Source organism: Thalia democratica, chromosome 5 (assembly GCF_965202585.1).
Source record: "Thalia democratica chromosome 5, ktThaDemo2.hap1.1, whole genome shotgun sequence".
NCBI classification, from domain to species: Eukaryota; Metazoa; Chordata; class Thaliacea; order Salpida; family Salpidae; genus Thalia; species Thalia democratica.
Genome location: NC_139169.1, coordinates 22255194 through 22327282, shown reverse-complemented (window position 1 = coordinate 22327282; position 72089 = coordinate 22255194). Strand labels below are relative to the sequence as shown.

Below are 72089 nucleotides of genomic sequence, written 5' to 3'. Positions count from 1 at the left end.
ATCTGGTATGCGGGATTACGCTTGGGAGCAATGCATTGTTTTTACTACACTCCTTTGTTACAAAAAAGGTTCGAGCATTAGAATGATGTCATAGTTGCCATTCTTCAGGTTTAATAATCGAAATTGAATGTTTTTATATTTAGCCACATAGTACCGGACACTTTATTTAAGCTTGTTCAGTCTCTACAGTATAGGATATGTTGAATTCCACTTTGTATCAAGATCTTGAAGTAAATCTCTTTGTTTTATTTGTGCGTTGTCAAAGTTTATCTGGTTTTTTTTTAGCAACTTGCTCGCTTTAGAATAATTGCTGAAATGGCAAGCTATTTTTCTACCATTGCTAATAGCAATTTTATACGATCGTTCTAAAACATTGAACCCTTATTGATTCTATGAAGCGTATGTATAAAATAGGGTACTGAAGAAGTTCTAACAATGATGTTGCCTTATCAATGTTTCTTGAATTGTCTAGCAGAAAACATGATTACCATCTACGATATATTTCAATCACTAAGCGTATTCACAATATAGTTACAAATATTTTGGCCAGTGTACTCACCCTTTATTTCTCGGGAATGCTAAACACTTTATTTTAACTCAAAATTTTCATGCAACCAATGCACGATAAAAAAAATATATATCATTCAGTTGCCATTGAATTTTTTTCACATGTCGCTTGTGAATGACAAAGAAGAAGCAAGTGACAACTCTTTAATTATTTTCATTTTTAGAAGCCTGTGGAAACATTGTTTCATTAAAAAGCATAGTATTTGGAATAAAAAGAAAAATCTTAGTTAGATTTCAAGATAAGGAAAATAATTGGATCTAAAAAATAGACCTTTTTTTTTTAATTTAAAAAAATGCTAATCGAGCAAAGTTAACGCTTGTAAATGTTTTATGTAAACTAATTGCTAAGTTTTTCAGTATAATTTTCGATTTTTTTTTTAGTTTTAACGAAACTCTTTTTAAATATTAAATTTTTTATAGCATTTTACATTTTACAGAAATAATTATGATTTAATTTAAATATATTAATTATAAGTTGTTTGCCATTTTTTAACTGGATATGTATTTTTTGATTTCAATTACATGTTATTATAGTTATCTTTCGCTGAAGTAAACATTCTGAACTCAGAAGAAAGTTTATAGCTAAGAATTACTATTCACCTAATAAAAAACCTAACAAAAAATTTTAATTTTGCTTCAAAAGTGTGTACTGAGTAAGAAGTGCGTACTAAAATCGGTACTTGTCAAAACATTGTACTCAAAGCACATACTTATCAAAATGCGTAGCGTACTCAATGTGCGTAGTTAACTAGATGTGTGTTTTAAAAATGCGTACCTTAGAGAAAGGTTTGTTCAATTTAAGTTAAATTAAAGTTAAAGTTATAAATTTTTACATGGCAACCCTGTAAATATTAAATATACTATATAAAAGTTTACTAAGGTTTGTAACATAATATGTATCTGTATAGAAAATTTATTTAAGTTGCATAAGTACACTATACTAGTAGTGGTCAAGGTGTAAACTAGTGCACACGAAATTTTTTTTGAAGTGCATAAAATTTTTAGGGTAAACGAAACTAATTTAGAGGTGCACAATATTTTAGATAACACAAAACAAAATTTAGTCTTATTATCATATTTATTTAGTTTAAGCGGTAGACTTCAATACTAAAATTAAATTTAGCCCTGGTGTTTATTTTAGCTTTTAGTTTTTGGCCATTTTACTTTCATGATCTATTCTAGTATTTAATCTCACATATCATTTTTTATATAAACAATTCTACAGCTGAAAGAATGGAAATGCTCAAAGCTCATGTCAAGTCCATTAACTGACGTGAAGGAAGCTGTCATCAAGCTACTATTATGATTAAAGGACCAAATCAAAAGGTTACTATTTTTTTATTTGTAATTAGTATTAGTAAATTACAATGTTTGGCTAAATGTTGAAAGCTCACTTTTTTTAAATCAAAAATATTAATATTACATACTTTTTAAATTAAACAATTATTCGTATACGGATATTTACATAATAATGATGTTATTAGTTTAGTAATTATTAACATTTAAAACTAGTTTTTATATTTACAGGAACATTTAAGAATTTATGTTGGTGAATTAAGATAAAAATATTTAAAGTATATTATCAGTTCTCTTTAAGTAGATGCATGAATGTAGTAATTAATAAACTTTAAGTAATAGTTATAAGTTTTAAATAATCCAACTTAAGTTATTATTATATTTTTATCCATAATTGAATAATACATATAAAATCTACAGAAATTTTGACTTAAGTTTACATAGAGTTGAAGCTAGTTTGAATTTTATAAAGATTTTTTTAAAACCTCAGGCTAGCTCATATTATTTTGAAGACCTTTTGTAGATTTCAGGTTATTTTGTCTTATGCTTTTGAATACAAATATAGTTATTTAAATTTTTTAACTTTGTTCTCTAAAGTTATCCTTATTTTCTACCTATTTTGTTTTATTGATTTAATTTATTTTTGACTGTTTTTCTGTTGTTGTTTGTTGTTTCTGTTACTGAGTTTTTAATTAGTGTTCTAACATTTTTTTACTTTTTTTCATAAATCAGGATGACTAGACTAGCTTCATGTAACTCAGGATAGATTTATTTCTCTCAACAAAAGTTTTTGCTTTTAAAAGTTGCAACACTTTTAATAATCAGTTTTAGTGTCATTCAGGGTTGCCACTCACTCAGCCTAGTTAAACTTTTTTTAGAAATAAAGTTTTATAAAGACTTTTATTTTTGCAGAAAGTAGTTTAAAATTGGTATTTGTATTAACTTCAGAATACATTTATGTCTAAATTAAAGTATAGGTATTTTATTTAGACCTTATTTTTATCATAATGTTACTTTAAATATACTGCTACATACTTTTCAGCTTTGGCTTTCTCATTTCTCATTTTAAACTTAAGTTGACCATAGCTAGTTTGTTGTAACTCATGCAGAGTCAATCACACTTAGTATAACTCAGGACAGTATAAATCTTTTAAAATTCTCAGGATAGTTTAAAAAATTTTTTGAACCTTATTCCAATGATTTTTATTTCATTTAATAAAATTTCCTTGTTGTAGTTTCAATTTTCTGTTTTTTTTTTAAATTCCAAATTAGTTGAATAACTTATATATATTTTTTAATTATATTTTTTTAAAATATATATTTATGATTTTTTATAAACATCTAAAAACTTTAGGCTCAGTATAGTTTTTTGAATCAAAGAGTAATAACCCTTTTTATGCTTTATACTCAAGCTGATTTAGTTTTAATTTTAAGAAAAGCAAACTTAAAAATTACTATTGAACTACCAACTAGTAATTTCAATTCTTTTATTTATAAAACATATAAAGACAGCATTATTAATAATTTTATCAGAAGATTAACAGTATGTGATTTAAAAAACGTAAATGTTACTATATGTTTAAGAAACATTTTTAAAATAGACTTTAAATTTTTTTTGTATCTTAATAATATATAAGTTTGTATAAACAATTAAAAATTTATTATTTTTGAAATATTAAATTTGTTTTTTATATTTTAGTTAGACTTATTTAAAAAACTAGTTTTACATTCTGAATGTTTCAAAATACTTTACATTTCTTTATTTGTATTACTTTACTTAAACATTAAAAAAATACTGTTAGTTGACATACCTTTCAGTATTTTTATTATGTATATAATTGAAAAAAATATAGGTAGTTAAAAGTTTTTTGATATTATTAAAACTCAGACTAGTAATAATTTTTTTAAATATTCATGTAAGTTTAGAATTTTTTTCTTGACTTAATGCTATTTTTTATTATTTATTAACAACATGTTTGCCTTTATATTAATGTTTTGAATTGTCTGTATATTATAACTATGATGTTTCAGGTAATTTTCAAGGTTACTTCAAATTCAGAATAAACCTAAATACTTTGAATTTTTTGAAAACCTAAGTATGACACATGATAACTCAGGAAATTTTGAAATTGTTGTTTCTACTCAGGCTGACTCAAGACAGTTTTTTTTGATCTCAGTACAGTTAAAAGATTTTAGCCCAGTTTTTTTTAGCTTTTGAATGAGATTTATTTAATATTTTTAAATAGTTCATTACTTTGTGGTAATTTATGTTGAAAAGCTTGGTTTTTCTTGCCTTTAAAAAGTTTTAAATTAAAATAAAAAACTAAAAAAATCCCTGGATGAATACAGGTCAGCTTAGAATCATTCAGTACAGTTTTTAATCAATCAGGACAGTTTTAACTAAAAGGATTGAAATCCTGTCAAATTTTATTAATGATTTCCAATTTTATTGTTTGACATAATAAGAAAATGTTTGCTATAAAGAGTAGAAACTAAGGTGTTATTATATTAAAATTTATTTTATTGCAAACTATTAGATTGTCATTATAACTTTTGTTTTGCGTTTTACATCTTTTATTTACTAAAGCTCTGATTTTTATCTAAATTCTTATATTATACTAAGCTAAAATAAAAAAATTGTATTAATAATTAGTAAAAAATACTTACAGTAAGACATCTAATTTACTTCATAATACCAAACTTAAACTACTTTTTTCGTTAAAATTAGATATTTTGTAATTGTTATATAAATAAAAAATTTAAAATTTTGAAAATCAGCACATTTTTTCACTGCTAGATTGTATTTATTAATTTCTGATATTGATTTAACTAGACTAGAAGTAAATAATGGTATTTAGTTGTTTAAAAAACAGGATTTTTATACCCTCAGACTACACAGGGCAACTTTATTAGTATTCTAAAACTTTCGAAAAATTAGACTATGTAATTTTTTTGAATAAGTAATGCTAACACATGTTGTTTGATTTTTTTTTTAAATTCAGACTAGTTAGATATATTTTCTTTATCTTATTATTTTTTTTTTAATTGACTTTTTGTTTGGTTAACTGATGTTTTATTCATCAGGGTTGCTACTTTACCTGGAATGCTGGAAAAACCTGGAGATTGATAATTTTTGCAAAAAAAAAAACTGGAAAAACTTTGAATTTAGAAAGTTTTGAAAAAATCCTTGAAAACCATGGAGTTTTGAACAGTAATCACTAAAAAAAAAATGGGAAAACCTGGAATTTGAAAAATATTCACATATTTAGTAGTAAAATTTGATTTGACTCAAAAATTCTATCGTATTAATAAAAATTTTCTGTCATCATCAAAAATTTTTTTGCTAAAATACATTTTTAAAGTAGTTTTACAGTATCTTTTCAATGTTTTTAATTTATTTAACACAGTTTCTTACGTTGAACTTAATTTTAAACTAAAAATAGACTCAAAAATGTGTACTTTAAAAAACCTGAAAGAAATTTGAAGAAAATTGAAAAATTTTGAAAAAACAAGTGGCAACCCTGATTTATTTAATCTTTATTAATTTGTTATTTAGTTTTTTGGCCAACATAAAAATATATTTTTAAATATAAACTAGCTCAAAGAATTATAAACTGGTTTTTGGTTATTCAGGATCGCTTTTTTACTAGAAAGAGTAATAATCAATAAAATATATTACTAAATCCAGTTAAAAACTTAAAATATTGTAGTAATATGTAACAAAATTCATAACAAAACATAGTTAAAAGTTCATTTTTTCATCAGAAAGAAGTGACAAATAGTTACAACCCTGAACTTCGTAAAGTGCAAAAATTCAGTCTATGAAAGAAACAATGTATGAATCAACAAAATATGCATTATTTTTAATTTCGCTGTTTTAAACTCGTTTTTTTATTTCGTTTTTATGTTTGTTTGTTATCATTTGTAGAAACAGATAATACTTGCAAAGCAAAAGATACAAAATTATTTAAATGTATGTGATTATTATTAAATAAAATATTTTAAGAATACTGTACTGGGATGATTGCGGAGATGTGTTGAATTAATAAGTACGTAAGACAAAGTCATATAACTAAAATATCAATTTGAAAATAAGGTGAATCATATAAAAAGTTCATTAATTAGGATCAAATAATAAATTTCAGCTTTAGTTATCAAAAGGTTTGGATGTAAATATAAACTGAGTTACGACTTTTTTAAAAAGGAGTTAAACTTTTTTGCGTTCCATGAAATCTTATCTCATTAACATAAAACTTCAAAAATTTCGCTTTAAAGAGAAATCTATTCGTAAAAGTGTTTACAGAGTATTACCACTAGCGACGATTATCAAAATTAGATTTTACGTTGCACCGATTTTATTTTTTGCAGTTTGGTGTAAACAGATTTTGATTAGCTAGATGACCACCTGAATATGAAAACTACAGTAAAACTGTAAATATTTAAATACAAATTTGTATGACAAATTTATTGTCCCATATACCTTAAAACTAATCGTATCACTTCTTCAGATTTATATGTAAGAAAAATTTGTGTATGCTTTACTTTATTTAAAAGTTACTTTTTTTTCTACTTAACGTTATATATATATATATATACTCTGTGTATAAGATTTGTTGTTATTCTCTTAAGCTGTAAATAATTAGAAGTATAAAAAAGATAATCAACAATCATTAAGCAAATTAATCATTAATTTATTTTTAATATTTTTTTGGTTACATTTAATCTTAACTAAAATATGTTTAAAAACGTTATTGTTATTTTAACATGTATATCTCATTAATGCTATTTTTTCAGATTTACTAATTCTATGTGTATTTTTAAAATACGTACTTTTTAACTTAAAAAAAAATTATTTGAAGTATCAAAATGAATGTTCATCAAGTAGAATATCCTATAGGTAAGAATTATCTGTATAAGTAATCAGTTATAGTTTATTACCGTTTGTTTTCATTCCTTACTGAGAGTTTTAATTGAAGTTAAGCATAATGTAATATCAAATTATTACCATACTTATTAATATTTTATTATTGACTCTCTATTTTTGAATCTTTGATAATATGATAATATCTATGATAATCTCTATTTTTGAACGAAACAAAATTAAAAAAAAATCTTTTAATATAGAAGAAATAATCTATATAATATAGAATAGCACTTTTTAAATGCAGTACAAAAAAAATTCAAATAATATTCGAAAAAACGTGTAGGATATACATCACCGATTGGCCAAGAACTTAAAGAATATAAAGAATTGGAAGAGTGTCGTAAAAGGACTTACAACCCTAAGATTAATGCATTTACATTTGAATGGTTCCTTGGTTGTAGAAAGGTTTGATATTTGTAACAGTTATATGTTTTACTTTGCCATTTAGATTTAAATTTATGTTTTATAAAACATTTTTAAACTCAGTAAAATGTCTAATGTGAAAACATGCGAAATTAAAAAAAAATTAATTTGTTTAAAACTATAATTAATTTTTGTTTCAAAATATGACTTAAATAACGAGGAAAATAGTAAAATTAAAGCTTTTTGAGGTACAACTTTTATTTTGAATTTATGTACAAGTAATAGTAATTTTTATAAATGTTGTTTTTCCAGTGGTCTACACATTCCTTTATCCTTATTATGAAAAATATTACACTCCTTGGATGTACTATCATTGCTGCTACTATCCTCCCCTTTATCCCGGGCAGCGAGCCATGTTCAATTGCGAGTGGGAAAACTACGGAGCCGCTCACGAGTTCTTCATTCCCCTGCAGGGCCCATTCAACTGTGAAGATGAGCGCAGTATTTGCTTGGAGAGCATGAGCAACGGCAGGGAGGTGAGCAGGATGGCGCGTTGCGCGCACCAGTTTCACACCGAGCGCATCCGAAAAGCGAGCAAAGTCGCCCAGCGCTGCCCGATTTGCAGGGCGTGCGGGCCGAAGATGGAAGGAAACTGCCCGCCGGGCCGAATGGTGTGGGAGGTCAGCGACGAACTCGAGGGAAGATTGGCCGGCTACGAAGACTGCAAAGTGATCGTCATCACGTACACGATGAACGGCGGAATACAAGACGGCAGGCACCAGAACCCCGGCGTGTGATACATAGCGACAGAGCGGAAGGCGTACAACCCTCAGGGTAGACGCGTTCTCGACCTGTTCAAGCAGGCGTGGAAGATGAAGAGGACGTTCACGATCGGGAGGAGTCTGTGGGCCAACGCTGACAACAGGATCACTTGGAACGACATCCACCACAAACCGACATCAAACCGAACACTGAGTATCCGGACCCTACGTACCTGATGCGAGTTGTTGAAGATATGAAAGCCATGGGAATTAAGTAAAACTTCGAAACTGTGGATTATCCGTTGTGTATGATTTGTAATTAAAAACTTATTTTAGATGATAAACTACTTACAAGTTTTTTTTTATTTATTAAAAGCGTTTGCATAAAAAAAAAAAGACCAAGCGTAGTTACTTTAAGTTAAACTTTAAATTTTGAAAATTATTTTTTATTAGCTCGTAATAGTTTGTAAAAGTATGTTGTATACGACTCAATAATGAAATATTTTTCTCATAAAGCAGGTCGTTAGACAAAACTTTTTGATTCTTTTATTTTATCGTACAAAAAAGGATATTATATCCTAAACGTACACCATACAAAATTGTCTAATAAAGTTTTTTTTTCTTGTATAAATGTTACCGAGTAAAACGGTTTTAGACTTTTAACTTTAAATTTTACAGACACTTTATTTTAAAACTAAAATAACTTGATTGTTATTATTAATTTCAAGTTTTAAATATTTCTTCCAACAAAAATGTTGTAACTTTTTATAGCATGTAATAGTTATACTGTGTACAACTTCAGGCCAAAACTTACGTTGTACCGCTATGTAGCGACAGAGAGTCATCTTACTTCTTTCCTTCTCTGCTCTCAAACCTCATATCTAAGTAACGTACTAGTTTGATAATGGCTTTTAATTTATGCTAAAGTTAGCTTTAATTTAAGCCATTGCGGCTTTTCGCTGCATTTAATTGTGAATTTTTTTCGATCTTGTTTAAGCGAACTTATTTTGCTTTTATATTGCTTATGAGTTTAGTTTAAACACTTAGTTTTACCTTCTTTGATTCATGTATTTTAGTCTTTTAAAAGATTTGAGAATTTGATTCATTGGTTTAATGTTGTACAGTATAGTATCATCTTTTCGTTCCACAATTTTAGTGTAAATACATTTATCTATCACAGACTCGATTTACGTTTAACAGTAGTATAAGTAATTTATTTGTAAATAGTAAGTAAGTCATATTAGTCTATTTATCATATATAGATCAAGTGTTAGCTTGGGGACATTTTTATATAAGTTCAAACGCACGTTGCGTTAAAAGCTCAATAAAACTATAAAAGTAGAATACTTTTGGTTAACGATAATATTAATAATAGAAAACAAAAACAAATTATGTTACGATTGTTGATATCAACTTAAGCTTAAGTCATAAAACTACACAAAGTTACAGTAAATATTATTTTTTTAAGAATCTTTCAACAAACTTGCTACAAAACCTGGAAAAACCTTGACTTTGACAATTAAGTCTAAAAATAATCTGGAAATTTTTTTTATCTAAACAATTTTTAATTCTTAAGTATTAAAATTATTTTTTGACACAAAGAATCTACCGTAGAGATAAGTAATATTTACCATCATAAAAACTTTCCAAATTAAGAAACTCATTTAAAGTAGCTTTACAGTACCTTTTCATTTTCGTTATACTACATAACACAGTTATTAAGCTTAAGCTTAACTTTAAACTAAAAATAGACCCAAAATTGTGTACTTTTAATAAACTTGAAGAAAATTCTTAAAAACCAGTGGCAACCCTGTTATAAATACTATTTTTCTTACTATTAAGTTTAATATAAGTTTTTAGAATTTAGTATACAATAAAAAGTTGCTACAATTGAGAATAGATAAATGTTGTCTTAACTTTAGTAAAATAATCAATAAAGATTAGTCTTGAATAAAAAGTAAATTTAGCATTATTCAAAAACATAAGAAAGATAATATACGCATTTTATCAATTTATAATTTTTTAATTTAGTGGCTTTTAAACAAAATATCTCTCAGTTTGACCTAGTACCTAACAAAATAGCCTTATTTTTTACAAATAACGTATTTTAGCTTTTTACTTACTACCAATACAAGCTAGAAATTTTTGTTAATGTTAAATAATAAACTTAAGTAATTTGCGAAATGAATATGTAGTTTACTTGTACTTAAAAATATCAAAGACTAACTTTAAAGATTCCAAGCACTAATCTAAATAGTCTTCAACATTAACTATTGTATTGTTTATCTTAATGTTCTAATACTTTCATCATATCTTTTAGTATTTAATATATCAAAGTTTTCTATCAATGAATCTATAAAGTTTGTTAATTCTAGCCGTATTCGATATACTACTCTAACACAACAAATCGTATATAATATAAATCATAAAGATTGAATTCTAGATTAAAAACAGAATTTTCTAACTTAAAATGTACTTGGTTTTACACAAAATACATTAGCCTTTAATAATCTAGTTTTTGATGTTTATACATGTTCTTACCAGTAAATAAGGTATAAAAATGTTTTATATGTAGTATAATTTAGCAATGATAATATAGAGAGTTAAACTGTTCTGGTTCGGGCGGATCTTCCTGATATTTGCATCCGGTAAATCACCAACAACAAATGGTCTTGTAACATTTTCGAACTAAAAATAACGAGTGAAGTAAATTATGATGAAATTTAAAACTATTTATCAAAAATATTGTTAAAAGTTATGAGCTTTATTTCTATACTTAATAAATTAAGAATAATAACTAAATAAATCTAAAAAACTATTACTTATCAACAAAATTATATTAAAAAACTCTAAAGAAATAAGTTGAAGAAAATGATACAAGTTCAACAAAAATTAAATAACTAAAAGAATTAAAAATAAAAACATACACAACGTAACTTACTAGTATGTTTTGAAAGAATTTGGCATTAGTACGTTATGTAAACTTGTTTAGTTACATAAATAGTTTAAAAAAATTATTTAATATTACAAAATTTGTTTGATTACTAAAATTTCATTGCTTTAGATAAAAAAGTTAAAGTTGTAAATGCTTTTACTATAACCAAATGGGTTATTTTAATGATGTTTATGTTTTATGTCTTAACTACGTGGTCTCCAGTAACTTACTGACTGCTATACTTACGAGAAGTAAATAATATACTAACAGTATAAGTTACAAAACTATTTCCTAAGTTATGAATAAAACACACTTTGAATAAATGCAATTTACTTTATTTTCAATAATAATTCTTAGTTCTGAAGAAAGAAACTATTAAATCACGACACAAATAAAATCTATAAAAAGTATATAGATCGTAAAGTTACATAAATACTAACATCAACTCCGCTATGTAGACGTTTTCTTGATTCTCGATAATTGAAGTAAAACGTTACTTGATCGTACCGCGTAATAACTTTGCAACTAACTTTAACGCGTATTTGAAAGAAAAAACGCCGATATATACGCGTCGGAATGAAATTAACTCCCTTGAGTTGTTTTGGGAATTGGTATAACTGTTTTGAGAAAGCATATCATTAATATTATTGTTACAGAAAATTCCGTATTTATTCACACGCTTTAAAATAAGAAAATTAAATGTTAATATCATTACACTATTTCGTTTTTAGCTTTTAAAATAGTGTTTAAAGCCTAATTTTAAATAATCTAAATCCTTAAAATCCTACTTAACTTTAAACATTTTTATCGATATTAAAAGTTTGGGTTAAAAAAAGTAAGAAAAAGAAACTATTACTTATTATCTCAAAAACTACATAATTTACAAAAATTAAGATAAAACACCATATAAGGACAAAGTAAAAATGATAGTCATTTAGTTGGCTTCTTTTCCTCGGGGTTCTTGGGCTTGTTGTCCTCGGGCTTTTTCTATTCCGGCATTCCTCTTCCGGTTTCTTCTTCAACGGTGGTTTTTTTAGCAGGAACGAACTGTTTTAATTCGCTTGTTCTTCTCTAAACTTCAAATTCAAAAATTCATCGAAGTCACTTGTTGACATAGAAAAAATTCATCTTTTCATTGTCCATCAATGTAGTATTCATTTCAAAAATACGCGGTTCAAAAAAAAAAAGTTGAGATATTCTTTCAAGAAAGTTTAGTAAAAACTACTATGTTATTATGCCACAAGGCAATAACGAAACTGTCAGTATTTACGTTTAAACCTATTATTTTATACAAAACAAAACATTTTAAGCATTTAAAGGTGCATTAAATAGAACATTAATATTTTAAAACACATGAAACATTTTGATTTTGTTTTTAACTTAGAAAAACATATGTTCTTAATATGTAACTCGCAAACTTTAATAAACAAAACAGAAAACATTTTCTTTAAAGTATTTTACAAAACAATAAGTACTATTTTCATGCACAAACTTTTATAGGATTCAAGTATAAAGTATTTGTTTATAAAGTGACACAAAACTTATGCATTGTAGAAGTTTATAAAGAGTAAAATTTAGCGAGTGCTTTTTTTCGATCGTTAACAGTCAAAACTAAATGGGAGTTGAAAGTACTTTTAAATTCAAAATTTATAGGAAAAGTTTATCACGAGTTGAATTTTAAAGCTTTAAACTTGAACTTGATTATTTTACGAGCAAAAAGTCTGGTAGTTTAATTTTGTTTTAAAGTTAGAGAAAAAAAGTAGTTACTAAAATTTTAATGCAAAAAATAGGCATATGAAACTTTTCTATTTTATAATTGCTATTTGATAGCTTTTAATTAATAGTTCAATTGCTAAACTGTAATTTATAATATAAAAAACTTCATAACACATCATTAAAAGTAAAAAAGCAATAAACTTTACAATTCAGAAATTGTATCAGAAAAGAATACAAAATAAATACACTTAATAGTTTCTTTCATTTTCACTTCTTAAAAAAATTACCTGAGTTTAAAAAATATTAAAATAGATGTTCATGTTAATAAAAAATTACAATTTTTTACCTTTATTAAAATCCGGTTCGTTAGTTTTGTGAAAATACTTATATTTTATCTTCAAAAGGCTTTATGATAAATGTTAAAAGTTTTAGACCTGCTATTAGTAATTCTGACTCTTTTTTATTCTGTGTTATAATTTCTTTTTTGTCAAAGGAATTAAGTACTGCCAAATTGTTTTTCTCTTTAGCTAATATGTTGCTTGATACGCTAGTTTGTGATTTTGTTTTTGAAGAATTGTAATAGCCTGAGTCTTGTTTATAACTTTTAAGCTGCACTGTTGGCACTTGATATTTTGGCTTGCTATCATACTTTTTATTGTAACTGATATTTTTCTGCTGTTGTTTCTGATGTTTTTCTTTGATAAGTTTACCTTGTTTTGCTTTAAAAGCAAAAGCTTGCTTATAAGCTCTACTAGCTTTTATTTTCTGTTGTTGGAGGTTACGAGAATGATGGTTTGCGTTTAATATATTTTGTTGAAGTTTTTGATTGTAGTTTGAATTTTTATCTACAGCATACTTAGACCCTTGAACTGTTTTACCATTAGGACCTGTCACGTTTGCGGCTTCTGACATGTCATTTTTACCTACAACAATATCAAACTGGACTTTTTCTCCTTGTGCAAGAGACCTTAATAATTTGTTAGGGTTGTTTTTAATGATAGCTGTATAATGAACAAAAATATCGCTGTTCCGATCATCACGTTGAATAAAACCGTAACCTTTGCGAACATTAAACCATACTACTTGACCAGTTACTCCAACTGCTAAAGTGTTTTTGGTTACCTGAGCTTTTTCTTTGGTTGTTTGAAACTCTTTGCTTGTATTAGATGTTTTTTTAGGTAAGTGTTGATGACATGACAAACACTGTGCTATGTTAACATTATTACTACTATTCCCATTGTATGATTTTCTTGGTTTAAAACTATCTCTATCTTGGTTATGTTGACGATAATTGTAATTATGATTAATACCATTATCTCTAAAATGAAAATTTTGTTGATAATTAGGACGAACTCGCTTATGGTAATTTATTTTAGACCTATGCTGACTTTGCTCATACTGCTATAGTCTATTGTAATTAACTTGCTTAGGTACTAATGTGTTTTCTTTATAAGCATTCCATATGGCTTGTCCTTTTCTTTTAAAAAGTTCTAAGCTTTCATCAAAATGTTCCCTAATCTTATCTTTGATCGAAAAGGGCATTAAGTATGCTAGAAAAAACTTAATTCTGTCCTGTTCTCGACATTTGGCCCAACTTACGGCTGTAGCAAATATTTTATTAAAGTTTGTACACTCATTCCAAATTGGAATTTTATCTAAAATTTCAGCTAACTGATTGTCCCTATTAATAAAAAAGTTTCTTGAAGAACTGTAATTTCTTTCACCTCGTTCTGTCATTTTATAATAGTCTGACAACTCTTTTCTCGGCCAAAACCCAGTTAAAAATTTATACTTTTCTGTATTACTAGAAATATTTTCATTTAACATTTCCTCCTCGAAAAAACTAATAATATCACGAGGGTTTCTTACAAAGTCTAACCTTTTAAACTTTTTACTTAGTCTTTGCGCCTTAAATGTGTCGCTAAAAATGTTTAAATTATTTTGATTACTTTTTTCGTAATCATCGTAAAAAGGTTCGCGTTTTTCTAGCATCGCACGTTCGTAATGTGGTGATCTAGACTGCTTTAATCTATTATTTAACTTTTTTATTTGCATTTGCAAAACTCTTAACTCTTCTTCATTTGTTAGCTGCTTAACTTCGCTTGATTTTCTAAATTGTTGTTGAATGCTGTTTGACGGATAAAATTCAGCATTATCATTCATCATCTCTGCTTGATGAGAATTATTAAGATTGATATCGTCATTGTTGTTTGTGTGCATTTATTCTGTTGACTGCTTAAAGATTTGTAACCAGAAGATTCAAGGTTCTTAAAAGACACTGCGTGGTTTCCACTTTAACCAAATGGGTTATTTTATTGGTTTTTATGTTTTATGTCTTAACTACGTGGTCTCCAGTAACTTACTGACTGCTATACTTACGAGAAGTAAATAATATACTAACAGTATAAGTTACAAAACTATTTCCTAAGTTATGAATAAAACACACTTTGAATAAATGCAATTTACTTTATTTTCAATAATAATTCTTAGTTCTGAAGAAAGAAACTATTAAATCACGACACAAATAAAATCTATAAAAAGTATATAGATCGTAAAGTTACATAAATACTAACATCAACTCCGCTATGTAGACGTTTTCTTGATTCTCGATAATTGAAGTAAAACGTTACTTGATCGTACCGCGTAATAACTTTGCAACTAACTTTAACGCGTATTTGAAAGACAAAACGCCGATATATACGCGTCGGAATGAAATTAACTCCCTTGAGTTGTTTTGGGAATTGGTATAACTGTTTTGAGAAAGCATATCATTAATATTATTGTTACAGAAAATTCCGTATTTATTCACACGCTTTAAAATAAGAAAATTAAATGTTAATATCATTACATTACAACTACAATTTTTACTTAAATAATTTTTCTAAAGTTGTATCCACGCTAGAATTATATACTTACTTTTAATAACTAAGACTTGATTCACTTCCAGTTTAAGAAGTGTTTGATTTTAAAATTACAAATTTTTTTAACGTAATCGATCAGTTATGGAAGCAATTCACAGTTTTAAAAGATTTAACAAAATTTCTAAACTTCAGTTTTAATGAATTTTGTAAAATCTTTAAAAATAAGCTTTATGTTTCACTTGAGAAATAAATCAAATACAAAAACTAATAAAATAAAATAATAGAAATATTTATTGTTTATACAGTAAAACAACAGTTAGAAAACTCTATAAATTACAGTGGTCGAAATATAAAGGCATAAATATTAAAATTTATTGAACGATTGTCACTTTAACTGATACTGTTTTTCCTAATTAAATCTTTAGATTTTATTAAGTAACAATGGAATAAAACAAAGCACACAAGTTTCTATAGTAACATCAAGTAACGAGAAAGTAATTAATTAGTCATTGTAATTGTGTACTTAAGTATATATATAAGTATTTAAGTAAAAGTAATATAAAAACTAAGCAAAAACACTTTCTAATATATCTTATAACATAATTATAAGATAGCTGACAATGATAAAAAAATGTAGTAAGTAAAACTTAGAATAGTTATAACTAATATAAAATTACAACAATAATTAAAAATAACTATATTTTAAATTGGGGCACATGGAGTAATTTTTTTTCTTATATTAAGTGCTTTATCTCTAAACTCTCCGGCAATGGCAATTCTTTCTAGAATGCAAGTAGAGCAATTATCAACTTTTCTTGGTACTGACCACTTCGTTTTAAATAGCTTTTGCCATAAAATTTAGGAGAATTCGATATTATTTGTTAGTGTTCATTTATAGAAATCTCAGCTCTCTTGGTTATCCAATGCTGCAGATCAACAGTATAAGTTTTTTTCATGTTTAGCTTGTAGTTTTAAATGTAAAATTGGAAAAAGTAAAGCGTATATTAGTTTAGTCTCCATAGTTAAATAATCGTTTTACACCGTTTTTCTTAATAATTTAAATAAATAGTTCGTAAGGGTAAGTTACGTGTCAAAGTTAGTTTGTTCGTGTTAGTAGTTTGTATTTCAAAGGGTAAGGATGGTAAAGTTACTGCTCATGATAATGCAATGTGCACGGTAAAGAAACAGGTTTGCTTGTTTTTAAGCATTTTAAAAATTAGCTACTTAAGAAGTTGAAGAAAGATTTTGTTATGTTAGTATTTAAACAGTGAAGTTTTAAATTTAAATTTAGTAAATAGAATGTGCTTGTTAATTAAGTGTCCACAATAGTCGAACAGTTATTTTTTTTATTCGTTTTTACTTTTTTTTTAGTTTGACGTTACAAGATGTAAGTAACGTGTTTTTTTTCTGTTTGTGCTTGTAGCTTTAATTGCAAACATAATAGAAATAGTGCACATGTTCATCAAATGTGAACTTGCACAGTAAACAAATAGTTTCATCTTTTTTCTAAACAATAACATTATAGTTGGTTATGAGGTGAACTACGTGTGAGTTTAAGTCAGTAAACGTTTATTATTTTTTAGGTTAAATGTTAAACTTTGTAAAAGTGCTATGCATATTTAACTTTAGTCCAAACTAAACAAATAAGAAAATAAAAAGTAAAAAAAAAAACAGTAAACAACGTACATTTAAGTACTACTAATTTTTATATTAGTATTTAAATATATTTTTATTTGTATTAGTTATAAAACAAAAACTAATTAAAGAATCTAGCAAAACTATAAAAAAAGCAAATAAAAAGTGGGAAAAATATAGAATTTAGTATATACTAGAAGCTATAAAACAAAAATAAGAACGGATTGAAAAGTGACAAACATATTTTAGTAAATTTTGCTGATGCTTTTTGTTTATTAATAAGAAGATAACTAATTTCTAAACTCTCATTTCCATTTTAATTTGTCCTTTCACCTCGTTTTCTGTCAGCAGTGTACCACCTTAAATTAATATTATTTTCAAAATTAAAGTAAATAAATTTGTCTATTTTTATTATTATCAGATCTAACTAAACTATTATAAAACTTTTTTGATAAATGTAGAAATGTTTATTTAATGTCGTTATTTAAAAAAATTTAAATTCCTCGTTTAAAATAATTTATTAAAAAGTTTATGCTTGCTAATACATTCAGTATGTGCATATAAAAAAAACTAATAGTAAATAGAATAACTTAAATTTATTAGCATTATTTTTTTTAACTCAACAAAAACGTATATAGTTTTAAAAATAATAGTAACACAGCTTAATGGGTAAAAGTCCTACTAAAACAAACATTTATAACAACAAAAACTATAATAAGTTGGTAATTTTTATGTCTATACAAATAGTATAGTTAATCAAATTAAAGAAATAATTAGAATTACACCAAACTACTAGCTATAATGAAGTTACTAAAAAAGCAAAAGCTGACCTTCATCATTCTTCTTAAAAGCTGCTGTAACATCATACTCTATAGATCGATTTCTTTTCTGTTTTGTATTAGAATTTTAACTAAAAATAAAAACAACTGTCAATTAATTTTTTTTTTGACAAGTAAAAAAATTAAATATTAGTAAAAAATAGTAGTAAATTTAGCTAGACGTTTATGTTAATATTTCAATTATAATTCATCACTTACGACGTAGACACAAGTTGCAACTCCAAACACTAGAATAACAAAAAGGCAGATAGCAACGATTGCACCGATTGTTAAACTTTCATTCATTTCATCATCTAGTGACGGACTACCTTCAGTTGAGCTGACCACTAGCTCGTCATTATCAATTGTAGTGTTCTCATCTATTGAAAGAATTTCTTTAGTCGAGTTGAGTAGTAGTTTGTTTGGATCAGTTGTAACATTGTGATTTATAAACTTTTTTTCTTCACTTGAGCTGTATGGTATCTCGTTTGCATCAGTTGTAGTTTTGTCTGTTCAAAAAAATTTCAAAACTTTTACATATAGTTTTATACTATAACAATAAGTTAAGTAATCTTACAAAGTTTAAATGGTATTGGTTGAATGAGAATCATCTGTTTTAAAGTTTAAAAAACAAGAAAGAATGTTAAGTAAAGTCTACAATTTTGAGTAGATTATAATAAGAATGTAAAAGTTTTTACTTAAAAGATATATTTTTTGTAACTGACTAATTGAATTTATAGTAGGTGAAGTTGTTGTTATTTCACTAAAGTTTTTGTTGATTAAATTGATGTTCAATGATATTTTGTTTTTACGAAGAACTTTTTGTTCTGTTTCGTACGCCTGTAAGAATAATAAAATTTTAAAAGGTTATAAACAATGTTTGTGTTAAATTCTTAATTTTTTGAAAATATATCTTTACAATCTAACAGGATGCAGTTTTTAATAATTTTTTACTAGTTTTTTTACTTGTTAAAAAGATGCTTGTTCGAAGATCAGTGCTTCAAGCTTTTTTAAATTAAAACAGTGTAGCCTGCTTTTTTTAAATTTTTGTAACAATAGTAAATATAAATAAGTGCTCTAAAAGAAGGTAAGTTTGTTATATGTTATCCCAAATGAGAAGTTACTTACTATTACCCAAATGTTTTTGAATGAAACTTTTGACTGGTTGTTTGTCTCGACAGCATTTTGAGTGGTAATTATTCCAGTGTTAGGATCCATATTAAGGTACTTGTTTATTCTTGTGTATTCACGCATTGTTGTAATTTCCCAGCAATACCAAATTTTACCTGTCAAACTCGCGTCCGCATCTGTGGCCTGTTAGTTTATTGATAAACGAAGAACCTTTCGATTATCAGGTCGCACACCACGAATACCTTTTAACGTTTTTTTAAAGACAGTTAACTGTTTTACAGAACTTTAAATGCGATACTTATAGTTATTAAAAATGTTTTTGATTACATTCAAGTGAAAGCACTGTTAAAGTTAGATGTTTAAAGACTAAGCTTAATTAATATAGATGTAGAATACATAACCTTAATTCTATTTTTTCAAACCATTGTTTAAAAGCTAATTTTCTAAATCACCCACTTAATAGTAATTTATGTATTATTGCTTCAATTTAAAAATTAGTAATTGGAAAACCCTGAACTAAACATTAAAGATACTTTTAAAACAATTACATAAACAAACTAACGTTAATTATTAGCACAGTTTTATTTCCCTCCATGTATTGCCAATGTGTAGTTCCATTGATTTTTGGATTTATAAATATTGGGTGATTGTCGTTGTGATCTTCAACGTAAATTATTAACCGCTGGATGGCAAATAAGTTCGAATTTGCTTCGTTTGATGCTTTTATTTGAAGCTGTTAAAATATATTTTAATCATGTAGTAAATAAAGTATAGATAAAAGTATAACATCAAGTTACACAAATTATCTCTTTGTATAAACCTTTTAGATGTGAAAAAAAAAATCTCAATTTAAATATGTAAGAGTTGTTTATATGCTATAAATACTTCTAAAAAATGTTATAGTTTACTGTGTAATTTTATATAATATATATACAATAAAAATACCTTATTCAACTATAAAATTAGAAATTAGATGTGTTTAATTCTTATGCACAAAAATTAATTGTAATTTCTAGCTTAAAACTAACTAATGTCTCTAAGCCTATACTAGGCAACTAAGTTATAATTTATAGTATTAAAACGTTAATCACAAAAGCTCATACTTTAGTTATTTTTTACTCTTAAAATAGTGTACTATAAATTTTTTATCTTTATCTACACCTCTAACCTAGAACAATGAAAAAAAATAAAAGCGCAAAAATAAAATAATTTATACAAAAACTTAAGCTTAATTTGCATCGTATTATTAGTAAATAATTATTTGAAACCAAAATACAAAACAATTTTCAAGAACAAAGCACAAAACAAACGATATGTTTTTTGTCTTTTTCATAATCTAGAGGTTTCAAAGCTGTAACTAAGCCGTTCGGTGAAACACTGAACTTGTCCGTCTTCTTAACAAGCTCGTAGAATATCTGAAATATTTGAAATCATTTCTTGTTTTTTGTTTAACTAAAATTACATAATTTATTGATTTTAGTATACTTCATTTTAATTGTTAGCCACCAAAATTTCATACAGTTTTTACTATGTTTAAAAAAAAAATAAAAAACAAATTAACAATATTGTTATATTTTCATTATAAGTTTATAGTAAAGCATAAATGAATAAGTGCATATTCTCCTAGAAGTCTATAAAAAGCCATGTATATTAGGTAAAACATATTTATTATTTTTTAGACTTAAGAAATAGAAAAAAGAATTATTTTAGTTTCAATTGCATCTATAAAAGGATATGTAAGATATTATATAAGAATTGTTAAGTTGTTCAACCAATGTACAATACTAAAGCAAACTAAATACTCTAAAATAAATAAAAACATATATTTTAAGCTTAACAAATAACAATTTGGAAGAAAAATAGACATAAAAAACATTCTTTGAAAACAGTAAAGTTTTTTCAAATAAAAGTATCTCAATAAAACTATGTGTTAGACACAAATGGTGTTTTTCCTTATTAACAACTAACCTTGTGGTTCAAGTTTGTGTAGTTCAAATATCCTGCATGTGAATAGGCGATTTTGTAAGGATATATATCGTTTTCAACCACAACTTTAATCAAGGTTGTTCGTTTGTATATTGGCTCAAGCTCATCAGGGTTAAACGTTTTTACTGTGACGTTTTTAAACATACATCTGTTTAGAAATAAATATTATTAAAAAAGCGTGAGGTTGGCAATGTCTTTAGAATTAGGAAACTGTTATACATCAGTTTATGAACTTATGTAGAAGTATGTATATCTAGTGTATACTATAAGTCAGTGCTTCTGAACCTTCTTCTAGTGGCGGAAACCTTTTCCAAAGTTCAACTTTTCCGCGGAACCCCTAATTTAATTTTACATAAAATGTTTAATATAATGTTTTTATTTCGAAAGGCTTCGCGGAACCCCTGAGAGGCGTCGCGGAATCCTAGGGTTCCGCGGAACCCCATTTCAGAAGCACTGCTATAAGTCATTGGTCGTAAAAAAAATTTATACTTAGTTTATAAAGTTTTATTTTTCTAAAACTCACGGTTCACTAATTCCTGATAACCGTCCTCTCGTAAAACAAACTGTGAATTGCAACTTTAACAGCTGATTTTTTTCGTAATTTGCATCTTTTCCCAGTCTTACAGCAAATCGCTTCCTCTTGTTATTCATCCCTGCATAAGTGACAACCAATTGAGTTTCGTTTAAAACTATTCCGCTGACATTCTTGATTGGATATTCGTACAGCTTGTCAGTCGTGACGTGGAAAATTACTTGAGACGAGTCTACTTTCATCGGCATGGAAACTGCAAAATTACTTGTTAAAATCTTATATCGGTTACCTAAAACTATGATCACAAAACTTTAAACTTAAGAAGAATTTAAATTTTGCAAAAGTAGAATATATTACAAAAATTTAGTATATTTATTTAAAGAAGTTAATTAAAGTTTTTCCATAATTAAAAGTTGACCAAAAAAATTTAAAAGAGAAAAATTTACTTAATCTAGTTTGTTTAAACTCAAAAAGTTTCAAAAACTTAAGCTGTACAATATATTTTGCTTTCTTTCATTTTATTAGTTCACGAAGTTTCAGTTTTTCTTCATACTTTAGAAACAACATTATTTTAACTAACGAGTTCCATCAATGTCGTACCCGTAGAAAGGTTTTATCTCAATGTCATGTACTCTTTCGCCATAATGGAATTTTTTATTCAGTTTGATTCTTATTTCCTTTCTATTAACCCACAATGGGCCGTTGTCGAAAACAAGCACCTTTCCTCTATTAAAATTATTTAAAATAAAAATGATCACTCTTTCAAAAAGACAGAAAAGTAATTCTACTTAATTCAAGTAAAGGAATACAGTATATCAAATTTAACAGCTTTTTTAACTAACAAAACAACATTTCTTTTCTCTGCTTCCAACTCTTTTCTCATTGTAATTTCTCCACTTCTTGAGTTCACTTCCACTAATCCCCACAAATCGTTGTTGTATCTTGGCAAGGCGTAAGTTAGTTTGCTGTAAGGGTATTTCTCTTTATCCCGAGCCGTCACAGTTGTTATGACGTCACCAGCCGTTTTGTTTCCCCACTCAGGAATTCCGTAGGTCTTATTAATAATCGTTTTTCAAATAAGTATATTTTGTTGAATTATTAAAAATCATATGTTGTTAGAATATGATGTAAAGGGAGTTCTAGGTTTATTTAGAAAATTATTTAGTTTTGTAAGACATACGAGAGTTTTGTATCATAACAGATGTTATGAGTGACCACTTTTGAATCAAAAAGCTTTATTTTTATTTTTACTCAAGACTTCGCACTCCCGGCGATCATTTACTTTCGGGCTGTGTGTAAGAGTACTCAAAAGGAAGTGTATACTCAAATAAAGATTACTGAACTTAAATAAACCCCTCAAATGTCTAATTAAATTAAGTTTTTTTAAACTTCAAAAAACTCACAGAATAGCTTATTTTAACTATTTATAGGTTGTATAAAAAAACCTCTTTAAACTTAAACTATTAAAAATAATTATTAAGTAATTGTATCAATTGTATTAAAATATCATTTTAATTCCAAAAATAAAAAAACTACCCTGCCATTTGGACTGTTTTGATTGATTATTACGTTGGAATTGACTTCGCAGTAGCCATAAAGCCCGTTTTTAGTTGTGAAAAATATCTTCAAGTATAAACTGTTTACACTAGCATCATCTAAAATTACGAATCGTTTTTAATAAGAAACTAAAACTATTCTATTAACATAAATCTTTAGACAGCTTGTCATTTTTTATTATCAAAAAAAAGTTTTAAACAGGTTTGTTTTAAAGAGTGTTTCACATTGGTGCTTTTTTAATTTATTTTATTAGCTTTAGTTAAAAAATTGTTTCAAAATTTTACACCACCTTTTAGGAAAAAAAATCAGTTGTATAAAATATATTAAAATGTTTACACTTATTTAAATTTAAATAAAACAGTTCTTAACTACTTTTTCAGAAATACATGTAAACTTATTTGTAAACATACTAAGAACTTTGGTGTTTTGAACGTTGAATACGTTTCTATCAACTTTCGATACTGTGTAAACGTCATTCACTTCAGAATGTTGACTGTACTCAACTGAATAATCTACATCTTCTTCAGCTATAAAAGCATTATGTTATTTAAATATTGTTATGTGTATTAGTACAAAAAAAAAGTACCTTTTTTGAAAATGATATATTGAAATTTTCATAGCTTGGTTAAAACTTTAAAGTTAAAACTAAGCGATGTTTTCTCATGTTCTTTATTTAAACTGTAGTTGTACAGTTTTATATAGCAAAAAATGTTACTTTAAGTTGTTTTATTTTAGTGTATTTTAACTAACTCTGCACAGTTATGTTCTTGTTATTAGTTCCTATCGGGTCCGTAGGATACAGTTCAAACTTCATATCACAGTTTTCTATTTCTACATACGTGTAATTCATATACTTATATACGTTTCCTTTATGCCAAATCTGCATTTCTAAATGGTATTTTTTTGTGTAAATCTGTGAAAACAAAAAAAAATGTATGAAACAATTATTACATTAAAAACGAAAAGAAGAAGTTGTAAGTTAATTATTTTTTTAGAATGACTAGTGATAATTACCTCTAAAACTTTTTAATTTGGTTATCTTGAAATATTATTTAAACTCTGTTAAGTTTAGCATAGTCTAAAGGAAAAAGAATGGCTCATAAAGTGCAAACAGTATCTTAGTATATGTGTGTTCTAAAATTATTACATTCTTAATTGTGATAGCACTTCTTTTTATACTTTAAGTTCCAACAGTTAAGCTTAGTTTAATTGTCATATGAAGGATTTTTTTTTTGTAGTTATCCTACTATTTTAGGGTGTGTCCTTATGTAACTATTCAGCCTGAAATAATAAACTAGTTCCAGTATTTTTATCTTCTTCAAATTTTAATCATTTTTTTATGACATTTTTATCTTTAGTATCTTAAAATCTTTAGAAAACTTTTTTTTTTTGACTAATAAGTAGAAACAGAGAAAAATATTACAAAAATTCAAAAAAAAAGTTTATTTAAAGTATATGTAAACAAGTATTTTATTGTTAATGATTAAGTGTACAACATTTTTGCAACATAACAGGTGCAGGATTTAACTTTAAACTCTTTTTTATCTAAATCACGAACCTGTTCATCAACATGTATAATAAATAATAAATAATAACAACAATATATAATAAAAACGAAATCAATTTAACTCACGTCAGCAGCCAGATAAACATTCTTCCACTTGAAAAACTGCATGATGGTGCTGTCGAACTCGTGGTCGGCAGCGAGAATTGAGAACCCGTCGAACCTGTTTCCGTCGTCCCTCAAGTTTATCAGCTTCAATTCGTCCATTGTGTTGAAATACTTGACGGTGTCATGGGTGGAGTTTAGTGGAACGACAAACTTAAACCGCTGCCCGAAACCGAGGACTCTGAACTTCTCAGTCAAGTTGAAAATTTCAAACAGTCTGCCGAAGTGATACCCTAGTAGAGAAAAAAAATTGTTTTTTAAGTTTATAATTATTTTTTTGTTCTAAATCTGTTTTGTAAAGTACTTACGTATTTAAAAAAATTTTTATATAAACTTAATATAACTACTGTATTTAATTTTTATTTAACTGATATATTTTAAAAAATTATAAAACAATAATTTAATTAGTTTTTATCTGTTTTAGATCAAAAACTTTAAGCAAACTATGTCACACCTTTATTCATGTTTTCCCAATCTAAATATGTTTTGTGAGTTAAGTGTTTCATATTTTTATATGATTCGTCATCAGCCATTTCCTTGAGTTTCCACGACATGAACTCCGTGGTGAACCATCCCAATGCACAAGGTGCAATAAAAAGGAAGATGTATACTAAACTTAATTTTGTCATTTAATTTTTGTGAATTCAGCTTGTTTACTGTTAAAAGTAGTTTCAAATTAATTTTTGTAATAAAAAAAAACATTTCTTTTATTTATAACAAGCTATACATTTACAAATTTTTTACATTTACAAATATTTTGATAAACTAAAATGACGTTTAGCTAATTCAAATTACTTATACCAGTAGATATTATTATTAAACCACTATTTCAATTTTATTTCCACACTATCTTCATCTCTTTTTCTAAAATCTTAAATAAAGATTAAACAAAAACGTTCCTAGTGTTAGCTTTAGCAGCATTCTAAGTTTACTACCACTTAATTAAAGATTTAAGTTTACTAACATTAAAACAAAAACAACTAGAACTAGATGTTCATCGTAGACACATTTAACAAACAAAAACAATGAAGTCACAACGCCAAAAACGAGAAGTGCTTAATATTGCCAACATGTCATTTCACTGTGCAGTTATAACGAGTTGAAAGTTTGTTCTGCCAAACATCGAGGGAATCAAAAGAAATTCAGAACTAAATTTGGATTTTCGTTCAACAAATGTGTGCATGAAGTTAACTTTTTTTCTAACAGTATTAAATAAAACTCAATAAAAGAATCAAAAACTTTGGGTAAAAAGATAAACAATATAAACTCAATGTTTAACTACGTACTGTGTTATACTTTGATTATCATTAAAAAGTTTTTATCAAAATAATATGCATAGTTTTATTTGGGTAATATATAATAAAACATTTTTAATTGTAAATGAAGAAGTATATATTTAAAAAAACATTATATTACAACAACGCTTGGTTTACATTAAAAAACTATGTTAAGATGGTTTTAGATACTAACTTGATTTAGGTAGAGTTTTTTCTTTTATTTATAACATTTAAAAGTTCTAATAGAATTTAAGTTTTAAAATATAAACATTACTTCACTACTTTTCTTTAAAATATTAGAACATTTTTGTGAAGGTTTTGATATAATACTTAAACATAATAAAATGCGTTTAGTGATCTAGTTTTAAAGGTTAGAAGTAAAATATAGAAATCTAACATATTATATATTTAAACAAATTATCTTTTTATAGATAATTAATACAGCACTATAAATATAAGGTATTGATAATTTATTAAACAAAACTCTACTACAAAAGTTCGTTTAAATTTAATATCAATAACAAACATATAAAAAAACTGTTTTTCTGAGTTTTAGTACATTTAAAATTTCTTAGCTTATATACTCTCATAATCTAAAAGTCTTATAAGTTTTTAAAAAGATCGTCTTTTTTATAATCTAAACTTTTCATGTTCTGAAAACGTTCATGTATTTAATTATTTCTTTATGGTTATATTGATAATTTAAATTTAACACAAATTATAAATCAATTAATTTATGTCATTTAGTTGCCACTGTAAAGTTTCTAACTTATTGAAACTTATTTGAAACTTATTGTGCACAATGCTAATTTTTATTCAAACAAAAAAAATTCTCTATCATGTGTATAAAATTTGTATCAATATCTCTTTTAGATTAAGAATATAGATTTTTACGAGATATGCTTATTCATACTCTTATTAAATAAAACCAATAAATCATCTTAGCGAAGTATACCATGAGCAGTTGAAAAAATTTAAACTTAGTTAAAAGATTAACAATAGGGTTGATCACGCCAATTCCCTATTGTTAAACTTGAGCTTGTCTCACGGCAAACGAAAGTCCAGGCTTCGGCACTGCTGACTTTCGCCGATGTTTTTTGTTGATCTTAGTTAAAAGACAGTTACTAAACGTATAATAACTAATTTATCACTAGAACTGTTGTATTATAAATTTTGCTTAAACTGTTAAGTATTAAATTTTAAAGTGGTTTAAGACATGCAATAAAACTAGTGTGTATAGTAATTTTAAATATGATTTTTCAATAACGTAACACTTTATAGTTTAAAATTTTATAGCATGTTTAAAATAATTTGTGTTATATTACTTACACAAAAAATAGTTAAATAAAAGCTTTATCTCTATCACAAGGCTTAAATTGAAAATAAATATGAATATTTTACAGTCTAAACTATGCTTTATAGTCATTAAAGAATTGATCAAAATATTTTTTTTTCAAATTGTGTCGTATTAATTAGAACAGTAATTTTTTAAACGTCTATATACTTAATACAAAAAGTAAACGTAGGGTATATAACAGCGTATATGATTTTTTAAACTCATTATCAACATTTCCGAAAGATAAAGAACCCAGATTATTAAATACTTTTAGTATTCTGATAATAAGCTTCAATTAAAAATATTTGCTTATTATGAATTTTATTTTATCTAAATAAACGATGATTTTTTATACTACTTAGTTAGAACAAAATTAAAAGTCTAATTATCTAGTCTAAGTTATCTCGTTTAACTATCAAAAACCATCTGAATTAAGTTGCTAAGATTTAACCAAGAATAAGTTAACACAATTACGTGCAAACTTATAACTTGCATTAAAAAAAAATTTATTATATGGAACTAAATATTTTTTCGTCATTACTCTAAAGCTAAAAACTAGAACGTGAACCGTCCAATTAAGATTATCTATAACTATCTCACAAAAAAAAAACATAAAACTAAACAAACAATATAATTTATATACGTACTTTAAACATTGTAAATTAAATACTGCTTTTATCTGTTTAGTTTCATGCACACTTTAAAACTGATAAGATAAGGCTAATAATTTTCAAAAAAAAAAGTAATATATCATTACATTTTACTGGGTGCATGACGACCAAAATGTATCTAACTTTTTAACACTTTCAGTTAAGCTGGTTATTTCTTTTGATAATTTTTTTTTAACCAAATGTTTTTTTTAATCTTTAGGTAGACCATTGGTTTATAAAACCTCAATTTGTTTAAAGAAGTACGGCAAAACGAAATTTTTAAACGTATAGTGTTTTTTAGCACAATGTTTTTTGACTTTTGAAATTCTTTGTAACCATTTATAGTTCCGAAATATACTTTTAAAAAGTTATTTAAACTAAATAGGTGTGTAATAATGCCTACTTTTTAAAAGTAAAACAATATAGTAATAAAAGTTTATCTATAATTTGAAAATATAAAGTTTTAGGTTTGAAAGTTTATTCAAAAGTTCTAAAATTAATTCAATAAAACGGTTTCACTAAGGACTTCGTTAAGTTTGCGTAATACACGGTCTCATCGTGAAGAAGTTCTTCTGTAAAATAATGTTGTTTTTTAAATAACATTTTTTTTAATATCCAATAGTATTTACTATTTTCAACTATTTTCAAAACCTTTAGCATTAGTTCTTATCTAGTGAGAAAAGTTATCTATTGTGTGATTTAATAAAGAATAGTAACATATTAATTAGTGTTACTTTAAATTATAATAAATTAAATTTAAATACACTCACAATATATAACTAAAAAATGCATAATAAAATGCGATTTCCAAACAATCGATAAATTCAAATGTATTATAAAACCCAGTATGAAAAAGTGGAAAAAAAAACTTTAAAAAATAACAATAAAACTGAAATATAAACAATTAAAATATGTGTTTATAATCATAAAAAAATTATTTGAACTATATTTTAGTTATTTTATTTAGTTTTTAAGCACTCAAATATACCTTTATAAATTCATTTTTCAATTAGCAGTTTGTAAAATATTTTCTGTTCATTGCATTTATCTTTGTTTTTAAGTTTTAATTATCCTAAAAATTCTAAATTTGTATAATTATGTAAATTATAAATCAGACACTGGTTTGAAATGGAAAATATTTCTTATTAAGTCAACTAATTTATTTAAATTTTTTTTTCTAAAAAACTAAAAATAATAATAACAATTAAAGTAACAGAACACCTATTAAATCCTTTTTTAAACTCCATATAGTCATTTGCAAAAGATACAGATTTATTATCAAGTGAGATTGCTATTGTGATTTAGCGGTAAAGCTGTAAGATATTATCCTAACTTTATACATTTATAACTTTATTTTAGTCTATCAGTATATTAACGTTATATAATGGTTTATTTCACCCCAAAAACTAGTTTGAAAAGTAGTATCAAAACAGTCAATATATTATAGATATAATAATTCAACCTAGTATCTGTTTTGTCTAAAACAGTGTTTTCAAAAGTAGGCAGTATCCAAATTTTCTGCTAATGAGACATTTATGGAATTAGTATTTTAAATCTTGTCTAACATAACCACGGTACCTTTTGTAACATTTTAGACAAATGTAAGTAGTTGTATAGAAGATAGTATAACCAGTCATTATTAAGATTAATACGGAGTAAAAAGAAACATTCGTAACTTTCAAAAATTATCGCCAAAAAGTTTAAAAAACAGACTAAAATTTTATGTTTTTAAAATTATACCAATATAATTATTACATTTTAACATCAATATGTTTATATATATAATACTATTTTATAACATAAAAATTGACAAAAAACCTATTAAAAAATCGTTTTCATTTTAATAATGATAACTGTTTTTCAGAAAGCTACTCTAAAAGAAAAACTTTTAACCTTATTAAAGATTTTTTAAGACACTATTTTTTTTTACGTAAAATGTGTTTTAAATGTAAAAAGCTAGTTTAAAATAAATTTGATTTATTTTACAAGAAAACTCAAATTTAAAAATATACTATATCTATAAAAGTTATTTTAGTTACATAAATAATCCCTTCCTAGTAGCTAAACTTTTAAAAAATATTTTTTTTTATACAAATACAAGACTACAAACAACACACTCTAACATTTACAATGTAAACTGCATGCTACTTATAGTTATTGCAAGTTTCATTTTAAGTATTTAAAAATAAAACGTTTTAAAATAAAACTTTAAACAAAAAACTACGCCTTTTAATATTTCAAGTGTAAACTAAGATTAAATAGATATGTTTTTATAAAATGTAAGAAAAATTATAATTTTTTTGATAGTAAAATGAAATTATTAAAAAAACCTTAAGATGTTAATAACATAGTACAACATCTGTTAAGTTTTGCTTTATATTATTTATGTTACACATCTTTAAAAAACTTAACAAAAACAAACAAGTAAGACTTTAAATTAGACGTTAAACTCGTATTCCGTTGTTTAGAACTCAAACACCGAAAAGTTTTTTGTGCACCAAGTCCTAGGACCAAATATTTTGAGCGTTCTTTTTTGACGTTAAATTTACAGTAATAAAAGTAAAACTGTCTACTAAAACTATAATAAGAAAGCGCTTTTATAAGTCAAAGAAAAACTAATGTTATTCTAAAACTTTTAATGTTAAGTATAAGTTAAACAATACAAAATATGCTTTTGTAAAATGTAATATATAAGGTATATTTAATATGTATATTTATTTATTTATTTAATTATTTATATGTATATTCATGTATAAAAGATGTTTGAAATTAAGTAAAATAATTGTATAATTTTGAGGATAATTTCACTACAAATTAAGTTGTTTGAATTTTATTTAAGTAATATTTTTTAAATTTGAAAAAACTATATAAGGATTCTAATTTTTTAATCAAATACTTTTAGTAACCCTTATTATTAATAGTTTTTTAAAGCAGTTAAAAAAATATTTTAGTAGGTGAACTTAACTATATCAAAAGAAAATCAATTTATTAAGTTTCTAGTTTACGATTATTTATTTTTATTATACTATTTATAATTGAATATATTCTGTCCATAATAGATTATAAAACTATAGGTTGTTGTAAATAAAAAAAAAACTTTTAAACTTTATGAGCTTATTAACAAAACAAAGTTGTTTAGAACTGTTAGTTTATGTTATTTTATAAATAAAACCAACAAAAAAACGTAATCAGTAAAATCTCACCTAATTTTTATGCATAATACTGTTCAAAATTGCGAACTTTAAAGAATTCTAACTAACTTATATATCTAAACACATTTTTCAGCAGCAACAACTTTACATTTAAGCAACCATTGTATGCGCAATGCGGTAATCAAAACTCAATGCACTTTAGTTTATTATAATTAATATATATAACATTTACCTGCTTAAAACAAAGTACTTTATTTAAAAAAAAACAGCATAAAACATATAATAATAAACATGAAAACGGTTTTAATGTACAATATTCAACTCAAATAACATATTTGCAGCTATCAAGGTAAAAAGTACATTACTTAAGTTAAAAGATAAGTGTCTAAAAAACTGTGTTAACATATTACTTATGTATGAGTTATATTGTTTTATACAAACAAAAACCTTTTAGTCTGGTTACTTACGAACAATAAAGTCTATATTAAAGTTTCCAAGTTCAAGTGATGAACTAAAAACATTTTATTAAAAATTGATAACAATAAAAACATATACAGTTGAAAAACTAAAACTTTAATCAAAAAGATTATTTAAACCATTTGAGGCTCAAAAGGCTGAAAAAATCTTCTTAGTTGTAAAATTCATTTCTAGTAAAACTAAAATTGTACTCAATTTTTATCTGTAATGTTCAAAGTAAAAGTAGTCTATTTAAATCTACAATATTTAGAAAACTAATTTAGACACAATAAACTTAAAAAAAAAATTTTCAAGTACATGTAAATGTTTACGAAATCTCAATATTTGTATTTTATATCTACTAGAGCCAAATTATTTCTTTGTCCTTCTGATAAATTTCGCGTGTAGCTCTCTGAGCTTTTCCTGCTTCATTACGCTCCCACTCTTTTGAAAACTTCGCCCTTCTGTTGCTAAACCAAATTCTAATCTGTTTTTTTTTTTTTTGTTAAGTAAATGTTTCATATAAATAAATTTTATATTTGGACTATTAAGTAATCGTTATGTTTGAACGACAAATAAGTACCGTAATAAAACAAAGATTATAAAACCTAGGCAAAACTTTCGAACCTAAATTTTAGAAATTTTAAAATTCAAAACATATAATTGACGTATTGACTCATTTTCAGCATCCATTACTAAATTAAAACTAAATTAAACAGAAACTTATTCAAAATTATTTACTTGGTACGGATCGACTTTAATTCTTTTCGCCAAATAAGTAGTTTCTTTAGTTGTGATATAGCCTTTGTATGTTTTGAAAATTCTTTCCAAAAACCTTATTTCATCTTCAGAATAAATCTTTCGTTTTCTTTTCAGCTTTCCTGCCGATTTTTTTTGTTCAAACATTAGGTTAATTGGTTTATTAAATGCTGCTAGTAATAATGGGTCAATGCTCAGTTTTTTAGTGTTTTTTGAACAAAACTTTGAAACATAGTTTTACATATATAACACTTTTAAAACACTAATAATCAAATTTCTATAGTTCTCATATGGGAACAGGTCAAATATGCAAAAAGACATTTTTGCACCAAGAAATTGTTGCACGAATACACTTTTGTGCTTTACACGAAGAGTCATTTTTGCACGAGATTAAAAAGAAAATAATAAGAGTAATTATCTAAAAATAAAACTACAAGATAAAAATAATCAAGATAAACTAACAAAAAAACAAATAAGAGAATAAAATAAGTTGTCGACCGAGGGTAAGGGTTAGGGATAAAGGGAACATGTCAAATATGAACGAAAACATTTTTGCACCAAGGGTCAAGTATGCACAAAGAGATAATTTTGCACGAAAAGACAAATTAAAGAATATAAATAAATTAAACTGTAAAAAAAAAGTTATTAAAAACACCGACCACGGGTAAGGGTTAGGGCATATAATGATTGTAAAAAAAAAGAAAAATTCAAAAAATTCAAAAATAAACAAGAACATAAAAATAAAGTAAAAAAAAATAAAAAGAAATAATACCTACAAAGAGTAAGAGTTAAGGGTGATAGTAGCATTAAAGTATAATAATAAAAGATTAAAGTTGGTAGAGAAAAAAACTTTAAAAAATTCAACCCGTGCATAAGTGTTTCGTGGAGAAAAGACCCTTTGTGCAAAAGTGACCTTTCGAGCAAAGTTGTCCCTTAGTGCATATTTGACACATACCCTTCTTTTAATATCAAACACAATTATATTTCGCTCGCTATATATATAATACTACAAACAGATTTGTTGTAGATTTTGTGAAAATATATTCGATATGTTTATACAGTTAGTAATTATTAAAACTTTAATATTTATCTTAGAGGATTTTAAAGGACTTTAGAACTATCCAAACAAGTTTTAAAACTCTTGTTTGCTTTTTTAAGTACTTATATCTCATAAAATTAAAACTCATTATTGTTTTTAGATTGTGTACAAAGTTTAAATCGTTTTTTATGATGTCTAATTTAAGATAAGTATTTTTTTTACTTTTTACTATCTAACTAACTCCTAGTTTATACTATGACATCATAAGTCAGTAATTCTCACTTAAAAAAAAAAAATTAACTAATCTATCTTGTTTTTCATAGTTTACTTCTAGCATTGAATCAACATGAAATTTTTTACTTCCAACTACTACACTTTCATTTTTCAAACTACTAACTGGTTTAGGTGCAGTTTTGCTAAATTGCAGACGTTTATCTTAAATACCTTCTTTATACTCATTATGATAGTATTTTAAAGTTTTTGTGATTGCTTTTCATCAAATTTAGCATAAAACTTAAACTTTAAGGGCTTATATTAATTAACTTATCTTATGATATTTGTCGAAAAAAGACTTCCTAGGTTTTGAATCATGATATCTATTTTCTAAAGCTTAAATAGCTGACTCGTGATATTTGAGCATATTACATGTTAGACTTAAATTAATTTGTTGAAAGTATCTACATAGATTCTATACGAAATAGTTTTAGAACATGTAACTCATTTAACTCAACTTAATAATATTAAAGATACAACGCAGTTGGTATTAAAGTATTTTAAAGTCAATTTTTTTTAAATTTAAATGTTTACCTTGCTGTGGTGAGCTCTTCTTCAATGTGACATCTAAATCTTTAATGCCTTTACGCGCTTTTTGCTGAGTTTCAACATTCACTTGAAGTTCAGAACGTTGATTTGTGTCCTGCAAATTTGATTTCTCCTCGTTATCTGAAGAGTTTGTCATCATTTGGTAGAACATAATCATGTACCTTCTAATGCTTTCTCTACTCACGTGATTAAATATGCTGTTGGTCAAAGGTCGAGAAATAAAACTTTGTTGAGCGACATCTGTTCATAGGAACTTTTAAAGTGTTTAAAGTACAGGAACAAATACGAACCAATTAAATTTGTTGTTAGAATAAAAGCTACTTCCAAGTTAATATTTAAAACTCAAAAAAAATACAAAATTAACTTATAACCTTGAAAAAAAGACTAACCATTATCCAACACTTTTGTTTAATTTTCTGAGCATTCTTAAGTTATTTTTCAAATACAAAAGATTTTAATGTAGATTGTGTTTTTTAAAACAAAACTATTATTTTATAATATCTACGTATAAATATGTATTTCTATCATATTAGACAAAAATATTAGATCCATTTTTTCTACAACCAAACTACATATACATAAAATCTTACTACTCTTGACATCTGTATCTTTTGCATTTCTTACGGAAGTATCTTCTAAATTATAAATTTGTTAAGATCTTTATCTTTTCCAGTCGTAAATTTATCTTTGATTTTTACATCAGACCTTTGGTTTGAGTCTGAATGACTGTAAGACATTCTAACGAAATATCACACAAATAACCTGTTTAAAAACTGTATTTTACATTCAGGTTAAAATACATATATTAAACTTTTATAAATTGGACTAAATACAAATAGCTTCAAGTTTAATTAAATCCAAAATGTAAAACAATTTTTAACTATTTTAAATCTTTTTTAATTATGATTACTAGCACAATCAAGATTATTTACTAAAACCTTGATTTTGCTAGTAATTACAATTTAAAAATATTTAAAATATTTAAAAATTATTTTCACATTTCACATAAAGTTGGCCTAGTTCATAATTTTAATATAAATATTAGTTTTCTTTAGTTACTTTAATTCATAGTTTTAGGAAGTTAATCAAAAACTATAAATTTTTGTTGGCTTGTTAAATAAGGAATAAAAAATTAACTTTACCACACGACCATCAACAAAAGTACTCAAAATACAAAATACTGTTGTTGATAGTTGTGTGTTAAAGTTTATTAAGTATTATTGATGACGCAAAATGTCTCAACTTTGTTGGTGTTAGCCCAAATAAACATTTGTTACATTTAGAATAGTGTATTTTTAGAAAGTTAGTATTGAAAAGTCTTTAAGATAAAAAAAAATCTTAGATTAAACTTTTAACTTATAGTTACTAGTAAGCATTTTTTGTGTACAAAAATAAAAATAAAACTCCATGAAAAATTTGTTAGGTGAAATAAAATTTAAACTTAAGCTTGTCTAATAGCTAAATCTTATTATATAAAAGTAAAAAAAAATATTTTCTATCTAAAAGTATCTATCTAAAAGTTTAGACTTAAAAAAAAATATTCTCAAAATAAAACTTTTTTTAAATGCAACACATTTTTTTTGTATAGCTCATACAGTTTTTGTATTTAATTAGGGTTAAAACTAGTATGATTTGCATGTTACAGAATTAGTTTCACCACACAAAATTGAGTTTAATTAAAATAGTCAGTTTAGATAACAATTTTGTTTATCTTAATTTGCATTTTGTTATAAAAATTACTTCAACAAATTTTAATTTAATAATAGCGTTTACAAACAGTTTGTATTATAAATTATAATAATTAAACATAAAACATACTTTTATAAAATAAAGTATAAATTAGCTTGTGTTTTAATTAGCTTATGTAAATTTTATAGAAGGCATTGTACTTTATTTATCAAGTCATAATTAAGTTTTCAGCTTTAATTTTACATTTTTACACATTGTTCTAAAAAAGGAAATCTATGAAATTAAAAAGTTAGAAACTAGGTAGCTAACAAAAATAAAATTATTCAGGTTTAAAAATGTGTAAACATTTCAAGTGTGTATATTTCAAGTAAAACTCTGTTATAAATGCTTAACTATAATTTTTTGTAGTCAAAACATACCGAGAATGTCAGTAAGTAAAACTTTTTATTTAATATTTTTTATATTTTTAAAGAATTGTTCCTGAAACTATTTAAAAAGTTTTATGAGAAAATTCTTTTAAGTTTTTTATACCAAATATGCAAACTTAAGAAAAATATTTTTTATTGATTTTAGTTAACAGAAACACAGTTTTATTAACTTTGAATAGTTTTAATAAACAATGTAAGTTAAACGATGTATAAAATTTAAGGCTAGTATATAAACTAAAAATCTGTAACCGTCAATTTTTTAAAGATCTTATTGTAAACTTGTCATTGAAATCCTTTGAATTATTCGACTTACAACTCCATACTTAGTAAAATAAAAACAAATTTTAAAAAATTAATCAAAAAATACTAGTTCAAAAGACGAGCTGTTATATTGCAAGATAGTTTCAACAATTTACTATTCTATTCACAAAACAAAGAACAATTTTTTGATTAACTGTTTTTTTCACCACCACTTTAATGTTACTTCTTCAACATTTTTTTAACTTGTTACTTTTTTTAAGCTTTTTAGTTTAACTTCTATAAAAAAACAAAGTAAAAAGTTGCTTAATTAAAAAATTATTCATAGTTTTTTCTAAACTTACTTATGTAGAAATAAAATTACTAAAAACATCATGCTTTTATACCTACTTATAACACTAATTACCTATTATATTAATTAGTTTTTAATTTTCTAAGTATAACTTAATTTAGGAAAAATAGTTATGAAATTAGCTTATAAAGTCATATAACAGAGCAAAACTTAATAAATATGTATAAGCATTTCAAATTCAGCTTCCGGCTACGTTTACTCCCCCTCCCAAAAAAAAAAAGAAAAAAGTAGTGCACAGTTTTATAACGTTTTTTATAAACAAAATAGGCTTTAACATAACTTTTGTAAGATAAGTTTTTTATATTTTCTTATGTAGTAAAATAATAGCTTTTAATACAACTTTCGTAATAAGTAGACTGATATTAAAAATACAAAATTATCAAAACTTACTACTAATATCAATATAGCATACCTAAAAGTTAAAGTTTTTTTTAGCTAAATTAAACTGATTAAACAACTAAGACTAAAAAACTTTAGAAAAAAAATCTAACATATCAATAGTTATGAAATTAATTTTAAATTAAAATTATATTAAAGGCTGTGTTGTAACTTTTATAATGTTTTATATACTCATTAAGTTGTTTCCTCATGATAAAAAAAAACTATTCTTAAACCAATCTAAAAATAAGTGCAAATCTTTCACTTTTTATGTTGTTATGTACTTTAAACATAACTCACATAATTTAAAATTTCGTATCCAACTGGAAATGCACAATAAATAAATACACGTTCAAAATGGTATGATGCATTTTAAATATAAGGTTTTAGGCTCAAAAGTGCAAACTCATCAGACAGATAAATATACTTGGTAAATTTTACTTGTTACTGCAGACTCAAAATGATATCAATAAAGTCTCAATTCTAAAGAATTTTAAAACTATTAAAATACAAAATTTAATTTTTTCTTTATTATTTTTCATATATTAATCAGAAAAACTGCTTTAATTTAGCAAATTTAAGTTGTCTCTAGTACCAAAAGTGGTTTCAATAAAAACTTTTTTTTGGATCATTGATTCAATATCTAGACTATTTTAAGGACTAAACAAAAAATCAATTTACGAAGCTGCTTATCTAAAAACTCAATCTACACATTTTAGTTTTTATTTTTCGGTACAAAGTATCTGTACAGCTACAAAAGTAATGCTGAGTATAGAATAACTGTAAACAAACAACGAAATGCTATAACCCTTGTCTTAATTTAAATTTTTCTATTGCCTGATTTAAACCTTTATCTCTGATTATGAAACTTTTAGGTTGTTAAGGTTGTAATCAACTACTTAGATTATAATGATAATTAGTAAGTGATCCACTAACAGTTTAGTTTTATACTAATAACTATTGTTGCAAATTTGTTTCTTGATTCAAGTTAAACATGAACAATGAAAAATGAATTACGTAACCGTCAATGATTCTTTTAATTTTAAAGTTACATTATTTAAATTTCTTTTAATTGGTTTTGAAAAAAATAAATTAATAAGAAGCTGTTTAAGTTAAAGAATTGTTTTATATGCTTTCAAGCTTATATCAATTTTTTCAATGTTTCTATTAATATTTTACTGAATAAATAACTACTAGAACACTGTTTACTTTTAGCATAACTTACTTAAAACTAGTCTAAAATGCAGAAAAATTTTTAGTTGTTTGACTACTTGTATATACATCTATTTTTACTTAAAACTGTTTTTTAATAAAATATATATTAATAAGAAATTTAAATTTAAAAATTAATTAATATGCTTTTAAGTGATATGAACTGTTCCATTAAATTAAGCTAAGCTATACTTCTTGTAAAATGCTTAAAAGTTAGTTGGCTTAGCTTGTCTTGAAATTATTTTTTTTATATTGTGTTAATAACGTATATATCATGACTAGTATAGTTTTATGTGTAATTATAAAAGAACTTCAAGGTAATATATCCTTTTTATAACATTCATGTGTAAAAGAAATTGTTCTTAATTACATTAATATATATTTGATTAAACAAATAAAACAGTGTTATAAACCAACTTAGTATTATTTTTTATCTAAAACATTTCTAATCTATAAGAAACGTTGTAATACTACTTTAAAGTATAACAAACAGCAAATTTTATTGAAAATAAATCAATTTTATTGTATATTGTTGTATTATTTTTCTAAAAGTGTTATAAAAAACTGACCCAAAACTTCCTAAGCTGAAAAAACTATAGTTTTGTGTTTGATATAATTTTATTTTAAATATTAAAATCCGAAAGACATGACATTAAAATCCGAAAAAGTATCGAACTCAACTTTTATATTTTTTTTATTAACGATTTTGTAGTATTATTCAAAATATTTAAATAATAGCTATAGAACTTAAGTTTAAGTTTCACCTCTTTAGTTATTGACTTGTTTTTCACTATTAACCTAGTTGAGCAATGCTTATTTAGTGATTTAATTTATCTGCGTTGCCAATTTTCAATTGTAACATGACAAGCTATAAACCGAACGATTAACTAATAACTAAACATTCAAGCCTTTTTATTTTAAGTTTCCTTTATCTACCAAAACTCGAAAATCTTAATTATTGTTTAGTGTATTCTTAATCTGCCTAGTTTTACGTATAAGTATTATTTTTTAAAACATACTATGTATTACATTTATGAACGGTGTTTTTTTTTGAACAAAACCTCATTTTGGAAGACAACTCTATTTAATTTAACTGATTTAGTTTTATTTAAAAATGTAAATAATCTTAATTTAGGTTGTTTTTCTTATAAAATAGATTTTTTTTTCTTTTTATTCATTAAGTAACATATTTATTTATTTAAACCAGTTACTTACGTTTTTAATGATTAAACTTATTTTAAAAAACTAATTATATTTTAAAGTTACTTATATACCAGGGGCGTAGCGTGGGGAGGGACACTGGCGCATGAGTGCCACCCAAAAAAAGAAAAAAGTAAAAAAAAAGAATGTAATATCTTTATCCTTTATAGTTTTTTTTTTCTGCTTAATTTGCATTTTTTCAACTATGTTTATCTAGTATTCAAAAAGTTAAACGAAATTTTGAATACCAATTAGTGACAAGTTAGGAAAATACATGTTATTACTCAATATACTGATTCGGTGCGTAATTGCAAATGCTTGATGAAAAACTCCATAAGGAAAAATTTTATAAGTTCATTAACTTCATAAGAATTTAGACTCAAAAAGTACGCAATTAATATAGCGCACCGCTGTAGTATAACCTTATGGCAGATTATTTTTATACAAAAAGTTAACAAAAGTACTTCACGCTTAAAGAAAAATTAAACAATTTTACAATTTTTTTTTTTATGCTACATTGTTAAGACTACTGCTAGTTTTCTGAACTTTATTTTTGTAAACATACAAGATAAGCTTGTCGGTCTATGAGAAATAAACTTTGTTTGTAATTTTTATTTTAAACAAATACATTCAAACGAATTAAATTTAAAAACTATACTTTTGACTATTTTACAAAATTGTAATAAACTGTAATAACAGTTATAAAGTTGGTCTATTTTAACTTCTGTGTAACTTTATTAAAATAATGTGCATTGAGGTGTTGTTATCACTGTTGTATTGTATATTAAAGAGATTGATATTTTTTTCGTAAATAAAACAGATACTTTCGTTTTATTGAATATATTAATTTTTAAAGATATTAAGTTTACTATAAGTAATAAATACAATTTTTATTTAGTAAGTTTACATTTTTGCAAGTATAAGTAATTCTAATGAAATTTATACTTTTTTTTAATTGTTTAATTTTGTAATATGTATATAAATATTTTTTAAAACAGTTAACGAACTTATTTTACTTAATAATTTTTATTCAATTATATTACTTATAAAAAGTTCTTTTATAGCTAATTACAAAAGTTTTAATTTGGAGAATTTTTTGAGAAAATAATTTGTGCACCCCCTGACCAAAATACTACGCTACGCCACTGTTATGTACCATACAATATTAAATTACTTTTCAGTACATAATAGACAGTGATATTCACAGCTTTGTTTATTTAAGTTCAAGTTAATAAAAATAGTCAAGAAAAACATGTTTTAACTGTAAAAACTCTCATTAAGAAGTGTTATAAGTATGACTTACAAGCTAGAAACAGGATTTTTTAAATATTATTTATAAACAGCTGTAAAACATATGCAAAATCATAAAGTGCTTAAATAGAGTTTTTAATAACGTTAAAATTTTTATCATTTAATGACGTTTCAAAGCATGCTAGTGTACTCGGCAACATTCTTCATATTTTTCTTATCAATAACAAGTTCCTCATCAATTTCATCGACAAAGCGTAATCTGGATCCGGGTTTGCGATGATTTTAAACAAAGCTTCCAAGACTGTAAAAAAAGTAAAAAATTTTTGTTGTGTCAATTTTATGAACTGCTTTTTTATGAATCTTAATAAATCATGTTTAAGTGTTGCAACTTTAACATGTTTATTAATTAAAGTTTAATTACTTATATGCACGAATATCAACAAGAGTTAATTTGTTGATAAATTGAATAATAACAAATGTAAAAAATTGGTTGACTCAAAATAAAATAAATATAACATAGGCTTTTTTACATTTATTTATTTAAATGCAATCTAAATTGTAATAGGAGAAAAAACTAGGAGTTTCATAATTGAAAAATATTAGTCCTTTTAATTTAATTGATGGTCTTAGTTTGCTATTAAAATAATAACAAATAAGCTGTAGTTCATTTTAACGAAGTAAACTATTTAATATATAGTTAACTAAATGTTGTAGAAAAGTCTAAATCATCTCATTAATTGAAATTATTAATCTAAAAATCAAACCAAATATACAAAGTACATTTTATAACTACAAGGAAATCTATACACTAATTTAGTTTTGAGAAAAGAAGTCTAATGTAGTATTTAGCTTTCAAATTACAAACTGGTCTCATTTAACATGGAAATCGGAAGTACTTTATATTTTTTTGGCCAAAATAAATACCTTTCAATACAAAAAGTCAAAATTACCTGATGAAACTTTAATAGTTGGTTTCCAGTTTTCAGGTGACAGCATTGGAAGGCGAAGTTCACCATTGTCATCAACATTGATATTGTATATTTGGGTATTGAAAGTTATTATGGGTGCTTTAAATGGGTAACAGTCACCAAATTTTATATTGACTTCAAAGGCACCTTGGTCATATGATCCATCCTGTATTAAATGTAAACAAGTATAAAACTTCTAAAACACTTAAAAAAAAAAGAATAAATTGTTTTTTTTGGTTAAGAGGTTTATCAATTTAAATCTTATCTCTTATTGCCTAAATATAGACTTTGTTGTTAAAAACAATTCAAGAACTTATAATTTGAAATTATATAACTGAAATTACTAACAGGCAGCGTCTGAATGGACCAAACTCTTATGTTGGAGTCATCAACGAGTTTCAAATTTCTGAAACCAGCAGGTAGACCGTCTTTCTTCAACATATCAAATTCCTTAGAAGTAAACTTTGAAGTTATTATTTTAACAAAATATTTTTTTTCACAAAGTTGCTTGTGTTTGGTATATTTAAATTAACATACACAATCAGTAGTATTTTTATTTATAAAGGTAACAGTTTAGAAAATTTATATAATTTGCACTCAACAGTCAATTTGATACTGACTTTTACTAACATCTAATTTTAAATATGTTTAAACTAAATATATTTTTTAGTTTAACTAAATATTATTAAGTTATATTTTTAAATACCTTGAAGTAATTTGACCTTAGAAATTAAATGTTTTTATCATTATTTAGGTTACTCACTTTTTTTATCCTTTTTGTAAAATCTCTCATTGAACTATAACTTTAACAAACGAATCTGAAAATTAACTCATAGAAAGCTTGTATAATTAAAATATTCATTGTATACATTAGACACAATTTTATACAACAAACTTTTATTTTCCGTTAAACTAGTATACAGTAATAACGGAAATTTGCAGCTAAACTCACTTTTAAGTTAAATTTTTTTAAATATTTCAAAATTATAAACTCATTACAGTATAATCAAACTAAATTAAAACAAGTATCACAGATATTGTCTTGTACAAATATATCACTGTTATTGAGGTAACTACACGTTAATACCGCTTAGTAAAGGGTAAATATTAAAATCAACAATTAGATGTTAAAGTTGTAATCAATCTAATTTAACTGTACCTTTTTATAAATTACTTATCACGCCTAGCTATCAGTTAATAAATTTACATATTATAATTTAAGTAGAGATAAAAAAACGATTATTGATCAGCAACAAAACTCTTTATAGTTTTATTTACAAAGCAGTGAAGTGGTGTTTAAACTTGATTTCAAACAGTTTATTTACATTATAAAAAAAAAAACTGTTATTAGCTATTTTTTTAACTAATTTCATTCGTCTATACCAGGAGTCGGCAGCCTTTAGTAAGTCGCCGGGCCAAATTTCCTGAAAAAAAATTCTTACGGACCGCATTGTATAAAAAAAGTCTTTGCGCGGCGCTGATATTTAAAAACAGTTATAGTAATCAATATAAAAATAATATTTTAAAGCAAAAACTTGATAAATAAGCCATAATTGAGCACTAGTAAAGAGTAGTAATTAAATTATAGCCTAACTGTGAAATTTAACCGTAAAAAAATTCTTTGTAATGTTTTTTAAAAGAAAGTTTTAAGCTAAAAGTACCTCGCAGGCCGAAGATTTAGGCTTTTAGGGTCGCATTTAGCCCACGGTCCGCAGTTTGCCGACAACTGCTATAATGCTTTAAAGAAAAATTATCAATTTATATATAAAGATATATAAAGACGTGCAAAACGTTTTTAGTTTCTAATGCCGTTAATTTTTTTGAAGCAAAACATAAAGCTACAAACGTATTCAAACTAAAAGGTATCTTAGGGATGAAAATAATTGACTAAAGCAGTTTTTTAAAAAAGAGCAATATTGCCCCTTTTACGACGATTTCAGTAAGTTGAGGGCTAATAACTAGTAAGGCGGTAACAACTTACACTAGCTAGATAATATTTGCTTTGTAATGAACGGGGGCAATCAATTTTTAGTTTTCTAAAAAAGGGAGATTATATAACTAAGTTTGGAAGACCCTGAGTTAAGGGGAAGCTTTTCAGTTAAGAAAATGTTTTATTTAGTGTTACAAACTTAGCTGCTAATAACTAAACACACTTGATAGTAACCTTATTTAAAATCTCAGAGAACCTAAAATAGATATGTTTAGAAATGATAAAAAAAATTGTTAATATTTTGGTTTGTAAATAAACTTGCTTTATGCAAAACTAATATAGTTATAGTAATTTGAAAATATGATTTTTTTTTCAAATCAGTTTACTAAAAATTCATCTTTTTTATTACACAAATTAATTGCCTATCAAAACTATACAAAAACTTCGACAATATTTTAAAATTAAGCGCAGATATCCTTTTTAAAATGTTTATTTTTAATAAAGTTTAAACACATCACTTGATTTCGCCAAAAAAATAAAAATTCTGATAACTCAACATCATTTTTGGTCAGTTTTTCAGATGTCCTGCAAAATGGAAAACGCGCTTTTGCTCATTTCCGTAATACTCCTTCACTTTACCCAAGCCAGCTCGCAGGTGATAAGCGAACAGAGGGCAGTTGAATGCACGATGAAGCATTTCGTCAGGTTGAAGGTTTACATGAAGTTTCCGATCAGGGAAGAGAAAAGATACGAGCTCAAGCTGACGAGGGGCGCGGGCACGTTGGTGAAACTGAACTGGGTTCTCACGTGCGCCCACAACGTGGCGCCTTGGAGCGAAACGAGGCAGGACGGAAGCACGCGGGATTACACCTTTCACTGGGTGGAGGTGCTGGCGGGGACGAAGGACTACAACGACAAAAGCGAGAAGGCGCAGCGAATCAGCGCAGGAGAAGATGGCCTTATTGTTCACAAAAGGTTCAGCCCGACGCGCAAAATTTACGACGTGGCGCTCATTCGCTTGAAAAAAGCCTTCACCGAAACAAACACTGTAAGGGCCGCCAAACTGCTGGAAACCGGGATGAAGTTCGATGCTGACGCCAAGTGCGTCGTGCAGGGGTGGGGGTACAACAAGGTGGTCGCTTCCGGAGACGAAATGAAGTTTGAAAAAGACGTGCAGAACGAAGCGAGGCAGGGAAGAGTGCACCTTTTGAAAGGAGAGAAATGCGGTCACTACGCTCACAACAACGCTTCGATTTTCGATAAAAGTTTGCAGTTCTGCTACGGATGCGACACGGGTCAGTGCGAGCAGGCGGCAGGGGGCGACTCGGGAGCGCCAGTTGTGTGCGCTCTCGATGGAGGGGAAGACCCTTTGCACAATGGTGTCGTGTTCGCGGTGCACAGCTACGGGTGTGCGGAGGCGCGGGATAAGTGCCTGGCGAGCGGGCCGAGCGCGGGAACGGACGTGAGGAAGGTTAAGCAGTGGATTGACGATAAAGTTGAGGATAAGTGGTTTGCTAGCTTGGTTCCGTATGTAATGTTTGCTGTGATGGCTGGGTGGTATTTTTGAATAGAGTGATAAATATGTATTGTTTTTGTGATGTAAAGCCGGCTGTGAAATTAAATGTTGAACTCAATGAAACGCTACAAGTGCAAAAGTATTAGTTTACAATTTTTTTTAAAACAACCGTAACTTTAAATATTTATTTTAAAACTTATTATTTATATTTTTGAATGGAGAAGCTGTCGATTGTGTTATTTGTGTGATATGAAGCTGGTTGTTAAATTAAATGTCGAAGTCAATGAAACGCTACAAGTGCAACAGACTTTGTTAATATCTTTTAAGTAAAAATTATGAAACAGCCTGAATCTTTGAAAAAAAGTATCAAACTAGTATGAAATAGCCTGATTTTCACAAAATTTAAACTAAGTCTGAGAATATCTAAGTGTATAGCACAGGGGTCGGCAAACTGCGGCCCGCGGGCCAATTGCGGCCCTTAAAGGGTCAATCTGCGGCCCGCGAGCACAATTTTTTTTTGAATGGAATGCGGCCCGCGAAAGAAATTTCTGCGGCCCGCGAGCATGTAAATGTGGCCCACTGAGCAAAAATATATTCTAAGTTTTATTTTATGGTAAAAATGTTGTAGTTTATTTAAATTTTATTAGTTTCATTTCTTGTATAACATTTTGAGACTATTAAAACACTTCACTGCTTAGGGTTAAAAATGTAAAAAAGACAGATTAGCACTCGCGTTGTTTTTTTTTCTGTTTTATAATAACTTTCTTCTTACAATAACAAATTATAGTCTGAAAAATACAGTCTTAAAGGTACTTAAAAGTTATTTGTATAACACCTATTAAGTAAATGAACAAATTGCAAATGTTTTCCCCTGTGTACAAAAGTAATGCACAATAGTTAACAAAAATGTCATTTCTTTACAGTTAATATACTTTGTTTAGTATGAACTTGCACCTAAGGTATTTTATCACTATGTTTAAGTCTACACAAAATCATTAAAAGTAACATAATATGGTTTGTTTTATTAAGATTTTAACATATTTTTAATGTTGTATAAGTTTTCTGTGCACTTTAATTTAATTCCTTAGCACACCAATGTATAGAAATATTCATTCTTAGACTAATTTTAAAACATTTTTTAAGTTAGATTAAGTTTAATTTAAGCATAATTTGCGATTATAATTGTTTTTACATACAACATCTAAGAGTGTACAGACATATTTAAAACAGTTAATATGACATAACTAAATTAGTTTTTGTTCAGTATAATTTTTAATTTTACAAACAATACTTTTTGGCAATTTAAGTTAATTTATTTGCATTTCATTGCACACACACAAGTGATCTTTTTTGGAAATACCTATTTGATACAAACTAGATTTAGGGATGATAAATTTGTTCAGTCTGTGTATTATTAATCAAAATTGTTTAAATTTAAATAAATAAATGAATTAACTATGTCACACACTCAGACTAAGTCAGGCTAGTTTATAAACCTTTCGAATACCAGGCAAGTTTAGCCATTCTTCAGTTTTTGACTTAAACTGTTTTTTTGTTTTTAAATGTAACTTAAAAGTTTTTTGATCAGTCAGGCAGGATTTCTTGCTTTGAAAAGTGGCAAAGTAAACTTATGTTTCGTTCATTTCACAACTTTGGTTTTAATTATGATATATCTTAAGTTTTAAGTCTTGCAGCTGCTATAATTGGAAATATAATTTTTATTATTGTTTACATATAAATGTAAAGAATCATTATTGCAAAAAAAACCTTGAATTTTGAAAAAAAATTTGAAACTTGACATTTTAGGCTAAAAATCTGGAACTTGAGAATTTTCAAAAAAAACTTAATAGTTAAACTTAAAAGTAATTTAAAAGTGTTTTAAACAATTTTTACAGGTAAAGTAATGAAACTTCGACTTCACACAAAAGATCTATCATATAATACGTTTCTTTTTTTCAACAACTTTGTTTATTTAAACACAAATTTAAAGTCGACTAACAATATATTTTTAATTTGCTATACTATTTTAGACAGTTTTTTTACTTCAAACTTAATTTTATACTAAAAATAAACAAAAAAAAACTTGCACATTTAAAAACATGGAATAAATTTAGAAAACTTGGAAAAAGTTTCTTAATAACCTTTGGCAGCCCTGAAACTGTTTACATTCTTTCTAAGAGTTAAAAATAGCACAAATATTTTTAGTTTGACATAACTTTTTTATAAGTTTTCTGTGTGTTTTTAGTTTATTTCTACGCACATCAATGTACAGAGATGCTCATTTTTAAACTACGTTTGAAATAATACTGAAGTTAGTAAAAATACCTCAAATAAATATTTTCAGATGAGCAGCATTTGTTGTTGCTTTGATCTTGATAGATCGATTAAAGTCCTAATTTGATTTATTTGACTTTGAAATATCAGAAATTGCCTAAAAGCGACTTTTTGTTGTCACTGAAGAAATTAACACAAAACTTTTACTACCATCAACACAAACTCTTTAAAAAAATGTTAATTCTAAACGGTGTCTCCTTTAAAGTGTTTATTTTAGCTTTTGTATAACTAACCTTGACTATTTTTTCTGATAAGTTTATAGTTACTGAAAGTGATAGTGTGCTTTGTTAAAAGTGACTTAAGCGATTTGTTTTATTCGTTTCTTGCAACAACTCCTAATTAACGTTTTGTGATTTTTATAAACCGTCTTATATTTCTAATATATTCTTTTTAAAAAGCAATATTTTCATTGCAGATAAAGCAATAAATTATCTTCTATAATTCGTGAGTTTCATTTAAAACAGGGCTGCAAAACGAATAAACAAGTTGAAAAACTCACACTTCGTTAAACCTATTTAAGACATTTTAGAAAACTTAGGTGTACGTGTGAAATTTTTAATCATACACTTTGAATATATCGTTGAATTCTCAGAATATTTTTTATGGCTGTAGTGAAGTTTACTTACTATAATTTTTATTTTTCGTTTTAAAAATTTTGTAATTTTTTATGATGAAACTTTAGTTAAGTATTAAAGCTTTTGTTTTTTAAGAGCAAGTTTTTGGCTTTTTTAACTTTTAATAAACTCAGGCTGATTTTATGTAATTCAGAAATTTTTGCTATCAAAGTGAGAACCATGTAAAAGACTGATTAATTATTAATAAGGTATTTTATATTTGTATTTATGTAATTATATTTTAAGCATTAAATATGTTAAAAAATTCTTATATTTTTCTACATAACATATAAGTATTAAATTCATTTAGTTAACTTGTTACTGATTTTTTTAATAGTGCAAATTATTTAAAACGCAAAATCTATTTTAATCAGTTAAAATTTTTTTAAATATGAAAAAATGGTTGACAATATAAAAAATATATAAAAGTGACTTGTAGATGGTTTTAAAGCTTGGTTTTTATAGAGAGTTAGGTTGTAAGTAAAATAAAAAATATATTAAGTTAAACCTTATTAATTTTAAAAGATAGTTCATAGTTAACAAGTCTTAAGTATAATAGTTTATGAAAATTTTATTCCATTAAATATGTATAATCTAGATAGTTATTCTATATGTAGCTTGAAGTCTTAAAAAATAATAAACTGAATAAAAATATATTTTTTTGTTAGTATCACTAAAAATAAAACTGCGGCCCGCGAAGATTTTGGAAAAATGAAATTTGGCCCGCAAGCACCTACTGCCTGCCGACCCCTGCTCTAAATCAAGCTCAACAACACTATGGAATTTAATTCAAAGTGACAATGCTGTTGCTATAGTTTTCTTGAATTAATCTTGTTGGTACGTTGTTTGCTTGTTCAAATTCCACGTCTAAATTATTTTGCGCTATTTTCATTAGTTTTTTGCCTCTAAAATATAACAAGTTTAAATACACTATTTTAGGGATTTTGCAGCCGTTAAGGTCTCAGTTTACATTGGTTTTGTTTAGAAATTAAATTGAATTACTCTTATCAAGTAATAGTTATACAAATGATTATAATTGAAACATAATATCATTATCAAAATATAAAACTTCATCTACTAGCCGTCAAAAGTTCTAAATAATACTTAAACAAAGCTAAGAGTCTAACTTTGAAACGATGGTTTCAAATCTAAGATGTTAAATTAATTAAAAATTAAACCATTAATAAGTACACTTGCTCTGCCTATGCAGCTTTTAAATAGAAAATTTTCAAATGTCAAAATTTACGAAAAAAGTTTTGTGAATCTTTGAAAGTATATTTAAAATAAATGTTTTGCTCATAAAAAATAACGTTCTTGTTCTATCAATACTCATTTTTCATTGTTTTATAAAGTTTTTGGTTTTTTTTTGCATTAAGTTTTGTGCCCAAAATGATGAAGACATAAGTTCTTGAGTATTGGCAAATTAAAAAAAAAGTTAAATGTTAAAAGTTAAATGTTCATTTTTATTGTATTTTAATGCTTAGAAATTTGCATAAATAGTAATGTTTACAGTTAAGTCTAGTTTCCAGATAAAAACTACTTTAGTTTGGTTCTATCACTTAGGTAAACTTGCTGTTGTTATTATAAATGTAATTAACCCGAAATGTTTATGATGGTTTTATTTATGGTTTATGGTGTTGAATATTAAAACTAATAGAAGTTTACTAAAACAAACCTAAAGAAAAAATTTAATTTAATTTTTTTCTAAAATAATCAACTTGATGTAATCAAAGATTTAACCAAAGAAAAGGTGTTTCTATATTTTAATTAATATATTTGTTAGTTTACTCTTATGTTACACATATATTATTGTAAATAAGTTATAAAGTTTTTACATTTAATGTTTGTTTGATTTTTTACATTTAATTGTTTATAAAATTCTTTAAGTTTAAACAGAAGCTTCAAACTGAAATTTAAATGTAGCAGAAATATTTGTTATCAACATAGTTTAAATTTTTCTGATTATCAAAGCATTTAATAAGTTTTGTTCTTTCATTTAAATTTAAGCAACAAAAATCAAAACTGCGTTTAATATGTTCACTGGCTCTGCTTCTGCAGGTTTTTATTGGAAAGTTTTCAAATATCAAAATTCACGTAAAAGTTTTGTGTAAAACAAATTCGTACATATATTTTAAATGAAAAGTGTAATAAACATTTATAGTAAAGTTAGAAAACTATAGCTAAATAAACTTGTTCAAAATTAAAGTTACCTATATTTCTTTTTGCACTTACGAGGTCTTTTACCGAAACATAGTTTGCATCAGTCTTGATGATCATGAGTTTTGAAAGAATAAAAGATAATATTTTTCCTCTATTAATTGAGATCTCTTTATTTTTTGTGTAAAAATCAAAGCATAAAGTACTTTATTAACTTTATATACCAGCAATGAAGCCAACATTCAAGTGGCTGATGGTTCAGCGATTGTCAACCCGATTTGAGAGCCTCAGGTAGTGAGATTGACTCCAGCGCTTATCACTTTTTGTTGATAAAATTTTAGCAAATTATTTCAGCTTAAATTGTTCAATATCTTATATCATTCTTTTTATTTTAAAACATTATAAAATCGTAGTTTTAAAACAATTATTCAGGTTTGTGCTAGTTTGTATCCAAAAATTGATTTGGTTTTGGTTCAAGTTTTGTTTTTAGCTAAACTAGGTTAACTGGAACCATTTGTCTGAGTAATTTATTCACATATCATCGAATTTGATTTATGTTGTTAAGACAAACCAGTTACTTCGCTTTTAGGATATCAAAAATTTCATTAAGTATCATTAAGTTTTCAACAAAATGAATGATAATATGACCAATTTAATGGGTTTAATTTTTACTAAATAAAAGCACATACTATTTTAAAGTCTTTTTTAAAATTTCTATACGTAGGTCGGCCCTGAAAGCAAAAATCTGCGGCCCGTGATATACTTTTTGTCTAAAAATAAACCCTCATAAAACCACTAACAAGAATACTGTATCTTCACATTACTAGCGCTTTATTATTGCTGATTTTATCAAAACTTTGATTTATGTTGGATTGGTAACTACATTTGTTTTAAATAACAGTGGTCCGCAGAAGACAACTATTTAAAAGTGCAGCCCGCGAAGACCTTTTCTAAAGTAATTGGTTTGCGACTTGTAAAAGGCTGCTAATCCCTTGTGTAATACATTAGATTGACAGTTTATTAATTCTAAACCATTAAGCTAAATTTTAAATGATTCAGGTCGTCAGACAAGCAAGATAATGTTTAGTTTTATAATGAATAACTAGGTATATAAAAACCATTTCACTAAAATTCAAAAACTACGTGCAGGATATGAAATACTTAAGTTCTATTTAGTCATAAACACCTTTTTACGTTTTTCTAACAACAACACTCAAAGTTTCGTTAGTATATTCTAGCATTTACACTGCAGGAAATGTTCTATGTTTTTTATTAAATTTGCTAAGCAATGTTTTTTTTTTCTCAATTTCTTTCGTGTTTACAGCAATGAGTTCAAAACTAACAACTGTTTGATTATCAAATTTAAGCCTACTCTGAAACAAAACCTTAAAAAGAAATTTCAACTAATTATTTAAGTATGCTTTTTAGAGTCAAAAACGTTTTTTAATTTTCATTTTAACGTAAATAAAAACTGTTTGTCAGTAATAATTTAAAAAAAAGTTTTTTTTTTGTTTGTAATGACAATACCTGAAATCAAAAATTTTACAAAATACTTACAAAGTGTAATTTTACGTTTTATCTTTACTTCGACTAAAGTTTTTCGATTAATACAAATTAAGATATTTTTTTAATAGCGCTTAGGAACATCAAAATAATTTACACAGATAACACAATAAGATTATATATAGAATATAGGTTGAATTCACATACGAATAGTGTTTTCTGATAATGGAAAGATCAAGTTTCTAAATAGAAAGTTGGCTGAGACTTTATTTATCGACAGAAAACTTTAAAAGCCCTAATTAGAATTTACTAAATGAAATGTTTTAAAATATAAAAGTTTCATACTATCTTTTATACTATATGATTTTAGTTTTATACTAGTGTAAAGTACATTTCGTGTTTTATTAACAATGTTATGAAGTTTTTTGTAAATCCTATATGTAACTCATTTATTTTGTGAAAAACATTTTTTAATTTGTGTTTGTTGAATTTTGGTTTAAAAATGTTTAAGTTCATTTTTTGATATATGGAGTATTAAGTTTTAAACGAATACTTTCAATTCATTTGGATTTTACTTGCTTTAAAATTCCGTTGGTACTGTTGTTACTTAAATTTACTTTTATTTTGTTAAAAAACATAAAGTATTTATGTTTTTAATTTAGAACACCGTTTTTTATTTTATAAAATGATAATGTCCTGGACAAGACGTTAAAAGATATCAAATTGGTGTGCGACTCGATAACTGAAAGGTTTTTTCGTTCACCAGGTCTTAGGACCAAACATTTTGAGCGTTTTTGTTTGTCGTTCTATAAACTGAATACGTTTTGAACAAACGTTTGTTGGTATTATTGTCTGCTAAGCAGCTCTTCAGGTACATTTATAAAACAATGATCTAAAGCACTTTGTATATAAAGAAATTGATCACTAATAGTTTGATAAGTATTTATAAGTATTAGTTGTTTTTAGCGCAAAAATTAGCTAAAGTATAACTTAAATGCAACTAAATTTGGCATTTACGACGAAATAAAGATAAAAAAGTAAGGTAAATTAAAAGGAAGATTCAAAAAACATAAACTATCATAAAATAAATAAAGTAAGGTTATACTCAATTTAAAATAACGCGATATAAAGTGGGGGAACAGGACATAAGTTCTGTTCGCTGATTCAACGATCTTTCTCTGTTAGACTCTGCAATTGCAGTTCTTTCCAAGTTGAATATAGTGCACGCTTCTGGTGTGTAGGGGGTGTTTTTCATGTAGTTTTATACATGATTGTCCAAGAGATGTTAGTGTTATTTAAGTTGTTTTCTTTACAGAAGCCGACAACGTTATTTGTGTAGATTTGTTAGGACTTGTTAGGCATCAAGCTACGTTTGTGCGGGTTATATCTGGTCTTGAAGAATACAACAGTCGAGCATATGTATTCTTTAGTTGTATCGTGATGTGAAACTGTGGCTTAATAAATCCCTTTATGAAGAGACATTGACCGTTGAACGGACACTGAGTGGCTTTGCTGTAGTTAAGAGGTTATCAGCTCGGCTTGGTTGGATAGCAATTTATTTTTTTGTGTGCTTTGATAACTGTTTTAGGTTTGTAAAACAGCTGTATGTGATCTTGAGCGTGTTCTTGTTGAATGTCTTGTGTAGCTTGGAACCTTATGTGAAATGCGTGTTTATGAGGTGGAAGAATTGTTATATAACTTTGGTTGTGACCGAGTTGCAGTAACGGGAGTGTGGGTATATGAATTTTCGTTAAAAAAAAATAAAAAAAGTGCTATTGAACCAAGCCCAACTGACAAACCCTCTAACTGCAGCCACTCAATGTCCATTTAACGGTCAATGTCTACAGAAAGGATTATTTAAGCTATAGTTTCACAACACAATATAACTAAAGAACACATATACTTGAATGAATTGTAAAATAGAAATTTACTACTTCATGAATTTTAACCGTTGGTAAAAACTAATCTTAATAAATATTTGTTGATCAGTTGAAACATGTTTGAACTTAATTTTAGCTTAATGTCTAAAGTTTTTACTTTACTAAGTTGGTACAATATAAAACACTACTTAACTACTTATATTATGTGTAAACTTTAAACTCATGTTTGTTAAGTACTAAGCTAAATTGGTGTTTGTTTATATTTTTTATACGTAAACTGTAAATACTTTTTTATTTGATCAGTTATAGAAGTTTAACGAACTCAATAATTCTTCATACACCATTTCTTATTAACTAGTAAACTTTCAGAATAAATGTATAATTACAAATCCTTTTGACTTAGTCCTTTGTCTACTTTTACCACACGTTTTCCTAAAAAAACTTTTAAGTAAAAAATCTTTCATATACACAAGGGGTAATTACACTGCTGCCGCAAAAGATACAAGTTTGGCCTGCAAGCTTTTTTTATTTTTGATAAGATGCGGCCTATAAAAGGTTAACTGCAGTCTACGAATGATATATTTTAGCCCTCAAAGCCCAAGTATGGACAACAAAATAAAATTTTAAAATCTTATACTAGATAAATGGGATTTGAAATTAAAAGTAAAAAAACATATTAAGTAAAAGTTACGGTAAATTATCAACTTTAGTATATTAATCTATATTAGAACATTTTCAATGGCGGTCAACATCAGCGAATGTAGCCCGAAGTTTTTAAATCAAACACAAAATATTTTAGGATTTATAATGTATTTGAAAACTGTCAACATAATGTTTAATCATAATGAGTCGACCATGAGACCACCACAAGCCTTCGGTAGATTAAGACTTGTTCTGTCCAGATTAGGACTCATCAGACAGCAACAACCGAAAACCTAGCAGTCGTCAATCTATTACTATATTTGACAAGACAACTGGTACACTTGTATTAGACACGATCAACGAAAACATCGGCTACTGAGCCTAAGCCTGGAATCAGTCAATTCTTTACTTAGTGAACTACCGTTTGCTTACCTCGGGTGTATAATCTAAACTAGACTATAAAATTTTATGGAGATATTTAAAAATAATCAATACTAGTATGCGTGAGAGTGGTTATTATTAGGCATGTTATAGTGAGTACCAACTCTAGTATTTGCTATATATTTTGCTTAATCAAACATTGTTATTGAAGTAAAACTTAAACTTTTTTCATGAAGTTTAATTGCTTTTACGGATGGATATCGGCTAACTTTATATATTTTAAATATAAATTGTTAATTAGTACAACAATAATCTATTAAAGTTGTTTCTCTCATCTTTAAACATAGGTACACATAAATATTTTTCACCGAGGGTGTGGACTAAATAAATTAATAAAATTGTTCTAAAATTTATTCAGCGATTTATACGCACTAAATCTCAAGAGGCAGCATTTTCTACGCTTTGAAACAGCGGAGTTGCTGCCCGCTTGAACTGGACGTCTCACCAATAGTAGTGTTGTTCCATTTGTCTGCCAGGAAGTCCCTGTTGATGCTGGTTCATTGTGTTGTAACCGGGATACACTGGGTGTGTCTGGTGAATTGGTGGTTGCGCTGGGTTCAGCCCATGGTTCAGGTTCTGAGTGCAAAAAATACATTGTTTATAATATTTTGACATAATCTCAGGTCAACTGCTTTGCTTATAAAATTTTAAAGTTAGTATGTTTGTAGAAAAAAAATACTCCTTTTGCAACAAAATGTCATAAAATTTAAAAAAAGCAGCTCGTAAGTAAAACAGGAGATAAAATGAATATATTACTTAAAAATCACAACTACAACCACATGATTAAAAATATATTAAACAACCCGACTCACCATGTTACCCATTGTTTGGGCCAATTGTTCTGCCTCCAATTGCACTGAAGCCCTGCTTAGCTCTACCTCCTCCCTCGTCTTGTACGCTTCGACTTTGATGCTCATTGCACTGTTGTTAATTGCTGTGAGGGCAGCTTTAGCAGCGTCAGCAAAGGCATAGTGGACAAAAGCAAAACTTGCTTTTTCATTTCTGAACACTACCTGTAAGCATAAAACGAGTTTGATTAAGCAAAGTTTGAAAATACTGCTGACAAAATCAGAAAGACCTTTGGTTTAAACAATCAACTGGTAGAAAAACTTTTTTAATTGTTTATGTTCAGAGCACAAAAAGTATGAACTTGATTATTAAATCATTTTAATTAGAAGTTAAAGTCCAGGTTTCTTATTGATTTGTATTAAAATTTTCATGGAATGTTACGAAAAAATATTCACTTACTATCTAATGAGTTTATTTCACAAACTTAAGGCAAACAGTTTAAATTTGTTATTGAGTTTATAATCAAAATTACTTTTACCCAACATAAATTACACTAAGAAATGCTATATTTAGTATTTAAGTAATTTAACGAGCTGATTGGACAAACCTTAATATCCTTGAGGGCCCCATGGGCTTCGAAGATTGGTCGCAGATGGTACTCTCTCATCCACGCCGCAAGGTTCTTCACGAACAGCGTGCAGTGCTTTGCGTTGACCTTCCTCTGCTCGTTCTGCTTCGTCAGCTCAACTTTGCGCTCAGTCTTTTTCTTGGCGCGTCCAACGTACAACTGATTTTCTGTTGATTGAACTCAAAAGTAATGGGTACATTTAAATAAGTAAAAGTACCAAAAGTATGCTTTGGTTTTACGTAGTTTGTGTAAAATTATGAAACTACTTTCTACAACATTACATAAAGTAAAACATTCAACAAACCTTCAACAAAACTGTTGTTGAGAATTCTCACTGCATTAACTGCTGATTGGTGGTTAGTAAAATCCACGAATCCGAATCCTCTGCTGTTGCCTGCATTGTCCTTCATTATCTTAACACTTGTCACTTCTCCGTGTACCTAAAATCATGAGTTGTGTTGTTAACTAATATCAATTTGAAAAGTATATAGTTACGCGCAAGTTTAAAACAAAGTAGCTTAAGAATATCACAAGACTTGCTTTAAGTACTAAAAAAAGAGCTTAGTATGAAAACAGGATAATAAAAAGTTATTTACTTCGAACTTTTCTTTCAACTGCTCTTCAGTGAGAGAGGTGCCAAAGTTTTTGACGAAGCAGTTGGTGAAGGTTTCGTCACTATTATTTGCTCGCCTCTTCCTAGGTTTGTATGGGCAAACGACAACCTACAAAAGTGTATAAAATTTGTTTTAGATGAGCCACATGAATAAAAAAAAAATTTTAATTATAATCATTTATTGTCACTATGTTTGAAGCAACTTGGTACTAAGTTAAATAAAGGATATAATAAGATATACTCTTTAACAGCATAAAAAATTAACGCCCCAGTAGAATAAAGACTTAAAGTAAAAGTATACGCAGATATCTTATTCTATATTTGTGTTTTTTGCTCTATGTAATCAGTTTAAAAAGCCTTATTTCAATCAAATATAAAACCATGCATATATTTTGACTTAAACAAATAACTTTGTTCAAGCAAAATTACGCTTTTTTTAATCCTTAAAAAAATATAGAAAGTTATCTTATTTTTAAGATCAATTAGTCATTTAGGATTTTAGAGTTATACTTAAGAAGAGAAAACCGAAAAGCAGCACATATACTTGAAACCATATATTTTTTGAAACACAATTTACTTACGTATTAAAAACTGATTAAATAAAATTATAAACTAAGGAAACAAGTACAAAAATTGTAGTCTCAGACATACTTTATAAAAAATGTAGCTTGAGTTTTAGAAGATAATATCAAACTTGCTAAAGTGCGCAGATAAACCGTTATGCGAGTGTAGAATTATAACTATTTTTAAAACAAACCTTTTGTCCATCAAGTTCAGTCTCATTCAATTTCTCGATGGCGTTAGAAGCAGCTTCTTCCTTTTCGAATTGGACGTAGCCGTGCTTTTGAGATGGCGTACCGTCCGGGTAATGACCTTGCATGATCTATTTGTAGTAATACAGTTTTATTTTATATTAAACACTTACCTTTGCAAATATGATATCAATTAAATTAATAAATGTGTTGAGCAACTGTGATACTAAAGTATTTATTTTGTTTAAAAGCCCAAGTTGAAAGTTTAATTCATTTCACTTAGGTAATAAAAAACACTGCTTAAAAAGCTACGTAATTTATTTCTTAAAATTAATTGCAAATAAAATTAAAGCAAACGTACTTTAAAAGATAGCACAGCGCCATAAGCCTCGAAGGTTTCCTTGAGCTTGCCCTCATCGTAATTGTTCGGAAAGTTCTTCACAAACACATTGCAATTGTGCATACCTGACGTAAGAGTGTGGGAGCTCCACATCACTCGGATCTTCTGGCCTTTCATCATGCTCCCATTGAACTTCTTAATGGCTGCTTCAGCTGTAATATTACGATGTTTTATAGAAGCTTCTTAAAAATTTTAAAAAACTTTACAAAAGTTACATACCTTAACATCTTAACAACAAGTATAAACATATAAGTAGACATGAATTTACAACTTAAAAACGTATGATTCTTTAAGAATTTTTTTTTATCGTTTTAAAAATTTAGTTAGCCTTATACAAATGCAAACATTATTATATACAATACATCAATCTTACCATCAGCTTCTTGGTGGTAGTTCAAGTAGGCGTGTCCGAGCGACACATTGCTTGAGATGTCCCTACATAATCTGATGTTGTGAGCATTGGTAAAAGTGCTGCTCAGGTCATCCTTCTGCACATCTAGGTGAAGGCCTCCAACCCACAAACTGTGATTCGAATTATCGGTACTATCCATATTTTTTTATGTTTTTTAAAGTTTATTTTCCAGCCAGTTGTATTACTATCATAAATCTACTATAGGTTATACATTAGTAAGTAAGCTAAGATTTGCTACCTTATTAATAAAAACAGCAAACTTAAGTAAATTAACTTACCCTGATTTACATTAAAATAGTCTTAGTTCCTAAGTTATTCTATTAGTATAATTGAAATACATAATTTTATTATAGTTGGTCTAAATAAAGATTAAATACTTAAAAGTGGTAGTTTAATAACTATAAAAGAAAGATCAATCTACCTAATTCAGTCGGAGTTTTCAAAAAAATTCCTACCTGAGATATTTTGCATTCTATACAAGTTTTATATGTTATAATAATATGTATATACATATATTTGTAGTCTATACAACAAACTAGCCTGTATAACCTGACTGACTATATAGACTTATACATTTAACTGTTTGGTAATCTACTTAAACTTATACATTTTACATTCATACATTACAAATTTAATGTGGAACAAATTTTTGCTTTTAATTTTTTCTAAAATTCTGTGTTAACTGCTACTTAAAATAATTCTATTTATTTTAACCTTATAAAGTTAATTATTATTTATAATTTAAGATTTAACATGAAGTAAATAAACTTAAAAAAATTTCTTAAAATATCTTTATGTAAATTATTAAAATACATAAGTAATATAACATTATTTTTTAATAATGTACATTGTTGACATTGTATGATCCAAATACTGTCCTAGGTGAAAAAGATCTTTTCTGAGATTATTTAAGAAATAAACTATCCTTAGTCAGCCTGAGACTAAAAAAAAAAACACAAAATGTTCTGAGTGTATGGCAACCCTTAATGTGTACCAAGTTTATACTTAAAACCCTGGTAAAATTCAAAACATAAACTTTATTTAAAATAATAATCAGTAAAAAAGTTGTTTTTTTATTTTTACTTTTTTATATATCATAAAAACATTTATTAAAAATTTATATTACCTAAATTTGGTTAATATTGAAGATACTACTTGAGTATCTTTTGGATAAATATTTCTAAAGTTTATGTTAAACAACATTTTGGATAAGAAATTAAATTTGAACAGTAGTTAAATTTTGGTCTGTGTAAAATTACTATAATAAATTTAATAAACTGTTTATTTATATCTAGTAATATAAATTTTTTTTTTTACTCCTAAACCTTAGACTATTTCTATAAATAGTTAAAACTTTCTTAAAAATAGTCACACTAATATTAAATTGTTAAAAACTCAAATTAGTTTTTTTCTTTTAATATAAAATTACTGATTTTTGAATTTTTCCTTAACTTTTAAATTCCAGGTTGTTTGGCCACCCTGTGTAGAAAAAATTATAACAGCAAGTTCAGCATAAATTTAAAAAATGGTTGCCTCTCTAAGCTTTAAAACTGTCTTGAAAGACTAATAAAAACTAAACTTTGTAACCTAAAAAAAGCCTGAGTTATTCTGATTATTAAATTCCCAAAAAACATATTTATCTTTCTACAAACTGTTACCTATTAATGTTGAAAATAGCAAAAAGTATTTAAATTCTGCTCAATTTGATACTTGTTGAGAAATAGCAAGTAGGATTTAAAAGAAATTATTATCCAGCAATTCAATAAAGTTGGTGAAAAAAAAAACAAAATAAATATTAATAAAGTATTGTTCCTAGTTTATTTACTTCTTGGTATATGTGAAAAAATAAAGCTACTATAAACATAAAGTTACTATAACTTTATAACTAGAGGCAGCAGTTGTTCATTAAAATGTAAAACTTTTTTTTTGTACTACTATAAACAATTTTTCATCTAACCAGGGCTAAAAAGAAACTTGTTTTTTTTTAATTAAAACTTTAAAAAAAAAAAAATGTTGAACAATTGCTGCCTGTTAAACTTATAGCATCCATATATTAAATGAACTGTATTTGAAGAGTTTGTATATTCTTTAACATTTTTAAATGAGATTAAATAATAAAATTAAAATTGTAGAAACTTCTAAAATACTTTAATATATTTAAATTTACTGGGTTGCCACTCATTTTTTTAAAAACTTTTCCAGGTTTTTGAAATATTTTCCAGGTTTTTATAAGTACACATTTCTGGGTCTATTTTAAGTTTAAAGTTAAGTTTAAGGTGACAACTGTTTTAAACAGTATAAAAAAGTTGAAAAGATACAGTAAAACAAAAATATTTTATCAATATGATAGATTTTAAGTGTCAAGTCTAAATTTTACTACTGAACATGTTAAGATTGTTAAAGATTTCAGATTTTTTCCAGGTTGTTTTAGTGATTTTTGTTTAAAATTCTTAAATTTTCCAGGTTTTTTCTTAATTTGTCAAACTCCAGATTAGTCAAATATAAGTTAAATTCAAAAAAATTGTTTTAAGCTAAATGTTTTTATAATTTTGTACTATTTTTATTAATTAAACATTACATATTTAATAGAGGTGATTTTATAAACCATTTAATCAAATTTTTATGATTCATAATGCATACTTAATTCAAGGTTTATACTAATGTCAGGGTTTCTAAATGTTTTTGGAAAATTTTCTCCAGGTTTATTTTAATTTTCCACCTAATTTTATAAGTACATTTTTAGGTCTGTTTTAATTTAACATTAAATATAAGGTAAAAAACTGTGCTAAATAGTATAAAAAATTTAAAAAGATACTGTAAACCTACTTCAAACGTGTTTTTTGATAAAAAACATTTTTGAGACTGACCAAATATTTTTATCTGTATAGTAGACTTTTTGTGTCAAATCAAAATTTATCTAATATTGATTTAAATTCAGGTTTTTCTAGCTTTATCCAGGTTTTATTTTTTTAAAATTTCTCTTATTCCAGGTTTTTCCAAGTTTTCATGTTTTTTGTCAACCCTGTAAGGTGCAATTTCAGTACAAACTAAACAAAACATTTTTAGAATTTATATAAAATTTAAATATTTCAAATCTTGTAATTTACTTATTTTTATCTAATGATAAAATCATTAAAATCTATTTTAAGAAAAAGACTTAAATTACTAAACTATTCCATGTATGAACACTAATCTTATTTTTGTTATCATTAAATGTACTTCACTTATAACCTGTTTTTAAAAAGACATGTAATTACTTTTTATTTTGGTTTACAAACAACTGAAGTAAAATAATTCAAATTTATGTAAAAAAAATTAAGAAAAAATAAAATTTAAAACAGTTAAAAATTTTATGAATTTTTTTTTTCAATTCAAAATAATATTTATAAAATTTTATCTTTTAATAAGTGTAATATTCATTCTAACCTTTACTCATATTTAGTATAATGTTAAGACTTTAAAAATATAATTTTGTACTTAAAACCATAAAAATATTAGTTTAAATTTAGTTTCGTTAAAGTAAATTCTTTGAGGTTTAATTTTTTTATTTTTTTATGTTAAGTAAAACACCACTATCTAAAATTAAACTATTTAAATATTCATTTATATATATAATATAGGTGATAAATTAATAATGTGATAATAAGTATATGGCATATTGACTTAATGAAAATGTTTATTTTAAAAAGACTAAATATTTTTATGATTTTAATGTATAAAATACAAATCATTTATTCTTGTAACCATTTAAATAACCAATTTTATTATTTAAGTAACTAAGTAAATCAGTATTACTAGACTCATGAATAATAAACGCAACATTAACCTCACTTATTGCTTGAAGTTTTTAATAAAATGCAGATTATAAAAAACTCTGTTAAACTCATGAACTATTTTGGCTTAAAATAAACTCTGGCTAAAAGACATTTTTGAACTAGTATGTAAGGGTCCTATTGTAATACCTAGGTGTTTACCCTATATTTGCTGAGTCAGCAAATTCTTTATAGGTAATTGAAATGTTTTATTTATTTATACCTTTACCTCTAACTCTACTTAGCCAAACATATTAAATATAAAAAAAAAAACGTTTTAATAACTAGAAGTTTAAAAATTATGTGAAACAGATTTTTTTTATTTTGCTGACTCAGCAAATATTAAGGGAATCACCTTCGTTTCAAAAAGACTCTAAAAGTATTAAAACATTAAGTATTTTTTGTCAATTTGCTAAGCTTAATATGGGTTTTACAAACAGGTTAACAAAAAAGAAAATTATACTTTGCATAAAAGTTTTTTCAAAGAAATTAGCTACTCACGTTACATTTTTTGTAACCAAAAATTCCAAAAATGACCATAAATTTTTTTATTTGGCCAGATTTCAAGTTTAAAAAATCTTTGAGGGTCACAGTTTTAGTTTTAGTGATATTTGAATAATCTTTTGGCTTTAGTTTTAGTCACACCAGAGATAGTTTTACTTTTATTCACTTTTTTACTTTAAATGACTTTTAGCTACACATAGAATGACTACTTAATATATAAATATTTATTGTAATAGTATTTACATTGCTTAATATGCTTACGTCTTAATGAAATATGTGTTTTCTTAAACACTTAAAGAGTTAAACTTAATAAGTTTTTTTTTACTTACAGCCTAACTCTTTATAAAAACTGAGTTTGAAAAACATGTATGGGTTACTTTTTATACAATTTTAATATTATGGATCACCTTATAATATTTAAAAAGGTGTTAACTATTGTTTTTGTATCTTAAAAAGTTTGCACTACTTTTTATAAAGTTCGGTAGTTAGGTAATTAATAAAATTAATACCTATATGTACTGTAGATAAGCTAAATCAAATTTTTCAACATCATTTTTGCTCGAATACTTTAATTAACTACCTTATTAGTAATTTATCAGTCTTTTACACGGTTGTTACTCTTAAAAAAATATTCTGAATTATATTCAAAGTTTAATAAGTGTTAATATAGCCAAAAATTTTTTGTTAATCAAGCTTAAATACATAACTAAAATATTATTATTTTTAAAAAGCACAATATGTAAATACAAAAAAAAATTAAATTAGTAAACTACACTACAGTCATAAAACAATTCTTAGTGTATTTTATGTTAGGAAAAAAATTTTTTGATTATAAACTCAATAACAAATTTATACTGTTTACTTTAAGTTTTCAAAATAAACTCACTATATAGTAAGTGAAGTGTTTTTTGTAGCATCCCAGAAAGATGTTAGCGCAAATTAACAAATACCAAGACATTTACTCGTAATTAAAAAGATTTAATAATTAAGTTCATATTTTTATGCTCTGAACATAAACCATTTATAAATAATTATTCTATCAATTAATTGTTTAAGCAGTATCTTCAAACATTTTTTAAGCAAACTCGTTTTATGTTTATAGGTAGTGTACAGAAATGAAAAAGCAAGTTTTGCCTTTGTCCACTATGCCTTTGCTGACGCTGCTAAAGCTGCCCTCACAGCAATTAACAATAGTGCAATGAGCATGAAAGTAGAAGCGTACAAGACGAGGGAGGAGGTAGAGCGAATCAGGGCTTTAGATCAATTGGAGGCAGAACAATTGGCCCAAACAATGGATGACATGGTGAGTCGGATTGTTGAGTCAATGTATAATAACCAAATTTTTATTTGCTTTCAGAACTTGAACGAACGCCAGCAAAACTACCCAGCTTATCCTCCAGGGCTACTAGAGAGTTACAAGGTACATCTCTAACACGGAGTCTACTACCATCAATGAGATGTCCAGTTCAAATGAGCAGTAACTCCGCGGTTTCAACGCGTAGAAGATGCTGCACCTTGACATTTAGTGCGTTTTTATCGCTGAATAAACTTTAGAAAAAAATGTTTTTTTTAGTCCATACCCTTAGTCACACGAATTAGTTTGTATTTTTTTCTAAAAATTACAGAAAAAACTTTAACAGATGAAAGTTGTATCAATTAATAAGTTATATTTTAAACGTTATAAGGTTGACCAATATCATTCATAAAAGCAATTATATTTAATGCAAAAAGTGAAAATTTAAATATAGTTTTCACGATTGATTAAGCATAATACATACAAAACACTAGAGTTTGTACTCATTATAACTTTCCTTATAACAACCACTCCCATGCTTAATATTATTTATTATTATTTTAAATTATCCATCTAATTTTATAATTTACTTTAGATTATTCACTAGGTGTAAGCTAGCGTTAGTTCAATAAGCAATAATTTAATGATTCTAGGCTTAGGCTCAATAACCGATGTTTTCGTTTGTATTTAATACGAGCATACCAGTTGTCTTGTCTAGCAAACAATGTATTTACTGTTACACGATTAGGAAAATAACGACGTCACTGATCAATACTAGCAAACGGTTGCTTCATATATTACAATGGTATGTCTTTTGTAAACTGATGAATGCAAGTTTTTCGGTCGCAACTGACTGATGAGTCCTAATAAGGACGAAACCAGTTACAGTCTACCGAAGACTTGTGGTCTTAAGAACGACTTGGTATGATCAAACCTAATGTTATCTTTTTTAAATTAAATTTATTACTAAAAAATCTTGCGTTAAAATTAACAAATTTTGGTTAGTGGCTCAGTTTCGCAGTTCTTGAATAAGTTTAACGGGCAATTGAAGTGTTTTAATATGATATTACTTTTAAAGTTTTTTATATCATTAATTTGTACTTATGAGTTTTTTTTTTAAATTTAATTACAATTCCCATTGTATATAGTATCAGCTTCAAAACTTTTACTTTCTTGGCAACATTTTATACTTAAGGGCCAAATTATATCATTCGTGGATTACAGTTTTACCTTTTATGTGCCTGCAGGCCAAACTTTTACCTATTGCGGCAGCAACTCGCAGATCCCTGGTCTATATGAAATATTTTTCGCTATAAATAGATTTAAAAAAAAACAGGATTATAAGATAAAGTACTTAGTCAAAGTGTTCTGTAGTTGTATAAATTTATTCTTAGCGTATACTAGTTAATATAAATGGTTTAAACCAGGGATTCCTAAACTTAATTTCGAAATCATTGTCAGAAAATTACAAAATAATCGTCCTGTTAGTACAAAGTTATTATTACTAGTCGTTGCCCCTCATATCTAAAACTGTCCTTATGTGGTCCCCTTTTTGAAATGGGAAATCGCCAATTTTTTATAAATCCATGTATAGACTCATGTCTTTATATTCTCGTTATTATCTAATAAAACGCTATATGTTTCTTTTGATTTTTATCTAGCAAAGAACGTTGTTGAGAAATCATCATGGTTGCATACCATGGTTACTCAAAAACTTATTCGAATGAGCCATACATTAGTAGGGTTTTGCTAATGAGATGTAGACTAACACATGAGTATAAAGAATAGCTAATTTAGCGATTAAAGTATTAATAACAATAAAGTTTAATAAAAAATTTACAGATCCCTGGATAAAAGACTAATTTACCAAAATCCTGGTAATTAATATCCTTACTACGTTAAGAAAATTAAAGAACTAGAGTTGAAACTTAGTAGATATAGTGGCAATTATCAGTAACAGTTTAAGATTTAGTTAAGTCATAATATAATCCAATCATAGGACTTTAAGAATTTTTCTAACTGAAGAATCTCTGAAATCTATATTGTTTAAAAAGACACAATAATTTTCGAAAAAAAAATTGTCCTTACAAGCATAACTAGTTACATCGATTGTATGGCAGATTAAAGATACTTTTTCTAACAACATTAACACTTGATTTAACTCTATTAGCTGTTAAAAAGTGCAATTGTATGACACTTGCGTCTTAACTAAGACTAGTATTTAGAAAAGAAACCGGTTTTATTAGTGTACCATGAAAACTTTTATATATTTCAACATGATGACCATCAAGCTTTTAAAAGCTTAGTAGATGTAGTTCAAAAATCACAGTTTATCTAATTTTTGAGAGACCATGTTAAAAAAAGAAAGCAACAATGAAGACAATTAGGGTTTAACAAAATTTCTAAAGTACAACGAAAAACTTGTATATAGTAAAGCTTTTTTATTTGTCTAAACGGTTGAACGTGATTACAACTAAAACCAACACATAAAATCTAACAAATAACCAACCTCACAAAATCTTTTGAAGATAATTAATTAAGAAAAAAGGTATTTTGATGTACTATACAAAAAGTACTATTCAAAAACTTAATAATCTAAACTGACAAAATAAAAGTAATTTAGTTTTTTTTTCTAAAGCTTTAATAAATAAAGTTTAAGTTTATGAATAAACATTGAATAATACTAACCCTCTATAAAGGATTAATTAATGAAGACTTTAAAAGTACTATGAACAAAAGATACGATTTTTACACGACTTTTGCGCCATTATGGCCGTTATAATTGGAGCTTTTTTGCACAGTTTTAAATTTTTACTATTTCAATTAAAGGATATTAAATAACGGTATTTAAACCATTGAATAATAATACTAAAACTATGGCAACTCTGTTTGTTTTAAAATAATTATTGAGTCAGCAAAGCACTGTTCTTCATTGAAGATAACTAGAATTCATACTTGTCAGAAAGTTAAGTTTACTAGTTGACGCTGTTGGCTTCAGCGTGTTTTATTTTACTCTTTTATTTTATTTAAAAGTTGGTAACTAAATTTATTTTAGAAACTTAGAGAAAACGTCAAAAACAAATCTTTTTCAGTTCTGCTACAATCGGTTATATTTATATTTTATTTTAAAATAATTTAAAGTTAGAATTGTTTGTTTGGTGGTTAAGTTACTATTTAAAACTAAGAACGTTGCAATAAATAGTCCATTAATTCAAAATACTTTTTCCACGAAAAAACAAATTAAACATTAAGTTTAAAAGATTTTAAGTTTAGGCAAAAACTGCAATTGTTTTGTGCTTTTTCAAGTCGGCATGAAGTTTTCTGTTAAGATATACGTAATTTTTTTAGTATTAAAATACAACAAAAATTATGTACAACATGTACAGTTTTGTCTTAAGTGTTTTTATTTTAACTTTAGTCTTATATACTGAGGTTCACTTACACAATATTTTCGATTGCAAATAATAAAAACAACTTTTAGCTATATTGCTTAATACTTAAATACTTAAAAAAGATCTTACTTTGATTTTTACAAAAATTTTACACGTCATTGAACGAAGGGAAACAAAGTTCAAGGAAATTTAAACTAGATTTCAAAAACTTTGTAAAAAACATAATGTTTTAAAAAAGTAAATTTTTAAATCCGTTTCTAGAAAGTAAAAATTGAAACTAATAAAAGTAAAGTTTTCAAATATAATAAACGTCTGACAAAAATATAATTGTCAATAAAATTTAGAACATTCATTTTATTAAAAAAATATATAAGTTATAACATAAGAAAAAGAAAGTTTAATCTTAATTTAACTAAATAAATAAGCATAGAAATCCAAATTCAGAACAAAAACATGTAACGTAAATGATTTCTTTCTATAAGCAAAACTTTTATGAAAGTATACGACACTTTTCATTGACCTGTTTGTAAAAACCATGTTTAGCTTAACAGACATAATTGTCATAGCATCTTGAAATCACAATAAACAATACCTTGGCATTGGTACACATGTTGTATTAGGCAACTTGGTTAAGTTAAGAAAACTAGTTAGTTAGAGATTTGAAATTTTGTTAAAATTTAAATTAGCTTATATTAAAATAGTTTTACCGTAAAATTACTAGTTTTAAGTATTTTAAAAACGCACAACCTTTGTTTTATAATATATTATTTTAGATAGTTGTTCATAGCTTAATCTAATAAATTAGATAAAAAAAATATTTAGTTATCAAACAATAAACCATTTAATAAAATTCGTTTATAAATAGCTGCTTTTAAGTTGAGAATTAAGACAAAAGTAAACCAAAATTAAATATTTTTATATAAGATTATATCTAGTAGTTCATTCATAGGTTTCATATATACAAAAACGTGATTTTTTAAAATACCAACAAAGTTGTTAAGGTCCATAATAAATTTGAGTGGTATGTATAATTGATCTTAATTTATTCTTGAGTTTTTATAGAAAAATTAGAAACATATCAAGTATACAATACATTTATTTTTAGTTTGAACCACATAACAAAATGTATCAGCTTATAAAGTATACAAAATAAACATTAAAATAACTATAATGTTATTCCATTGAGTCATTGCTTACCATGTACAATAAAGTCAAAATAGTCAGCATACATCTAACCGTATTAAATCTGTAATTAAAAATCAACTTGTTCAAATAACCATACATATGAAACAGTACACGTACCTGCTGCTTAGGTACGCACTTTGAATATAGCGCAAAATCGTGTAGCCAACCGGCAGTGCGTTCTTAAGAAATTTAGGTATTTATTTACTAACATTTAAGTCGTAGTAAACGTTAAATTTCGTTAATAACCTTTTTTATACGGTTTTAACTGCTATGTTAATTATAAGATATGCATATTCTCACATTTTTAGATAAAATAAATATTGTAAAACCTTTTAAATATTTCTATTCGCATGTTTTAATCGTTGGGTATACTAGTTTAATTTGTACTGATCGTAATTCTCGCTAAATAAGTTAATTGCATTTTATTTGGTTTTAAGCATTGGAATTGACTTACAATTTTATAGTTTATATTGTTTTTGTAGACCTTATACTACTCATAGTCTTTTCCTATGTGTCTGAAACGTGCTTAGCAGGGACGTAGCTAGTTCAAAAAAGTTACGACTCTGCAAAAGTTAAAACATCTGAAATAACGCGTGATAACGTCCTAGCGAGAACACAGTAATTTAAACTACCTCTAATGTTTTTCAATTTAATCTGAAAATATACAGTTATGTTAACTTTTCAATAATGGAGTGTTGAAGTGTGGGTGATAACTGTGCGCAAGGCAATTTATTTTGCTACACACCCCTATGACTCTTTATGTCATGCCACTTGTGTAAACCCAGAAAACATTCTTTAAAGATAAGTGTAAAAAAATCACAATTTAACTCAATAACATTTATATTGCAACAACAAGTTATGCAAATTTTTGTAACAAAAAATTGTATTATTTTGATTTTTAAAGCTACAGCTTCCATTGAATCAATTTTGCAATGCACATTTTTGAAAAATTAATGCTTTAATGTGCTAAATGATATAATTTGGATGTATTTATTTCGTTTAATTTTTATGATACTTTTTTGAGAAAAATTGTAAATAATTTGCATGGAATATTTAATAATTTATAATTAAATATTTGTTTGGATCAGCTTAAGTTTAAGCAAAATTAAATATAACTATTAAATTTTTGAAACTTAAACTAGAAAAAAAATAAAGAATACTACAGGGTTGTCGAATATTTTTAGCAATATTTCTCAATAAAACTTATTACACCACAATGAACACATATAAACTCATATTTATTTTATTTCTAAAATTCTATTTTTGACTAAAATAAAGCCTAAGTGAGCTGCATTATGTTTTATTTAATATCTAACAGAAAATTTAAAAAATGTTATCAGAAAAACAGTTATTAGTATTTTATTCAATGGTTTTATGTAAATTTTTAAAAGTTTTCTGAATTTCTTCCAGATTTTTAAAAAACAAGTTTTTGTTTATTTTTAAAACAAAATTAAATGTGAAGGAAAAACAAAACTGTCTTAAATAGTACAAAAACATTGAAAAGATACTGTGAAAACTCTCTTTTGTGTCTATATTTTATAACAAATTTTAATACTAAAAGTTTTTTATCTATATAATACATTTTTGTAGCTACTTTAAAGTTCATTACTTCACATATAATTAAATTGGTATCAATTTCCAGGATTTTCAAAAAAAAATTCTTTAAGTTTTCAACTTCAAAGATTTTTTTTTGCCTATATTGTTAAATTTCAGGTCTTTTTGCAACCCTGATTAGTTTATAATTTTATATAAATATATAAATAAAATGTGCTCTCACTTTATAAAGTTTAAAAGACTTTACTTGCATTGTTTATTAGTTTAAAAATGAGAGAAATATATGAGCGAATGTGAGTATTTCAACTATATAAGCTTAAAAAATTGTCTACTAACGCAAGGCAGGATGGTTCGAGGCGTTACTGCGCCGACTGCTGAGCGCGGTGTGCATTAAGGTCGTGAGTTCGAATCCCGCCAGTACCGTGTTTACTGGACGGGCGTGAATTCCTGAAGTGAAAAACGCTAGGGGGTTTGCGTAGGACTCGGGGACATTTGGAAGTCTGACTGACGGACATTTCTAACGGTTACTCGTAAGCTGTCTCACCTCTGACAACTTACCGACTGGCTTTCAAATCTCAAAACCCAATTCAAAATCCCAGAGGTTGATAGATTCGACTGGCACGCCGTTCTTTTTAAATATAAAAGGTTGAAGCAATTGAATTACTATACAAGTGGCTGCAAAATTTTTTTTGTAATTTTTTTCTAGATTTCTTAAAGTTTTTTAGTCAATTTTAGTATAAAACTCAATTAAGGTAAAAAAAGTGTTTGAGATAATATATAAACATTAAAAAAGATATTGTAAACCTACTTTACATATGTTTTTAAATGAAAAAAAACTAACAATATAACATTTTTTAATGTTTTTGATGTGGTTTTTTCTTTAACTTGTTAAAAAAGCCAAGTTACTTTTTAGTTGTTCCTTTAGATTTTTTGATAGCAATGTAATAATATTAGTTAGAAAATATCTAACTTTGTATGAACTATAAACTTATCAATTAAATTATTTAATTCAGATTACTAAGTATATGCAAAAAAAAATTATTTGTAAAAGTATGTTTAGTTTAACAAAATTGTTTATTGCCGAAAAAAAAGCCTTATAATTTGTTCGATCTATAAACTTGTTATACCAAAAAACCTTCCGGCTATTCAGTCATACACTACTTGGATACTTATTGAACGTCTTGTTTAGTAGATATTAAGTATTGAATTTACGAGTTATTATAATTATGAAACTAAACTACAAAAAGTATTTTTTAAACACACACAAAAAACACATAAAAACAGCAGTAATATAAATGGACAAATATTTGACTGTATGAAAAAAAAATAATTTGACTAAGTCTAATTGTATATTTATATAATAGAAACGAATATAAACTGTTTTTAGTTTTAAAAGTGTTAAAACTTTAAACTTGTAGAATTTATACATTTATGAGAGTTATAGTTACAAGTTTTGTAAGAAAAAGTATTAACTAACTAAGTTAAAATTAATTATAAATTAACTTAAAAAGGTTTAACAGTTGTTGTATGTTTCAAAAAAAAGCTTTATTTCCTACAAACACAACTGTTTTTAAAAGGTAATTAAAACTAAAATTGCTCAAAATTTTCATCATATTTTAATTTAAATTAAAAAAGTAATTTAGTATCAATTTACTAAGCAACTTATTTACTGCAGTTGAAATTTTTACTTTTTTTGTACTTTAATTAATCTATATGTATATATATATTTTTATTAAGGTGTTTACAAAACTGATGCTTT

At 26.1% G+C, this 72089-nt stretch overlaps 2 protein-coding genes across 2 annotated transcripts; one reads left to right on the top strand and one right to left on the bottom strand.

The window, feature by feature from the left end:
- The first annotated feature begins 44500 nt into the window (after nucleotides 1–44500).
- LOC145836340 (mast cell protease 1-like) lies at nucleotides 44501–45475 on the top strand. The gene has a single exon (XM_082944149.1). It carries the CDS (start codon nucleotides 44501–44503, stop codon nucleotides 45473–45475), a length of 975 nt encoding a protein of 324 aa, XP_082800275.1.
- Nucleotides 45476–55436: 9961 nt separating this feature from the next.
- LOC145836339 (polyadenylate-binding protein 4-like) lies at nucleotides 55437–58728 on the bottom strand. The gene is made up of 8 exons (XM_082944148.1): nucleotides 58551–58728; nucleotides 58139–58329; nucleotides 57783–57908; nucleotides 57009–57134; nucleotides 56717–56852; nucleotides 56392–56579; nucleotides 55808–56008; nucleotides 55437–55571 (listed from the first exon to the last, which is right to left on the bottom strand). Exons 1-8 carry the CDS (start codon nucleotides 58726–58728, stop codon nucleotides 55437–55439), a joined length of 1281 nt encoding a protein of 426 aa, XP_082800274.1.
- Between the last annotated feature and the right edge of the window lie 13361 nt (nucleotides 58729–72089).

Bases quoted from the DNA above. Each gene is read 5' to 3' on its own strand.
- LOC145836340 (XM_082944149.1), top strand. From the start codon at position 44,501: ATGGAAAACGCGCTTTTGCTCATTTCCGTAATACTCCTTCACTTTACC.
- LOC145836339 (XM_082944148.1), bottom strand. From the start codon at position 58,728: ATGGATAGTACCGATAATTCGAATCACAGTTTGTGGGTTGGAGGCCTT. The intron at 58,330-58,550 runs GTAAGATTGATG...GTAATATTACAG, and splicing joins CTACCACCAAGAAGCTGATG to CTGAAGCAGCCATTAAGAAG. The intron at 56,853-57,008 runs GTAAATAACTTT...TCATGATTTTAG, and splicing joins AGTTGAAAGAAAAGTTCGAA to GTACACGGAGAAGTGACAAG.